This window comes from Lolium perenne, chromosome 7 (genome assembly GCF_019359855.2).
Source record: "Lolium perenne isolate Kyuss_39 chromosome 7, Kyuss_2.0, whole genome shotgun sequence".
Classification (NCBI taxonomy): Eukaryota; Viridiplantae; Streptophyta; class Magnoliopsida; order Poales; family Poaceae; genus Lolium; species Lolium perenne.
The window spans coordinates 64077945-64149820 of NC_067250.2; the positions used below are offsets into that span (position 1 = coordinate 64077945).

Below are 71876 nucleotides of genomic sequence, written 5' to 3' on the forward strand. Positions count from 1 at the left end.
CGGTTTTTATCAATGCGGAAGTAAATGTGGTAACTTGATAGGAAAGGGGACCCTACAATGATGCAATGCAATAAGTAAGTAAAACAAGTAGTAAGGCAAGTAAATGAGAAGGTACGAGAGAACGAGACAACCGGGCGGAAGCAGAGACGAGGCGATATGTTTTACCGCAGTTCCTCCCACAAGAGGGAGTACGTCTGTATTGAGGAGGTGTCGACCACTAAGGTCCAACAACCACACATGCTTCACCTTTTCCTCAAGGAAACCCCACAAAGGAGTTCCCTTTTATCCACTAACAAGGCCGATCGAGGCGGCTATTCCTTCACACAAGGTTGGGGCGAGCTCCACAACACCGGAGGCTCCCAACACCCTACATTTTGCTGAGGAGGCGAAGTTTCGTCCGTAGAAGGGCGAGTCTCGAAAAGAACCAAAGTACGTGATGTGCTCGTAAGAGCAGTCACATTAACAGGGGGCTCTTCCTCCTCGTCGTCACTATGCATCAAGAAATAGTATAAGCAACACTTAACAAGCAATATGTCGAGTGAAAAAAGACGACAGAAACTTACGAGCTAACAGGGCATCATTGTAAGGGTTGAAGGTTTCCTCCTCTTCGGGGGAAGTTTCTTCGGCAGGTGACGGGCCGGCTTTGGAGGTGCCGGAGTCTGCAATCTCACCCCTTTTCCTTTTGTTCTTCGGGGAAACAGCGGAGGGGAGAGAGTGCACAGACTCGGAAGCCTCAGATTCAGCATCTCTTTCAGAGGAAGCCGCAGATTTGTGAGAACCCGCAACTTCACTCTCAGGGCGAGAAGTACCCTGTACATCGTTAGCAACGATGTCTCGATCGTCAACCTCCCCACCTTCAGGTAAGGGAGGCAACGAGGAAGTAACTTGATGGTCCTGAAAAAAGGAAAAACAATAGCAGGAGAAATTTGAGGAAAGAAGTCAACAACAAAATAACAAAATAGTAGTCGCAGTTTCAACTCAAGTCGAGAAAGCAGCAAAATAGCAAGTGATGCAGGAAATACAAAATTTCGAGAGGCATATTTACTTACTTGGGGAAGAGCGTGGGTACCACTATATGGTTCCACGCGGCAGGAGGTTGGTACTGGATCCTTCTTGCTCAACGATGAAACACGCCGAACAAGCTTCTCCAAATCCTTCACAGTGAGATCTTTGGAGAGGCGGTCAACATCCTTCTCGCCAGCATACATCCACATAGGGTTTTTGCGAGCCTGTAGAGGCTGCACCCTAATCCTAAGGAAATAGGCGGTGATTTGGATACCCGACAATTCCTTGCCTCGGGTATTTTGCAGCTCATGGATACGCTTCATCAGCGCTTCTGTCGCCATTTTTTCTTCTTCGGTAGCTTCTGCGTCCCAGGAGCGGCGGCGAAGAATTTTTGCGCTACCATCAAAGGGAGCAATGTTGTATTCCTGCGAGTCGGAGCACTCCTCGCGGACGTAGAGCCACCTTTTTCGCCACCCTTGAACGGAGTCGGGGAATTTGACGTCGAAATATTCGACGTCAGAGCGGACACAAATAACAACACCACCTATGTTATAGGTGATGTTGTGGGAGCCGTTGCGGCGAAGGCAGAAAATGCGTTTCCACAGAGCCCAATTTGGTTGGGTCCCGAGAAAGCACTCGCAAAGGGTGATAAAAATCGAGACGTGGAGAATGGAATTGGGAGTCAACTGGTGCAGCTGTAACCCGTATACAAAGAGCAATCCACGAAGGAATTCGTGGATTGGAGCGGAGAGACCACGGATGAGGTGGTCGACGAAACTAACCCGATATTGGATGGGGGCATTGGGAAGCTTTCCTCGCTGGGGAAGATCAGCGCTTCCTTCTTCTTCATCAGGCCGAGCTTTTTCATCAGGTTGCCGTCCTGGTTGGAGATCTTGGATCTCTCCCACTCAGCAGCTCCTAGATCTTGCGCCGCCATGCTTGCCTCGGGAGTGTTATGCCTTGTGAGCCTTGACCTCTGTTGCATCAACAATGGCGCTGGCGAGAGTAGGGGTGTGGTTGAGCGTATGAGTTTTTGGTTGCAGTGGAGGTTTTGCAGAGGGGATTTGAGCGCGGCGCGGCGAAGGTATTGCTGGAGGAAGAAGAAGACCCTTTATAGCAAAACTGCGAATCGACGCACCGTTGGATACAGAAGAATGGATCTGATGACTTACATGTGTCTCCATGGGTAATAAAGTCTTTTTACTGCGATGGAACTGGACAGGCGTTACAGTGCGCGTGCCAGAAAAAGCAGAGGACGTGTGTCCCCCACTTGCGAAACGTGTCACAGACCGCATGTTTTTGGACCCACAAGTCAGGGACAGGACAGAGTTCGCGTTCTCCCGATACAGCGGTCGTGGCTATCGTCAGCACTGATGTCTCTTTAAAAGAGAGAAATTTCGACTGCGGTGTTCTGAAGATTGGCGACATAGATGGAATGATGATAACTTCGGGAGCTTTTGATCAAATGCAAGTTTTTGATCAAATGCTCGGGGGCTACTTTTGAAAGAAGGAAACCTCGAGTATGGCAAGAAAGAAAAGGCGAGAGCCTATGATCAAATACAAGCATTTGTTCATATGCTCGGGGGCTACTCCCATCGGGAGCGCTGGTCGCGCACCCGATAAAGATGGAAGAATTCGAAAATATAATAATATAGCGACAATTTTTTTTCAAATGGTGAGCCTACAACCAAGTAGAAGCACTTGGCTGTAGCCTCGGGGGCTACTCCCATCGGGAACGCTGTTCGCGTGCCCGATGAAATTATAAAAGGCATGGTGAGCATATTTCGAGTTATACAAATAACTCTTCATATACTCCCATCGGGAGGACAAGATAAAAAATATATACAAGTCATCCGGCGACTCGAATAAATGTGCTATTCCAACAACCGAAAAAGCACTCGACAATATATTCTCAGAGTGCTTCAGTCGCATATTAATCTCTGAATGCCGCAATACTTTGTGAAGGTAAGTCCCCAGGATCCGTCCTGTGCGGCGTGGCACTGCCTCTGACGGCGCTTCGCTACTTTTTCCATACCAGTAGATGCGAAGAAAAATCCTAATGGACGCGTTAGGTACCCGATAAAACATAATTGGAATTCGACATCTGGTAAGACCTTAAGCGGCGCATGTCGAATTACACCAGTATCCCGAAATCATGTCCAGGGACGTGATCTTGAAGTAGGTTTTGGTGGATTGCCACAAGAGCAATTAACTAGTACCTGATCCGTCAGATAAACTAGCCCCAATTACCTTTATCCCTGTACAATATACGATTGTTTTATTAAAGATATGTGTTAACTCGAAGAAGTTGTATGGTAATTGTAAAGTTGGAGATTTTCCCTGATTCTTTGATTCAAGCAAAATCTCGGGGGCTACTGACATAGGCATCCCAAATGGGCCTGCCGAAGATGGTGCCCGGGGTTTTATTGAAGGCCCATGACCCAAAGATTATAAAGCCCGGAAGCCCAGTCGGGAGATAGTTTGGAAAGATAGAATTGTATTAGGAATATTGACTTGTAACTATTACGGGACGGACTCAAATAGTCTCCCAAACTCTGTAACTTGTGTATCACGAAACCCTCGGCTCCACCTCCTATATAAGGGGAGTCGAGGGACAAAGAGAGGATCGATTCTATTGTCAGCGCAACCCTAGTTTTCTAGTAGTTGAGTAGTTTTCCGGCTGAACCTTCGAGATCTACTTGCCCTCTACTTCTAACTAAACCCTAGTCTACAATACGTAGGCATTGACAAGTTAATCCTTTGTCAACGGGGCTAGCACAACCCAAACTAGTCTCCATAGGAGCTCATATCCAAGGGATTCCACAAGAGGAACCCTAACTACAAGATACACAAAGGATTAGGTGGGATTGGGGAGATCTTTCTTGGTGGGATGATAGATCGGGGTCTCCTCCACCACTCCTCAAAATACGATCTTGATTGGTTGGATGGGGAGGGAGATCCTCAAGGTTTGAGCTTTGCAACAATGGAGGAGACAATGTGAAGAGATGCCTAATCAAGCCGGGGAAGAAGACACCTAAAATATAGGGTCGTACAAAATCGAGCCGTTCCTCAGATCCCGCGTGACCGTATACCGCTCTTGCGAGCGGTACTACCGCGTCCGGATGACCGTTACCCCAACAAACTGGGTAAGTCCCGCACGACCGGTATTACCAGGTCTAGTACCGCTCGAGGTACTGGCATATAGAAAATGCATACTGGATCCCTTGCGGTACCTAAGTGGCACTAGGTGCGGAACTACCGTAATTTGGAATATAGATACGGTACTTGACTTGTACCTCAACCGGTACTACCGCGAGTCACTCAAAGGAGTGACTCAAGCGGTACTTTCGGTATAGATACCGCATAGGTACCGCACAGGTTCAGGGGCTTCTGGTCATATGCCTGGTATCGCCAGCGGTACCGCAAGAGGTAGTATCGGTTCTGCGGAAGAACCAGTAGTACCGTCGCAACGGTTCCAGCTGACGTGTACCTGGTGCTGAAGGCGGTAGCGGTACTACCGCTCTCAGCACCGGTACTATTGGTCATGCGGAGACCACATGATCTCCTCAGATTCTCGAATCCTCTACAACTGTGACAACAAGACACACACACAAGTAATAGAAAAACCTATCAGACTAATCTAGCTAGGATTTTGGTCTTCCAAAGTGGGACATGAGTGCACCGTGTACCTACAAACATATCAACGACTATACACACGGTGATGTTATATTCTAGTGTTGTCATCAAACACACAAAACACTACGGAAGACTTTGCTATTTCACCTACTCCGTTTAATTTTGAAGTAGCGCACCCTGTCATGCTTGCCATGCTAACAAACATTTAACTTTGTCGGTAGAAAATGCAACTCCAACCTAATTTGTTTGTCCGGGATTCTGACCCCGCTTAAATGGATAAGTTGCATCTATCGCATCATAATTTCCATGCCATGCATAACATCTTCATCATGCCGGTTCTTGATCCGTAGTAGTAAGATTTGCATTCGTTGCTTGTTCTAGCATTTGCTTCTTCTCGGATAGGATCATGAAGTGGTGTTGTGAGATACGACGAGTTCTCCGGCAGTTCTTCTGCAGCCTTTCACATGCGAGCCCACCTCTTCCCCTATTTTACAGTTTCAGTCTCGTTGTTCTCTTGCTATCCATATGTCGTGATTTTGTTGTGTCACGTGCCCTATTCCACTGTTATCCATATGAGCCGTGTTACCTATCCGCTACCTATAGTCGTTTGTTGTTTGAGCCTGGTGAGTTGTATCACATATTTAGGGACATGATGTTATCTTTATATATGTTGGGTTGTTGGAAAGTTATCACATGCTACATCAGATGTTGGAGATACACATTCTTTACTTTCTTGTTAACAACTAAAATTGTAAGCAGTGGCATATGTGAGCCCCTTTGCGAAAGTATCAGATCTTTGTCTCGCTAATGTCTACTAGGACCCGAGTTCTTGTTATCTGTTCTGAGATTGAGCGCTCCACCCGTGCGTGGGGATGATTATTGGGACCCCTCACCCATTATCTTTTCTCAAGTCTGTTGAAAAGGGGGCCACAACCTTGGTTTTATTTGCCTATGCCATGTATGCCATGCTTTAATTACTGTTGTCTCCGGACGTTTACTTTCTGTTTCCTTCGGGTGGTTTATATTCTATATTGTACCTTGCGGGACGTTTATCAAAGCGTGTGGTTTGCACGCCTAGCCACCAACGCAAACCCTGAGTTCGCCTTGGCATATGGTCGAACTTCGTTCCAGGTAGCTTAGTGGGGGTGCCCACCTAGACTTTCTCGTTAAACTGGGAACGGTCTTGTTGTGAGACTCCGCCTGTCGTAAGCGGTTCGAGCATGCACATGGTTACATTTGGGCAAGCCTTTCAGGGTGTAAATCTTGTCGATAAGCCGTGTCCACGGTTATGGAATACTTGGAGCTCGATCGTAGAATAACTTACACCTTTATGTTGCTGCTAATAATTTGTTAATAACTTGCGTAGTAATTTAGCACCACTATAACTGATACCTAATAAAACTTGTCAACAGTGTGAGTGCCCTTATTAGTACTTCTTCCTTGTGAAGGGGAGTGCATCGAATGGGTTATGTTTGTAAAGTATAGAACTGTTAGCTTATGCACTCTCCCACCTTCTCTGTTTAGACGAATATTGTAGCGTGTCTCTATTGGCTAGTACAAGATTTGTTGTCGCTAAACTCCCCTATATAACCGAGCAATTTCTATTGCCCATCGGTGAGCATAGGCGGTCTTGTCTCGCAAGTACGTGCCATGGTACTTACCTCGGCTTTCTTCTCTTTTGTATCTCCTCTCCCTTTTGTCGGCAACCCGTGGCCCAACTTTCGCAGGTTTGATATGACGATGTTAGCAAGGTTAACCTTCCGTCTTGGCCTGGGCAGGGTTATGGACGCCACTGGTTATCTTGAGGACTCTTAGTCCAATTGTATCTTGTTCGTACTTGGACGTATTTGTTCTTCTGTATGATTCAGATCCTCGTATTGTATCTATTTGTATTATTGACTCGTTAGAGTCGTTGTTGTAATATATGTTTCTTGTGGGCTCTATTGTAAACATGCTGTAATGTAATCACTTGTGGTAATTCCTCTGGCATCACGTGTGTGATTCGTCGCGCACGTCGTGTCAGAGGGAGTCTCAGAATCGATATCGTGTGAATTTCGGCGGGATCGCTTAAATCCTCATGGTACCGGTTCCGGGGCGTCACAAGTTGGTATCAGAGCTCAGGTTGACGATACCCCACCTGTCCGCTTTGCCTGTAGGATAACCTTGCCAACGGACGTTGTTGTGTCTAGTGTTGTTAGGGTATATTGCCCCTATGTGTGGTTTTGGTAATTAATGACAACCCCTATGGACTAATGTTTTCATTGAGTTTATATGAAGGAATATTCCATAGGTACTACTTGTAGTCCATGTGTTGGATTCAAGTATGGATGCCATGAAGATAAAGATATACCTTGTGTATTGGCATCAAGATCATCGATTTGAAGATATATATGTGATATGATCAAGAAGAGGAAATGAAGATGGAGTTCTTATGTGGAACTCAATATCAGCCATGCTCTAGCTTATGTGATAAGCAATGAATGATCAAGATCTTGAGTGCTTGATTCGAAGTGAAGAATTCAAGTTATGGCTCTAAGTCGGTGTCATGATAGTCTCATAAATTGAGCTATGGTTGACTAAGATTTAGAGCATGCATGCAAATGAAGAATTCTATATACACCTCAAGATAGTATGATAGAGCATGAGAAGATACAAGGTTGACCAATACAAAGAGTGAATAATAGATTCAAGTTTGGTCAACACATGAAGCATGAAGAATGTGCCACGAGAAGTCATGTGGTATGTGAGATCTCATATAGCCCATGAGAGGATGATGTCAAGTGGTGATCGTCATCAAGGTTGAGTTGGGCAAGTTCAAGATTGAGCATCTCAAGAGGATCATATGCTTGAAGCTTACCGTCCATTTTGGTGACAATGGACATGTGAAGATGTGCATCAATGGAGCTTTCCCATCATGGTGTATGGGGGAGCATTTGTGAGTCTTCACGAAGCAACAATGATCAAGTGAGACATTCCGGCTTGAATGGAGCTTGAAGAGCTATCATCGAGATCAAGCGGGATGCGGAAGGGAAAGGTATGGCCTTGCTAGGTTTTCCTTTTACCGGTCTCAAGGTGGTTGTTGGGAGACCGGGTTATAGGATACATAGCCGCACTATCAAGAGGGGCTTTCGGTTGGGTAACTTGATTACATCGTCTTAGGGAGCTCAGCCCTTTGCATGCTTTGCATTCCATAAATCTTATTGCTTCTTGGTGTTTCTCTGTGTGAGGTTCTTCAGCTTGTTTCTAGCTTTACAACAAGCCCAAGTTCATCGAAAACGGAATCCATATGCATCTTCTATTGCGTTTTCAAGCTTGGAGGTTTTACCGGTGTCTCTATTATAGATAGGTCAAACATTCATCTTATGGTTTTTACTCCGTGGGTGGACAATGCTGTTTCTATGCATAAAGTTGCAGGGCTTGTTGTTCTCATTCCAACAAGCCCAAGATCATCGAAATCGGAGTCCGTACGCAAAAGTTATCATGATTTTTGTAAACCATGTTTTCATGTTTGGCCCGGTGGCGCCGGCTGTCTCACCGGCTCGTCCGGCACAGACCGGCTCCCACACACGGTTTCCAGGGGGCTTTCAGGGGCGCCCGGTCCCTGGCCCGGTCTGACCGGCTCTCCCGCCAGGCGGCCCGGTCCCTGGCCCGGTTTGGCCCGGTTTGCCAGGCTGCACGAAAAAAAACTCCCAGATCTGCCCCAATGGTTATATTTTCCCTTGGGATATAAAAGGGGCTTCTTCCCCAACAGTTTTATAGGGTTCTTGAGCACGTTTTTGACCACCATTGTTGAACCTCTTGAGCTTGCTTCCTCTCCCTTCCCTCCCATGATTCTTGCTCATTCTTGAGGGATCTAAGAGAGGAGATCAGATCTACAACCTCCACCAATCCATTTCTCCTCTAAGTGAGAGGAACTCTTGGGATCTAGATCTTGGAGTCATTTGTTGATTTCATCCTTTGTTCTTCCTCTCTAATCTCATCCTAGCATCTGTTGCTTTGGTGGGATTTGAGTGTGAAGGATTTGAACACCTCTAGTGTTCTTGCTTTGCATCATTGCATAGTGTTGAGCTCTCCACCACGATTAGTTCGAGTGAGAGACCGTGAGTTTGTTACTCTTGGAGGGAGACCTCCTAGTTGGCTTGGCGGTTGGTGCTCCGGTGATCTCTTCAAGGAAGATTGTGAAGAGGCCCGGGCTTCTCCTTCGTGGAGCTTGTGAAGTGGTTGTGGAGCTTGCCATCTCCGGAGTGGAGGAAAAGCTAACCATAAGGAAAGGGCCATTATCCTTTGTGGGTTTGGCTTGGAGAATAGGGTCAGCCTTCGTGGTGTTGGGGAATTCTTCGTGGGACCTCCACTCCTCCAAACATGACGTATCTTCTTGCAAAGGAAGGGAACACGGGAATACATCCTCGTCTCCGCGTGCCTCGATTATTTCTATACCCGAGCTTACTTTCCTTGTGATAGCCATCGTGTTTGAAGTACATATATCTTGCTATCACTTGTTCTACATATATCTTGTGCCTATCTTGCTTAGCTCTAGTTGTTATTGTTACACTTAGGTGAGCCTAGCATATCTAGGGTTTGTGCTTGTAGAATAAACATTAGTTTAATTCCGCATTCTTACAAGACAAATCCGTAAGAGTTTTTAAACGCCTATTCACCCCCCTCTAGGCGACATCTCGTCCTTTCAAGTGTCAAAACCTATTTTCTGAAAATTCGTTGGATAGATCTGATTAGCCCTATTTTTCTCCTTATCTATACTCTTACTCCTCTTACCTCTACGAGTTTTCAGTCTTCTCTCTTATCTAAGTTTTTCAAGTCTTAGTTCGACATTGGTTGGACGGTCCATGCCTTTAACCTAATAGGTCCGATCTGTGAAGATTTCCGATAGAAGAACATCACCGACGGCTAACCTTTGTCTTATCCGTTTGACATCCTCTTTGTTTTTGTGATCTTTCTTCAATCCTTTGTGCTCTGACCCCATCAAATCTTCACCCACAATGCTTGTTAAGGTCATCAATCTGAATTTCTGGAGTTGGTTGCACGATTCTCCTATTCATGTTCATGGTTAATAGTTTGGGTGCGGGATGGACTGGCCCCCATATTGAATACTCTTACTATTCGCCCTTGGTACGTTGAATGGGTGGATCAATGTGATTGTTAATCCTCCCATCTTTGTTATACGGAGCCTGATCTTCCGCAACCTGAGATTCTCGACATAAGCACATCATCATCGCCGGAACAACGACTTCTTGTTTGTGGTGTCGCCCGATCAACCTGAAGCAACAACTCTTGTTAGTGGTGTCGAGGAGAAACGACACGTCGCGAGAAGATCCACTAGTTCACCTCTCTCCCCCGTACCTTGAGGTGGAACCTCGGGAAGAGGAGGTTCCTTGTTAGTGGTGTCGACTGTAACGGCCCAGGGTAGTATCCCTAATAGAATTGCTTATCTTTTTCTTTTATGCATCATGACATCATGCATCATATCATTCATGTTTATACTAATAAAATTATTTTGTAAACCCTAGTTATTTTATTTTCTTCTCATATGGTTTAATAAAATCTCCTCTTCTTTTCTCTTAGCAAAACCCTAAATCCAAACCCTTTCCACCTTTGACCTAATTTTCAATTAGTCAAGCCAAAATCCTCCAAACCCTAACCCCCTCTCATATTCCCTATTTTATAATTAAGTCGTGCAAAAATTAATTTTGGAATAAAATGATGTTTTGTTTTGGTTACAAATAAAGTAATATTTGAAAAACTAATTTCGAATCTCCTCTCACCTCTGTTGCAAATTCAAAACAGAAAAAGGTTTTAGAAAACTTTCCCTCCTACCCTAGATCCTATCTACCTAGCAGCCTAGCCCACCCCCACTCTTGTCGGAGGCCTTTTTTCCTCTTCTCTTCTTCCGGTGGCCAGCCCGCTCCCTTCAGCCCGCGTACCCCTTCACACGAGAGGCTTCTCTTCTTTCCGGGTTCATCGTTTTCCCTCACGCAGGAGGCGTGCCTGCCTCCTTTCCCCATGGCGTCAACGCCCTCAACCACCGCGCCCACGCCGCGCTCACCTGCCCCTCTCCCATAAAGTCGCCTCGAGGCATCGACAAAGTCCATGTGACGTTTATATTCATCGGAGATTTTTTTTAGTTGTTTTGTGCCCAGACTTCGATAAATTTCTGGGTCCGCCACTGCTTGATGATAAAGACGATGGCCTAGGTAGGGCATCTATCTCTTGTCATAGGTGGCGATGCAGTGGACTAGATTTCTTTTTTTACAAATCTTTCTAAGGTCTTCCATGTGGTTTTCCTAGGGCTAGGTTGTAATTTTCACTTTTTCTAGGGCCCTTCTTCTAACTTGTAGCGCTACCCTAACTTAATGCATCACATCTAGATCCTTCGACCCATTCCCGTTCAAAAGAGTAATGATCTACAATCAATCACTCAAGGTAAATCTTAAATTTACACTAGTTTAATGTACTTCAAAAAAGGTAATGTACAAGGAAAATAAAATGATCTAAATCAAACCTTAAAACTTATATGCACACCTAAAAATAATTACTGCGCAACAAGAGCTTACCTCTGATGGTTAGGTCCCTTGTGGTGGAACCAGCCCACCCAGGTTCAAGTCCTAGACTTGGTATGTGTGTTTGCATTACAAACCGGCGCTATACTTTCAGTGGTAGGTGACGTGCCCGTCAATAGCGAGGCGTCAGTGGTGACTTCGTCAACCTCAAGATATGCCCGCTCAGCGCTCAGTCCCTCGGAGGTGCTCATAGGGGTAGGGTGTGCGTATGTACATTCATAGGGGTGCTTTTACGTGCGTGTTTGTGAGCGTCTACGTTGTACTCTGTTAAAAAAAAAATTACTGCTTGGCTACACGAGCTTTTTACCACCCTCCTACAGTAACTAGGGGCCACCCGCATTTCTTTCCCATCCCGGTTTCCCATACCGGGCAGGGGGCTCTCAGGTCAGGTAGCGGTCACCTCTGTCCCCTCCCTCCCATGGACCTCCTCCTCTCCTTTTGTGCTTTCCGCTCGCTGCCACAAAGCAGGCATCTTCTCTCTTTTCTGTCATCTCGCCCTCCCACTGACACCACAGGGGCCGGGACCCAGACCCAGGGTGTGGTGCCTCCTGCCATTTTTTGGTTCTCACGTTTGTTCCATGTTTGAACACACGTCGCACTACACCCAGCAGCAGCCAGGAGGCAGTCACACTCGAACCGCCCACACCTCGCCACGCCCTCGGCAATGGAGGCGCCTCCTCTCTCCCTGCAGCTGCTGGCGGCGGCGGTGCTGCTCGCCGTCGTTTCCTCCCCTTTCACCGCCGCTCTCCTCTCCCCCAAGGGCGTCAACAACGAAGGTCCCTATCTCTCCCTTCTGCTATTTCCGAATCGATGCCTCTGCGGATGTTTCTTCAGTCAAACCAAGAACCATGTCCGTGTCTCTGTTTTCTTGGATTGGTTTCGTGCTGATTTCGCGTCTGTCTGCCCGTTGCCTGCAGTGCAAGCGCTGATTGGGATCAAGAACCTCCTCAAGGACCCGCACGGCGTGCTCAGGAACTGGGACCAGGACTCCGTCGACCCCTGCAGCTTCGCCATGGTCACCTGCTCCCCAGACAACTTCGTCACCGGACTGTAAGCAACCCAAAATCACCTCCTCCCACTACTAGTACTCCTACTGTTACACCTGCACCCATCTCTGTATATGCACTTGAACTTCCCCTCTTACAACCATTGGTCTATATGCAGGGAGGCGCCCAGCCAGAACCTCTCCGGCATCCTCGCCCCGGCCATAGGGAACCTGACCAGCCTAGAGACCGTGTGAGTGTCTTCCTCTCTATCTTCTGATGATGGATATATCCCGTTTTTACAAGGAAAATGTCCATGCCACTTATTTGCTCATTCAGAGTTCAACTGCTCATTTGTGATTGGGAGCTCTTCCCATCCTTTTCTTTGGGTGCAGCCTCCTGCAGAACAACGTCATAACCGGCCCAATCCCGGCCGAGATCGGCAACCTTGCAAGTCTCAAGACACTGGACCTCTCCAGCAACAGATTCTACGGGGAAATCCCGGCATCCGTGGGCCACCTCCAAAGCCTCCAGTACCTGTGAGCTCTGCTGCGTTTACTTGGGACTTCCCATCTCTCTGAATTTAATGTGCCAATCCCATACCATACTAGTAGTAAGTTAAGGTTGGTTGTAATTTTACCAGGAGGCTCAATAACAACACCCTGTCCGGGCCATTCCCTTCAGCATCAGCTAATCTGTCGCAACTTATTTTCCTGTGAGTGATATCTTGCTCTTCTTGCTTGCCCAAGTAGTACTAGTAATTCCCTTTATCGAAAAAAGAAGAACTGCTACTCCTTCCTGTCTAGCTCACGGTGCACTTGTCCATTGCAGAGATTTGTCATACAATAACCTAAGTGGTCCAGTACCAGGATCTTTGGCAAGAACATACAAGTAAGGCCGCGGTTTAATTTGTGCTCCTTCCTGTTTGAATAAAAAAAGTATGGAGCCTGTATCAAGTCTTAGATGTAAGGTGTGTGTTCTGCTGTCGATTCTCTCTCTCTCTTGCAGCATAGTTGGAAACCCTCTCATATGTGATGCAAACATGGAGAAAGACTGCTACGGGACCGCGCCGATGCCAATTTCCTACAACCTCAATGGTTCGCAAGGCGCTCCGCCGACGAAGACTAAAAGCCACAAGTTTGCGGTCGCGTTTGGTGTTGTCACTGGTTGCATGACCTTCCTCTTCCTTGCTGCTGGGTTCTTGTTTTGGTGGAGACAGCGTCGGAACCGGCAGATCCTTTTCGACATGGATGGTAAGCGATGAAACTTCCGCGCAGTTTGTGCATCTATTGGACTTCGGAGCCTGATGATTAATGAAGCACTGTTTCTGGTGCAGATCAGCACTTGGAGAACGTTAGCCTTGGGAACGCCAAGAGGTTTCAGTTCAAGGAGCTGCAGGTTGCAACCGACAAATTCAGCAGCAAGAACATACTTGGAAAAGGCGGCTTCGGACATGTGTACATGGGGCAGCTCCCGGATGGAACACTTGTGGCTGTCAAACGGCTCAAGGACGGTAATGCTGCGGGCGGCGAGTTGCAGTTCAAGACCGAAGTTGAAATGATCAGCTTGGCGGTGCACCGGAACCTCCTCCGGGTCCTCGGGTTCTGCATGACTGCCACTGAGAGGCTACTAGTCTACCCATACATGTCAAATGGAAGCGTCGCTTCGCGCTTGAAAGGTCAGCATCTCAGTTTCCCGATCTGCCTACTTATTATGTTCCTTGATATCCCTTGCTTTACTAGGCTAGACAGAACTAGTTCATTTTGGACATAGCCAAGAAAAGCAAGCCTCATTGCTTGGCAGTGGCTGTACTTGCCTTGCTTGTGCAGGAGTGCTCAGTTTCGGCTAAGCTTCCTCCCTGTTTTTTTGTGGTTACTAGTGACCTAGTCAAGCAAAGTAAATCTTTTTCATGTTACCAAGAAACCATCCTTGTCTAGTAAGGCTAGGAGAATCTTATCCCGAGAATCAAATGTCAGTGGGAGAACTGTTTGCCCTATACTAGACCCACCTGTCGTGCAGAATATGTTCGCTCTAGAATTTTCCCATCATGTCACGCCCAAAAAGAACGATGTAGAATTAAAAGTTGCAACCCGATAAGCCAAACATGAAAAAGACTTAGAATTGGATTCTTCCCTTCATTTTCGTTTTCTTTGGACACAGGTTTATCACAGAGCATATGATTCCTATCAAAAGAAACCGCCACTTTATTCCGGTCTAATTATTGCAGGAAAGCCACCTTTGGACTGGATCACCAGGAAGAGGATAGCCCTTGGAGCAGCAAGAGGTCTACTTTACCTTCATGAACAGTGTGACCCCAAGATCATCCACAGGGACGTCAAGGCGGCCAACGTCTTGCTGGACGACTGCTGTGAGGCCATCGTCGGGGATTTCGGGCTTGCAAAGCTCCTTGATCATCAGGACTCACACGTCACCACTGCGGTGCGGGGCACCGTTGGACACATCGCGCCTGAGTACCTCTCCACTGGGCAGTCGTCTGAGAAAACGGACGTCTTTGGCTTTGGTATCCTGCTGCTGGAGCTGATCACCGGCCAGACGGCAGTGGAGTTCGGCAAGGCATCAAATCAGAAGGGAGCCATGCTGGACTGGGTAATTAACTTCTGCAATCTACTTGAACAAAACTACTGCAAAATTTTACCTTTGTTGCACAATAACTTGAGCAAAGCTAATGGAATGACAACATTGTTTAATGATCAGGTGAAGAAGATGCACCAGGAGAAGAAACTTGATGTTCTGGTTGACAAGGGCTTGAGGAGCAGCTACGACCGGATTGAGCTTCAGGAGATGGTGCAGGTGGCGCTCCTGTGCACCCAGTACCTCCCAGGCCACCGACCAAAGATGTCAGAGGTAGTCCGCATGCTGGAAGGCGACGGGCTCGCAGAGCGGTGGCAGGCGTCACAGCGGGCTGACTCCCACAAGTTCACAGTACCTGAATTCACCTTCAGCCGCTGCTACTCTGACCTAACCGATGACTCGTCGATGCTGGTGCAGGCTGTCGAGCTCTCTGGACCAAGATGACATGATAACCAGGTGACATCACAATTTGAGAACACCAGCAGCAGTCCTTGTACAGCATAAGAAATCCTATATAGATTTGGAAAGCAATCCATACTGAAGTAAAGTATAAATAGTGATGTATGTACCTTAGATTAATTGTATACAGGAGAGAGCACACTCCTTGTGACGGTATTAACCTATTAATGGTACAGATAGTAGCTAAAACAATAAGATTAGTAGTTATAGCTTGTAACAATAAGCTTCTCTTGAAGATGTAAAGTTTTGATTAGCTTGGCTTGTATATTCTTTTCTTTTTTGCTACTTTTGTTGCAGCATTTTCAGAATGAAACAGGTGCTGAAATGTCATCAGAATCCATTGTTGATGTGTATACATAACAGGTTGTGCAAAACCCTCAAAATACATGATGTATATCACTATATGTCTATATCTCCATTACTTCATATAGCATGAACATATTTTATAGTGTGACTTACAATATACATATACCAGTATAGTATCCCAGGCAAAACATTCTTATTTCCAGACAATCATCAACCATGAAAGGGAAAGGCGCAAACAAAAGTTTCTCCAGCTTAGGTGTTCACAAATCTGCAGCTCTTCCTGACCTCACCACCTGCAGGGTTGGTGATGTTGCCCATCTTGACCATGGAGTCCGAGAACTGCTTGAAGAACAGGGCGGGGTCAGCCCAATACTTGTTGACCGTATCGGCCGTTGAGTACCCGGCGATACTTGACCACATCTCCTGGTCAGAGTTGAGGAGGCCCTCGCCCTTGATTAGCGTCTCGAAATAAGCGTTATCGAAGGTCGAGGAAGTGTAGCTGTCCATGGCGCTGATGTTGTCGTCGCCACCATCCAAGGGGCATATCTCCTTTAGCTTGCTGAGGTAGGTCGCAGACGCAGGGTTGCTCTTGGATGTCATCTCGAAGTCACCATATATCCTTTCCCGGAAGTTGGCGCACCGGGCAAATCCAATCGTGTGGGATCCTTAATGCACATACATTTCTAGTAAGCAGAGAAATATATTTAATATAAACCTGCAACTGTCAAAGGAAAATGAACATACCCACAAGGGCCACCATGTCAGTGGCGTCAAGGCCCTTCTCCCAGAACTTGGAAATAAGCGTGATGAGGCCCTGCTGAGGGGTGGGTATGTCTTTGTTTGCTAGGTCAAGACTTGCCTCCTTGGAGTCCAATCTTCCTACTGGGACATCCCAGTAAGGCCCACCCACCTGAAAGAATATGTTTCCTTTGTTGTGACATATGTTATTTGTAAAGCTGTATTTGCCTGAAATGAACCTGGCCTATTCCTTATGTGCATGCAAGTCTAGATACACAGGTTGGTAGCCAAACAGTATCCAAATGGCATAGCAGGTTTCATCAGGAATCAATAGATGTAATGCTATACTGAGTTATTCCAAAAATGATTCTCTTTTCTTTAGTTTCTTAATTTCCTCAAATAGGAAGCCTAATATGAGACCGATGCAAGTAAAAGTATGGGAATGAAAAAAGATTTTGTTTTATTTACCAAGACAGTTGCGTCCCTCGCTGCAATGGCAAGCAAATCTGCACAGGAAACTGTTCCAGGGCACTCGGCCTCCAGCTTTTCCTTGATCTTGTCAACCAATTCAAATCCTTTCAACGAGTTCACATTCTGCTCTGCCTGCTTCTCTCCAATCAAGGTTGCCGTGTCGTCAAGCAGCACCGACCCGTCACAGCCCTGCAACAAGCATCCAGATGTTCAGAGCAAACTCAATACTGTTTAGGTAGAACACCAGGTTAGCATGTGCAGTCAAAATATAGTGTTTGGGTAGTCAACCTGCACAAAACAGTCGTGGAAATGGAGGCGGAGCATCAGAGCGGCATTGCGTGGTTCATCGCGCACCGCGCACTCCATCTCCGTCCGGACCACATGTTCCACAATCGGGCATGTCTTGGCGTAGTGCTCCAGGCTCAGGTTCGAAGGGTCTTGTGCCATCAGCAGTGGCACGGCCAGGAGGAAACAAGACACGGAGAGAGCAAACCCCCTGAAGCACTAGTTTTAGCTCTTGCTGTGTTTGGAACTTTAGATGGTTCAGGTGTTTTTGTGGCAAGTTTCTCGTTCTGCATGAGCTTTATAGCGGATTAAGACAATCCTATGTTGTCTACGTGGGCGTATGGAGAGAAACTGGTCAAGGGGGAGATGAGCTAACTCTGATGCGGTTGGTGGAGTAAGCAAGCAGAAAGTATCTGTAGCTCTGTGCTGTGGCATACTGAGTGGGTCAAAGGCTCTCTCTCTGTAGCAGTGTTTGGTGGCTTCAGGTCCACCAATACTGGGAAATCATAGGACTTACAAAGGGGCAAAAAACTATAATATTACATGCCTGCTGTCCTCTCCCTTTTTAATCATTTGGACGTCTACAGTGCCATCTTTAGCAAAAGGAATTCAGATCTACAGGTGTTGAATGCCAGCTAGAAAAATTGCTATGTAATTGCTCATATTTGACTTACGTTGCTGAAAAGCCTCATATGTTCCTTTGTTAGATCATCTTCCCATGAACATGTGAAATTGACTCCAAAGTGTTAACACAGATGCATCCATCATACTGTTTGCAGAAATAGGGATGTCAATTCCTTCCAAACAGATCGAAACCAATAATTATGCGGAAGACATCTATACCAGTGAGGAAAACAAAAATGGAGGCAGCAGCGCTCAAAAAGTTATGCATAGGGACCAGAGAAGAGACTTAAATAGTACGGTCATATGCACAGCAATTTAGAATATCTGGAAAGGAAAGAGACATGAGGATCTTACAGAAAGCCAGACAGCTACAGTACAAGAAGTGTATGCCAAAGCCAAGGAGGATATGGTGCAGAGGAACATACCTTTTTAGCTTTTCCTCTGAATGTTAATCAACTACTTGTCTGTTTACCGTCTAAACCAGCCTGTAATAGTCAGTCCTCCAGGTGAACCTTCACTCGTTCCTGCTTTTTGTTCGAAAAAAACTTGAACAGAAGCCTTTTGGCATCTCAGGTGGAGTCCTCAACTGGTGACATTTTCTTTATAACTTTAGTTGTCACCATCTTCTAAATATCGTGTCCTGGAGCCCATTCTTTCAGTTGTTTTGGCAACTCACCAATCACCACCTCTATATATACGCACCCATGAAATGGAATAAAGAAAGATTTGAGGAGGAAATATCTTTATGCTTTTAGATGTACATACAAGATAGAACTACTGACGGGGATAAGATATTTTCCCAAAATATCATGCTATTGTATTTTGATCAAAATACCCGAGGAAAAATTTGGGTAGTATAATGAAGTAAGTTCTCTAAAACCAGTCACCATGATGTAGACTTGCATGAAAGTTTAACTTCTGTTAAAAGAATTGTGTGGAGAATGATACACTTGGTCAACCATTGAGATTTGAGAATATCTATTGCCCAGAAGAATGATCTGAAGCAACTTCATGCGCAATTCGAGTTTCTGTGCTACCATAGTACTCTGCACACCCATAAAGGATGAAGGAAAATGCACAAATAGAAGTACTGGTACAAAATAATATATATTTTTGTCTAATGTTCGGCATAGAACAAAACCACCAAACAAGGAAATTCAATCATCAATCCACAAGGTATGTTTGGCTGTACTGCACTTGCACTGTGCATTAGCAACTTATATAAACAGAGTATACACCAACTCGAAAAGATAAGAACACTAATGGGAGTATTTCTAAAACAACATAGTACTAAAAGATGAATTCACCATTGAAGCATCATTGATGGTGTGAAAGGGCTAGTAACAAATGCATAAATCAGAAGATCAGAGGCTGCACTGCTGGAGATGGATCTGCCTGAAAAACAGAAAATAAAAGATTTCAGATAGAATGCGCGAGCACGAGATGCAATGAACGTTCATTTATTGGTTAGAAAGGGCTAGTAACAAATGCATAACTCAGAAGGTCAGATGCTACACTGCTGGAGATGGATCTGCCTTCAAAACAAAAAAAATAAGAGATTTCAGATAGAATGCGCGAGCGCGAGATGCAATGAACTTATTGGTTAGAAAATCCTCATAGCTGACATAAGCAAGACGCATCGGTAAATTGACTTCTCCACTACGCAGCATCTTAGATATTTTCAGATGATTGGGACGGCAAAGAAACTATCTAGTGACATGGCATGGAGCTTTTGAGCTTTTCTGAATATCTCAACCAGCTATCTCACACTTGAGGTTCCAAAATGCGGAACGGCTAAGGAGGAGCGCCAATGAATGGCAAAAAAACCTCATGCTTTGGAATCCATCAGAAGACACACGGCTTTCTCTTTTGCAAAAGGGTGCGCAACTGCACATAAAGATAGATGCAGCATCTTCCAGTCCCTTTGCCTTGCCACCTTTATACCATTATGGCTTCTAGTTCTCTCTAGTTTCTGCCTTTAGTATTAATCCAGTCCAGGGAAAGAAAATTGCATCATCTAGGGCGAATCGTAGGATATATGCGAGAGTTCTCTCAAGATTTGCATCAGAAGCTGGTCAGCTCAACTGGAAAATGAATCCAGACTTAAAAAAGTGAACACAAGGATCTTCCCTAGATAAATCGGGACAATACTAATCAGAAAAGATTTAAGTCTTCTGAATGCAAACATGCAAAATTCTTTACCCAGAAAGATTTTATATCAGCTCAAGCAGATTTAGCTGAAAAGGTGCATAAAATGTTTATCTGAATACGACTCTGCATCAGAACAGCGGCACTGGTGCAGGATAGTGAGGCAGCAACATCCAACACTAATAACAAGCTAATCACACAAACATCCTCGCCCACAAGAATGGTGCCAAGTGTCACTCCACTGACACTCTACTATTAGTACCCTGCACTGAACTGCCAACATAGCTGACCTTCCTCCACACTCACATATGCAGTGCATGAAAACCTAAGAAAGGGCCATGAAAGGTAGAGGAACAGAAGAAGAAACATACACAGATATCTAGGGAAATAGTAGCTACTACAATCATTAACACCCCTTACATGGTCTGTGTGGTGCAAGCCACAAGGCCTCCTTGTTCATGAAGTCCAATTCCAGCAGCACCATTTACGAGGAGGCGGTTGGGCAAGAGGGGAGCTGGAGCAGGCTGTGTGATGGATGTTGCATGGTGCCAAGCGTGGTGTACTGCCACGCCGACTCCGCATACCTCTGCGCGTCTTGTGATGTGCGGATCCACAGTGCAAACCGTGTGGCCTCGCGCCATGAGCGCGTGTGCCTCTCCGAGGCCCACGAGCATGCACCAGCGCTGCTGCAATGCCGCACAGACGCTGTAGCGTCTTGCGCCGCCTATGAAGCACAGGCGCACTACGCAAACCTGCTCGCCGGGATGCACCAGTGCGTGCCTGTGGTTTCACACCCGGCCACAGCCATTCCGACTGCTTCTTTACTTGCTGAGGCAGCAGTCACCACTACCATCCTCAGCTGCAAGGAAGAGGAGGCGTCTTGGTTGCTACTCAGCAAAAATTCTGCTAACCACAATTGCAGTGGCGACAACAGGAGCAGCAGCACATACTTTGGTGAAGTGGATGAGTATTTTGATCTTGTCGGGTACAATTCCTACTATGATAGCCGCATGAACAACAACCGAGCGCAGTACGTGATGCAAGAACAGCAACATCTGCAGCCCATGCAAAAGGAATATGCAGAGAAGGAAGGGAGCGAGTGTGTGGTACCTTCGCAGTTTGCTACCGCGAGTAAGCCCCAGCAGAGTGGTTATGCACTTGTGGGGGCAGAGCAGGCTGCATCGATGACTGCTGGGGTCAGTGTTTACACAGATTCTGTCAACAACAGCGTGAGTTCATCTATTATTATGGCATTACAATTTACATTCATGCTATAATTTTGTTAATTTAGAGTTAATGCTACTTCATTTGAAAGACCATCTGAAACAAAATGCTAAGATCAACCAGTGTATAAAGTTTTTGGTGCAAGTGAAACGTGGGTATTTAGTGTTTCCTCACCCTTTCTGTTTTTTCTTCAACTTTTTCCACTTCTAGGCAGACAACCTTAGCTGATTATTTCCAAAAGAGAACTGCGTCATAGCCACTCCAAAGAAAAGTACACAGCTCGTCTCTAGGCAGATTAATTGATTTGTTCGTGTACTAAGCATAGAACATCAAAGTAAGACTACTAACTAAAAAGTCAGTCTCTCTTAAAACAATTAAACAGTCAATCCATAATTAAAATTCTCTGCCAACTAGAGAAGTACACAATTCATGTCAAGGAAAGCATCAGTCATTAAAAGAAAACTGCTGTCATAGACACTCAAAAGAAAATACACAACTTATCCCCACACAGATGAAATGATTATTTGTGTACTTCTACACACAGAACACCCAGGTAAGCTCAGTAAGTAAATAGTGGATCCATGTTAACCCACAAATTGTCTGCCAGCTAGGAAAGTACACAATTCATCTCTAGGAAAGTACACCAACTAATTAGAACTGCCGTCACAGACACTCCAAATAAAAGTATACAACTAATATCTAGGTTATTATTTATACTTTCTTCACATGAACACCCAAGTTTCTTTCAGTAACTAAAAAATCACTCCATAAGCAAACTCGCAAGTTTTCTTCCAACTAGAAACTAAGGTCTGTGTTTACCAACCTTTTTATAGATACCAAACAATAAATGAAAGTATATGAGATATTATCAGATACTCCCTCCGTTCCATAATTCTTTCATAGGCTAATAAGTCAAATGTAGATTTTATTCCTGAGTGCAACTTTACAAAAAGAGTTATTAAAACTTATGCACATTGAAATAAATAAAACCCATCTACATATCACTGAAGGGTTTCTGACCATTTTTCAATTCCATCTCAGATATCGTTCTCATCAATGGAAGGGGGAATAGTACCAGACAATACGGTGGTAGATCTGCCCTACTCCATCATCCCTACGCCTGCTGGAGCCAGCAGCCTCCACTCAGGTCCTCCACTTCAGATGCCACTACACTTCAGCTCCATGGACAGAGAGGCCAAAGTCCTGAGGTACAAGGAGAAGAAGAAGACCAGAACGTTCGAGAAGACCACACGTTACGCAACAAGGAAAGCCTATGCTGAAGCACGGCCGAGGATCAAGGGCCGCTTCGCGAAAATATCAGAAGCGGAAATGGAAGTGGACCAGATGTTCTCGGCTGCAGCTCTTTCTGACAGTAGCTACAGTACTGTTCCCTGGTTTCAATGAGACTCTATTAGACATTACATTAGCATACATATGTACTTACCAGAACAATAAGGTCCAGTGCAAGCAGTTCAGGTAGATCGGTGCTCTGAATAATTGTGTGGTATGCGAACCTTAATTGATAAGGTATCTTAGTATCTATGTTTTGCTTTCTAAATTTGAGATAGCAAAATATGCATTGTGCGATACTTGCTCGGTCGCTTTGATATTTCAAGTGAACAAAGAGCAGTATTAACTATTGAAGGATGGATTGTGAATGCCTGCAAGGATAACTATGGGATCGTTGGATATTTCGATTGTCACTAAGAATGAAAGCTTGTTTTTGGTAACTAGCTCATATTGACTGGAATCATAACAGAAGTTAAAACTTTTTTATTTGATGACCCCCAAAGACCGAGCAACAATCGGCTCTCACCTTGTTTCTGTTCTTTCAGTGAAGTGCAAGTCGATGCAGAGTTTTCAATGTATTGGAATGGCTCCAAGGAACAATGTGATTTTGGGTAGGTTTATCCATGAACAATCTTAAAGGCACTATAGGGTGCATCTTGACCAATGCATCCAAAGCGCAGTTAAAATCCGTTTGCTAGATGGCTTTGGCACTATAGGGTGCATCTTGACCAATGTATCTTATTGCTTCTAAGACATTTTTTTCGATAAAGTACTTCTAAGACATGGACATTGCAAAATTCAGACAAGGAAACAACAAGGATTGCGCGGAAGATTCATGAGAGGATTTGTCGATCCCTCCTTCACGCATTTAATGAGATCAACATTTCCATGCTCCGCACAGGTACAAGAGATCCTTGTGAGGCAAAAACAACCTCGTGGAAACCTAGAGACAGAGGAGGCAAGAAGCATACTAGCACTGTTCTTCTTCGTTGTCTGAAACGAACGCGCGCAGCCAATGCGAAGACGCAACGGCAATGTAAGGGGGAGGAAAGAGCGGATGGTGCGCATACCTCTGCGCTTCCCTCGACACGGACGAAGCAGTCGAGGAGGAACGAATACGGCGTGGGTGGCGAAACCCCCCGGTGGCCGGTGCAGGTGCCGCGCCGCCGCCGCGTGCGCCGTTTCGAGCATCGGCGGGGACGACTAGTCGTGGGGCTCGTTGGGCCTGGATATACGGACCGGCCCAATTGGCGCTGTCGGTCTACGGTTTATTCGTTCGCGTTTTCACGTGATCCCTTCCGCTGGTTTTCCATTCTTTTTTTTGGCTGCATTGGGTGCAACTACCTAAAGACCAACCTTCGGAAAATTCAGATCCGCGCAACGTACCAGGAGCCAACACGTGTCAACCACAGCGTTGAGAAGTACCGTGCGCGAGGAAGTACGCTCGCTCCCGCACCCGCGTACAAGAAGTACGCACCCGGTACACGCGGACGTACATCGCGAGGCGCACGCCCGCACCGCACGCTGGACTGTGCGTATGTGCCCGTGCATGTGAGAATCGATAGCAGCCACCACGACGCATGCATGTACTTTGTATCGGTTTGTATTTTTCCTGTGGTGAGTACAAATTATAAAGCTACAAGTGCGGCTCAGTGAACCCTCGAGCACGGTTATGTATAATGCACACATACAACTACGCATAGAGTACCAGTACAAGTATAGTCGCGCAGCTATGCGAAAAGACTGATTACGCGACGAATGAAAGATCGTGCACACGAGTGAAATATGATCACAAGACACGAACGAGTACAATCTGATCAAGACACGAGCGAAGATGGTGATCGCTCACACGAGATGATGTGCGCACAAGACAGTAAAGATCGCCTACACGAGCGAGTACATGTACAGTCGTCCACATAAGACAGTGATAATACAAGACACGAACGAGTATCGGTCACACGAGACAGATGAGACACGAGTAAGTACACTTATCGAGTAAAGGAAAAATCGTATCAAATACACTAAAAACAAGTATTTATCACTGAAGACGAGCATGTGATTAGGTACACCACGAATACAACTATAGTAGTATAGGAAGTACGAAAAAAAATATCTCGAAACCTATCAACATGGGATCTAGTTTTAAAGATCTCGACGAGAGGGTCTCAAAAGTGGAAACGGTTCATAATTTGGACTTACGGTTCTCAAGATATTTTATTTAAAAAAAACGAATCTAGGAAAAAAAGGAAAAAGCTGGCCTCCCCTGTCTTCTCTCTCCTCCCCCATCTCCACCTTGCTTCCCCTTGCGACACGTGGCGAGCAGGAAGACCACTTTCCAGGGATTTTCTAGCACCACAGCGTGCCACTTGTCGCGTGCGGAGCGAGTTGTCTTCCCTTCGCGAAGGTCGGCCTTTTTCTAGAGTTTTCCGGCTGCATGTGGTTTTTAGTTTGTGCACCTGTTTTGGTTTGTGTCGCCCGGTTGATTCCGGTCTCATGGGAGGGTTTGCTTGTTTTCCTATTTCAATTTTTTCTTGTTTTTCTTTTCTGTTTTGAGATTATTTTCTTTGCTCTTTTTTCTGTGTATATCCTCTTATCTTATCTTTTTTGTTTTATTTTTTATTTTATTTTTACTTTATGTATGCGTTCTTTTTTTGCATGGGCCGCTTTGACGGTTCAACTTCACATTTGGGGTTGTTGGATTGGGTGATGCACATAAAACCCTGAAACATAAATTCCATATTAGAAGGAAAAAATTCCATTTATGTGTCTTTTCCTTTTTGCAAAAAGAATTCCATTTATGTTTTCATATTTTTTTTAAGTTTCCTTATTTTTCCAGAGAATTCAGAAACTTCCCGCTCTATTTTCATCTCTATTATTAGGGCACGCACCAGAGCGCCTCCCACATGTTCTCTGTGGGCCGGCCTAGGAACGGGTCCTTGAGTAGGTTTTTTCTTTTCCCTATTATTTTTTATTTTCTTTGAAAAAATTCAAGATTTGAAACCTTTTAGATTAAAATAAAACTTATATTTGAAAAATGGTCGGACTTTAAAAACATGTTTAGATCTTAAAAATGATTGAAACTAAAAATTGTTCAAAGTGAAAAATTATTTAAATTTTAAAATTGTTCAAATTTAAAGAAAACACATATTTGAATTTTTTTGAAGTTACAAAATGTTCTAACTTAAAATTTGTTCAAACATGAAAATTATTCATACTTGAAAATTCTTAAACATGAAAATTATTCACAATTGAAAATTTGTGCGAAAGAGAAACGATTCTAATAAAAAAAAACTTCAAATTTTAATAATTGTTCAGTTTTTGAAAAAGGTTCAGAATTTTCAATCAAAAATAAAGAAAAAATGACAGAAAAACAAAAACTCGCAAAAAACCAGAAAAAAAGAAGACAAAACCAGAGTTGTATGGTTCTGGAACCTTCAGAAACCAAAAAAGACCATGGAACGCGTTAATGGGCCGCTGCCTAGTGGCCACTCCATGTGTGCGGGGCGTATTCCTGCATGCACGCGAACAATAAATAGGGTTTTCCCTTTCGAGTGGACCTCCTTCCTAGCGCCCGCGCGCTCGCTATGACCTGTTTTGCTGAATGACCGATAGGACGTTCCTCTTGTTTGTCGCAGCCTATTTTCTTATGTGCACATGGGATTTTCGACCAAGGGGACGCTACCTTTGTTCCTTTGTTATGAACATGACAAGCAAACGAATAATGAAAAAGGCAAATCATGCATGAGACATAAGATTTTAACGTGGAGAAACCTTGTCTTGTCCCGTTGTTGTCGACGATCATCGAGATGCGAGATTGATACACTGGTTGCTTGTGTTAGCCACCGAACCTTGGATGCTTGTGGAGAGTTGCCGGTCCTGAAGAAAGGGGGCGAGAGGAGACGAGCCGAGGAAGAAGAAGACCAAACTGGTTATGGCAGTGCACCGCCCGTGCATTGCCTTTTTGTACCACATTACACTGCCTTGGTTCCTTTTTTGCACCGCGATGGTCCTGATAGTGCACCGCCGTGCACTATTATTTTTTGTACCATGTTGCACTGTCTTATGTTCCTTTTTGCACCGCGCGGTGTACTTACCGTGCACCATCTAGGCTATTACCTTTATTGTAACACGTTGCACTGCTTTGGATTGCTTTTGCACCACACGGTATCCTGGTAGTGCATTACATGTGCACTGATTTTTTTTTACCAAGTTGCCCTAGATCGCTTTTTTAGTATAATTTTTTTTCGCAGTGCACTATTTTTTCTTTTTAATGATGCGGGATAGTTAGACGTGGAGGCAGTTTAAATATGGGGCAGCTAGACACAGTCACACAGGACAGACTAGTGCAGCGTGACCACGTGTGGAAGAGCAGCCCGGCGAGGCCTCGCGCGCGGCATCCCACGCACCGGCAAGGATCGTAGAGCGCGCCTCCTAGTCGCTCTCTCTTCTCTGTCATGTTCAATATTCTGGACTTAACAATGAAATTGCGATTGACTAATTTTCCAACCAATACCAACTCCGAATAGTATGATCCCAAATTTACTTGTTACTATCAGGCTAAGGTTTGCAGGGTTTGTCGGTTGGTCAAAGTATTCCATCACGAAACACAATGGTTGGTGGCCAACTGCCGACGGCACGGGCTCATGGGATAAGTTTGCTTCCAACGCATCCCACGTTAGCCAAGAATATCTTAACTGGCCACTAGCTAGAACTAACGCGGTTTAGGAAAAGCAAAAGACCAACTCGACGTCAAAAAAAAAACAAGGGAGGCGATTAAGGATTCCCAACGGCCCGAAGTGCAACTTGCATACAATATTAACGCCAGAAATCAAAAGAAACGACCCGCCCGTCGCGTCTTGCACCCTTCCTTAGTCCTTATATACTCCCACCGATGGACCTCGCTATCGTTCACGACAAACTGGCTAGCAACTGCTCAAAGTCTCATCAAGGCTGCTGCTCTCTCTCGCGGATGCTTGGATTTTAGTCTATATATCATGTCTCTGTTTTTTTATTTTTAAAAAGGAGGTTGGGACTCCTAGCCTCTGCATCGATAAAATGTCTCTAGTTCCTTCGCTAATTACTGTTTTTTTTGAAAATTTCACTAATTACTGTTTGCAAAGCTGAAAGATTAAACCCTTCTAAAGTTTTGCCCAAAAGGTAATTACCTAACTATGAGAGTACTGATCCAACATGTTTTGTTTTTAGTCTTATTCCATCCTAACAAATGGTCATTATCCCCTCTGCTTCAAATTCGAGAGTAAAATATGGTAAAGTATATGGTACAAACAAAATTCAATCTTTTCCAATCCCTTACATCTACTTGTAATTTTTTTTTGTCAAAGGAACATTGATGGTGTGGGATGAGAAAATGAGTACATGTCGGGTAATGAGGATAACCTCGAGTTTTAGGTAAGGCTATGTAAATTATCGAGAAGCAATGTGAGGTGTATCAAGTAGGAATATGGAAGGTTCATACGACTAAGATCTTCGTGTCATATGTGGATGTCGTTGCGATTATCAAGCGCTTGACATCGATCATTGTCGTGGAAGGTCTTTCCAGAAATGTACACATATATCCAAACTCATAGGATCGCACACTTAAGATTTAGCGTCATTTAGAATATGAATACAAATAAAGATAACGAAGGAAAGTGGGTTACACCTTGTGGATAACACACACAAGATTTAGCGACACACTTACTTTAGTGTAAAGAAAATTCATGTCACTCTTGGTGTACACATTGTACCCAAGCTCTTTATGAAACAAAAGCCAAACAATATGAGTTTCACGTGTAGTAATTCCTCAAAAGAAAGGAAAGTGATTCTGAAGGATGTTCAAAAACTTTTGGAATCTTCTGGAGGTGTCTGGAATAGTTACGAGAGTATCCAGAATGTTTTTGGGTATTTTACCATAAGGTAATAGAACAACGTAGAATGTCTTTGAAGGCCCGGAATATTCTGGGGAAGAGTTAAGAAGCTTTCGGTGGGTAAGGCCCGGATGCATTCCCCCCATGGCCACTGGCATAGAGAGAGAGGGAGAAACCTAGCGGTACTAGGTTTCTCCCACCTTATTTCGAAGGGGAGTCCTAGTGCCTTTGGACTCTCCCACAAGTTACCACTAGGTTTCTCCCACCTTATTTGGAAGGGGAGTCCTAGTTCCTTAGGCCCCCCTCAAGCCCGTTTGGGGGAGGGGCATGTCCAGCCGGCCTCCCCCTTTATAAGGTCAGGGATGGGACGGGGCAAGGACAAGCCAAACCTCACGCCCCTCCCAACTCTAGCCGGCCACTGCCCTAGCCCCATCGGTAGCCGCTACCACCGCACCATCTCTTCCCTTGTCTCCACACTATCCGACTGATAGCTGCATAATCCAGCATCTATACTCCATGATGAAGTCTTATATTTATAAAGAAACTGATAAAATATTTCTCTATCTTTGCCAGTAATGACTAATTACCATCGAGATGTGGAAATCTTCTCTTTAATTGTTTCCTTTGGAATATGCACTTTAAGGGCGAAATCTGGGCTAATTAATGGAGAATCACGAGTTTCCAATACTCCCATGTCAAAGGCCTCGCGGAGGAGAGCAACAAAGAACTTAATGAGCTGGCATATGGGGAGGGAGCGCTCATATCACCGCTAGTATCGGGTGCCACCGCTTCGACCAAATCAACCCTAGAAACTTCCATGAAGGGACCCCTATATAAATCGACCCCCTGAAGCCGCAAACAAGGAGAGAGCCACAGTCGCCAACACATCACATTTGAGGAGGAGATCCATCGCCAAGCCGTCGCCATCACCATCTCCACATCCATTTCTCCACCTCCATATCCATAGCCATCTACTTGTAATCTTGATCTACTTCACAATATTGTAAGACTATTTGATATTTATACTGAATCCATTTTTACAATGTTTATGATCTTTGATCTCATTATGAGTGAGTAATCCTCACGGGCTGCAGGCTCGGGTGAAACTCACAACGATTATGTGCATCTTCTAACATGGGAATAATGTGTTGAGTTTGAATAAGAGAGTATCCTTGTTTATGATCTCTTGCCTCGATCTAAGGTCTTGTCAGGTACCCAAGATTTGAGGGTCGATCAAGTTAATGAGGGGGTATGAGTGGTGCTTCAACCTGTAGATCGAAGCCAGTGAGAGAAGGGATTAGTAGAATAGAGGACCTGAGATCCACTTGGGATCACAGTAACATCATCAAATGTAATGCTTTGGTCTGTTTAAATATTTAATGACTACTTAACGCCCTGGGTTGCAAAGGTGTGCTAGTGGATCAAAAGTCTACAGTATAAGTGGCTGACCAAAGTTGTAGAATATTAGGATGTACCACCCACAATATTTGTCTTTATCTGAACATGACTCATGTTGCACTTATTATTATCTTTATCCCATATGTATGCACAGCTGCAGGTGAATCATAGGCCCTAGCCTATCTCCATCCATTGATACACAACAAAAAAACACAAAAAGTTAAGATGGAATTCCGGTAACAGACAGACAAACAAGCTTCCAAGATCTTGACAAATAACATATCCTTACACCAAAAAAAATCTTCGAAGGATTTGATTAAACCTAGGTCTTCTAGTAAAAAAGCTACTATATTGCACCCGTAATCCAGATCGAAGGTGTCACCGACGTCACCGGGAGATCGACGCGGAATACTTATTCTCCTTCTTATTTTTGGAGTGCTACCAGAGTTCTACAACCATCTAGATCAAATCTAGAGGGTGTTCCCAGCTGCAGGATCTTCATAGACACATTCCCGCTTAGATGTACCCTTGATTTCACTTGGGCATAGTGTTCCTGATCACTTACGTGTGGAAATCGTGGAGGTGTTGCACATGCAACACTCATTTGTGGGAGAGGTTTGCGGTTCTAAGGATAATATATCTCATTGCGGGGATCTACTTGCGACTTCACCAACATCTTCATCGATAGCTTTCGCTTGTTTGATCTGTGAGGGTATGATCCGTTACCTTCCCTCTCGCATATGATCTTGGTTTATGCATAGGAATTTGTTTCTATACGTGTTCCCCAACATGCATTTTTATTGGTTTCGTGGATGGCGACGTGGTGATGGTAGGTGAGAGGTGATAGTGGTAATCCATGGTGGTAGCCACCCATTCCCGTGACGACATGTGGGTATTTTTGCACATCTTCAAGGTGGTGTTCGACTTTGTTGATGGAGCAGTGGTGATGGTTGTGGTAGGTGAGAGGTAATTTCACCATGTTTACAAGAGGTGAGGCTAAATAAAGACATTCGAGCAACGAATCAAAGTGGCACCTTGGTATCGAGTGATGCAACCCAGGCCAACAAACGAAGTGCATAATATGGCTCGAGGCTCGTTGCATATGGGCTATGATCCTAGAGCATGTCCCTGAAGAGACACAAAATGGGTGTGGGATACCAAGCGCAGCCTAAGATTAGCACATCGTCTATGAGCCAACACTACTCCATAAGGCCGGTTTGACCCTCAAGTTGGCGCCCAAAGTCCAATATTGGAGCATGGGCCGTAGCATACCGTATATGTCGATACAACATCATGATACGTCCAAAACGTATCTACTTTCCCGAACATTGTTGCTGTTGTTTGCCCTCTAATTTGTGTGTTTTGAATACAACTAACCCAGACTAACACCGTTTTTAGCATAATTCCTCATGTGTCTCGTTTTTGTGCAGAAATTCAATTTTCGGGAAAATTCGCGGAAAATATCCTAAAATCCATATTTCACCCGAAGACTCACGAAACCAGAATACGAGACGGAGGGGGCACGAGGGGCCCACACTAGCCCTAGGCGCGGGCCAGGCTTGGCCGCGCCTAGGGGTGTTCTGGCTGCCTCGGCCACCCCCTCGACCTCTCCTTCGGACTATATTAAGCCCTCTGACCTGAAAACCACGGGGGTTCGATGTTTTCCAGAAAGAGTTCCGCCGCTCCACTGCCACCAGAAACCCTAATTTGGAGACCAGAAACTCCGTTCTAGCACCCTGCCGGGACGGGAAATTGGAGGAGATCATCGCCATCGCCATCACCGACGCATCTCCATCAACCATCCATGATTCCCCATCCATGTGTGAGTAATTCCCCGCTGTAGGCTATAGGGCATGGTAGGGATTGGATGAGATTGTTCATGTAATAGCTATAAGATTATTATGGGCATAGTGCCTAGTATCCGTTGTTAGTATTTATGACATTGTTGCAACTTGTTATGCATAATGCTTGTCACTTTGGGCCCGAGTGCCATGATCTCAGATCTGAACATGTTATTGATTCATGAGGATAATTGTTGTTTTAGATCATTGATACGTCTCCGATGTATCTATAATTTCTGATGTTCCATGCTTGTTTTATGACAATACCTACATGTTTTGTTCACACTTTATATCGTTTTTATGCGTTTTCCGGAACTAACCTATTGACGAGATGCCGAAGTGCCATTTCCTGTTTTTCTGCTGTTTTTGGTTTCAGAAATCCTAGTAAGGAAATATTCTTGGAATTGGACGAAATCAACGCCCAGCATCTTAGAATTGCATGAAGCTTCCAGAACACCCGAGAGCCACCAGAGGAGGGCCCTGTGGGCCCCGGATGATAGGCCGGCGCGGCCAGGGGGTGGGCCGCGCCCCCCTACTGTGTTGTCGCCTCGTCGACCCTTCGACTCCGCCTCTTCGCCTATTTAAAGGTCCCTGACCTAAATCTTCGAGACGGAAAAGCCACGGTACGAGAAACCTTCCAGAGCCGCCGCCATCGCGAAGCCAAGATCTGGGGGACAGGAGTCTCTGTTCCGGCACGCCGCCGGGACGGGGAAGTGCCCCCGGAAGGCTTCTCCATCGACACCACTGCCATCTCCACCGCCATCTTCATCACCGCTGCTGTCTCCCATGAGGAGGGAGTAGTTCTCCCTCGAGGCTAAGGGCTATACCGGTAGCTATGTGGTTAATCTCTCTTCCTATATACTTCAATACAATGATCTCATGAGCTGCCTTACATGATTGAGATTCATATGAGTTTTGTATCACTATTAATCTATGTGCTACTCTAGTGATGTTATTAAAGTAGTCTATTCCTCCTGCACGGTGTAATGGTGACAGTGTGTGCATCGTGTAGTACTTGGCGTAGGTTATGATTGTAATCTCTTGTAGATTATGAAGTTAATTATTGCTATGATAGTATTGATGTGATCTATTCCTCCTTTCATAGTGTGAAGGTGACAGTGTGCATGCTATGTTAGTACTTGGTTTAGTTGTGTTGATCTATCGTGCACTCTAAGGTTATTTAAACATGAATATCGAATATTGTGGAGCTTGTTAACTCCGGCATTGAGGGTTCGTGTAATCCTACACAATTAGTGGTGTTCATCATCCAACAAGAGAGTGTAGAGTATAGCATTTATTTATTCTGTTATGTGATCAATGTTGAGAGTGTCCACTAGTGAAAGTATAATCCCTAGGCCTTGTTCCCAAATACTACAATCATCGCTTGTTTACTGTTCTACTGCATCCGTACTGCCTGCAATATTACCACCATCAACCACACGCCAGTCGTAGCATCAAGCTATTTTCTGGTGCCGTTACTACTTCTCATATATATTCATACCACCTGTATTTCACTATCTCTTCGCCGAACTAGTGCACCTATACATCTGACAAGTGTATTAGGTGTGTTGGGGACACAAGAGACTTCTTGCTTTGTGGTTGCAGGGTTGCATGAGAGGGATATCTTTGACCTCTTCCTCCCTGAGTTCGATAAACCTTGGGTGATCCACTTAAGGGAAACTTGCTGCTGTTCTACAAACCTCTGCTCTTGGAGGCCCAACACTGTCTACAAGAATAGAAGCACCCGTAGACATCAAGCACTTTTCTGGCGCCGTTGCCGGGGAGGAAAGGTAAAAGGTACTCACACTCCGGATCTCGGCTACTAAGCTATTTTCCGGCGCCGTTGTAAGTACTCGAAGCTATTTCCTTTAGATCCTGCAATTGCATCTTTTTGTTTCTTGTTTTACACTAGTTTGGCATAATGGAAAGCAACATGGAGCTTTTTATTCTTTTTCCTGAGTTAAGACATGGATGGTTTGATTCGAAAATTAAAAAACCCATGGAACATATTAGTATGAACACTTTGAACACCATTGTTGCTAATGATATGGAAAATTCTAAGCTTGGGGAAGCTGATTTTGATGAGCATGATCTTTTTAGTCCCCCGAGCATGGAGGAGAAAATTTACTTTGATGATACTTTGTCTCCTATTTATGATGATTACAATGATAGTGGTCTTTTGGTGCCGCCTGTTATGGAGGATAAATTTGATTATGATTATAATATGCCTCCTATATTTGATGATGAGAATAATAATGATAGCTACTTTGTTGAATTTGCTCCCACTACAACTAATAAAATTGATTATGCTATTGTGGAGAGTAATAATTTTATGCATGAGACTCATGATAAGAATGCTTTATGTGATAGTTATATTGTTAAGTTTGCTCATGATGCTACTGAAAGTTATCATGAGAGAGGAAAATATGGTTGTAGAAATTTTCATGTTACTAAAACACCTCTCTATATGCTGAAATTTTTGAAGCTACACTTGTTCTATCTTCCTATGCTTGTTACTTTGCTCTTCATGAACTTGTTTATTTACAAGATTCCTATGCATAGGAAGCATGTTAGGCTTAAATGTGTTTTGAATTTGCTTCTTGATGCTCTCTTTTGCTTCAAATACTATTTCTTGCGAGTGCATCATTAAAACTGCTGAGCCCATCTTAATGGCTATAAAGAAAGAACTTCTTGGGAGATAACCCATGTGTTTATTTTACTACAGCACTTTTGTTTTATATTTGTGTCTTGGAAGTTGTTACTACTGTAGCAACCTCTCCTTATCTTAATTTTGTTGCATTGTTGTGCCAAGTAAAGTCTTTGATAGCAAGGTTGATACTAGATTTGGATTACTGCGCAGAAACAGATTTCTTTCTTTCACGAATCTTGTAGGATAACGTTGCATAGAAAACAAAAATTTTCCTACCGCGAACACGCAATCCAAGCCAAGATGCAATCTAGAAGACGGTAGCAACGAGGGGATTATCGAGTCTCACCCTTGAAGAGATTCCAAAGCCTACAAGATGAGGCTCTTGTTGCTGCGGTAGACGTTCACTTGCCGCTTGCAAAAGCGCGTAGAAGATCTTGATTACGGCGCCACGAACGGGCAGCACCTCCGTACTCGGTCACACGTTCGGTTGTTGATGAAGACGACGTCCACCTCCCGTTCCAGCGGGCAGCAGAAGTGGTAGCTCCTCTTGAATCCGACAGCACGACGGCGTGGTGTCGGTGGTGGTGGAGAAATCCGGCGGAGCTTCGCTAAGCGTGCGGGATGTGGTGGAGGAGAGAGGCCGCTAGGGTTTGGGAGAGGGGGGCGCCGGCCATCTAGGTGGTGCGGCCACCTTGGTGTTGTTGGGGTGGCCGGCCCCTGTGGTGACCCTGCATACCACTGCATGTTGTAGTATGCCAGTCGTTGATATAACATTCACGAAGTACCATTCCGCAAATATTACATCCCTCAGAGTAGTACAACAGAACATAGCAGGTCCATAACTCATTCATTTATTATTACAAATATCATACACATGTCGTCTCGGAGCTCCTCTTGGGACCTAAGAGGAATACTCCTGGGTTCGAGACGAACCCAACTTAACTTACAATATAAGAGTCTCATTAGGTTATACATTTATTTCCTCGAGCAGCTAAATACTAAGAGTTCGGGCTGCTCGGTTACTACTACTACTGGCTGTCTCTAGGCTTGATCTCCTCCGGAAGCCTCCCCGGATCCGTAGACGATGAGGTAGTCTACGCCTTCTATACCTCCAGAGAGGTCTGGTTCTTCATAGCCGATGATCTCGGCCCCTTCATTGTTGTCTTAGTCCTCCTCCGCATTTATCTCGGACAATCTAAGCATGGGATTTAAGAGTGGTATGAGTACGGGCGTACTCAACAAGTTCATTATAGATAAGAGGTGTTTAATGCACTAGCTACGATATTAGACCAGAAAGTCTAATACCAATGCAAGTTTTGATAAACATTTCTTCAAGAGATTGCTTTTATTCCAAAGAGCTATGTCCGTCAGCCTTCACCGGTTTACTAGAACTTCATGGAGCTCCTTTCCGGCCGCGTTCGCAGTTCCTCATCCCGGAACAGGGAGTGACAGGTCACAGTTCTTTACACTCTGCAGAGGTGTGTTGCTTTACCCATAAGAGATCTTATCCTTGGTGCCAACCGGGCAGCTTTCCCGTCCACACTTCCTTCGGTGTGAGGCCCGGTATAAGGTCATATCCAATCATATTCCTCCGCTACCTCGCACACCCACCCTTTGTTGCAAACCCCGACCCTGGGTCCTCGTCGGTCCACTTACACCATTTAAGGACGGACCCCGACCACGACAACAGTCTGGGATCGAACCAAACTCCTTCGCCGGTAGCTGCAACCCATCATAGACCACATTACCGTGGGGAATTAGAGTGGGATCCCCACCCTCAAGTTGTTCCGCAAGCCGCAACCGCTACGGTATGCACAGCATAACCGTGGGGACTTAGAATGGGTTCCCCACCCACAAGTTGCTCCGCAAGATACAACTACTACGGTAAGCTCATCCGTTGATGTACAAGAGGTGGAAATACGATTGACTAGTCCGTCCCATTTCAGATCTTATGGTTAACACGGTTATTACGGCACAAGAATCACTGGCGACATTTGTTGTTAAATCCTAGATGGATATAAACCCTTGCAATGGAACCTCCACCATATCAACACAATCCATGGTTCCATTGCCCACCACTTAGTCATATTCATAGTTATGAAAATAGTGGTTTTGGTTTTTATGCAATAGTGATAATCATAGTACTTTGCAAGTAATTTGATAAAAGTACTCAAATGACATGAGCAAGTGATGAACTTGCCTGAACGCTGCAAAGTTTTGCAGTTGGATGGTGTGGACTGACCCTTGTCCTCTGTCTCTGAAAATAGCATCATTGTCCGATAAGGGCAATGGTTAAAGAAGCAATTATGCATGATTCCAGTTTTAGGGTTTGTTCACCCCTTCCGATGTCATTGTGATTTTATGTGAGAGGTTAAATACTAAGAACATCTTGGAGATACTTGATTTAGGATAAATACAACCTTGAAATATTGTCAAGGTGTTTTGAAAGTCCAATTGCATTGATGGACTTATTTTCATTATTGAAAATAATATGTGTGATTTAAATCATTATTTAAATCCTTAAAATAGGACTTATTCTTAATTGTCTTCAAAAATTATCTTTGATATTTTATTTAAATAGAGAATTTTATGCTGATCCTTTTTCATATTTTTAATTTATTTTTAAGAGCTTTTATCAATTTTCTATTGAATTTCAAAGTTTCATGTTTTTATTGAATTGTGAAAAGTCATTTTTGCCCCTGGGCCCACCTGTCAGGGTGGCCCAGTGGGTTGGGCTAAACCAGCTCGGGTCCAACCGACCCGAGCGGTCGCTCACTCGCCCACCACCTCGTGCCCGTGTCCTAACCCTAACCCTAGAGCTCTGGCGACCTGCGTCGCCTTCGCCATCGCCGCTCGATTCCGGCGAGCTCCACCGGACTTGGCCTCCGCCATGGTGCGCAATCGACGCGGCTCTTGACAGCGCGTCGATCTATCCGCGTCGATTTGATGCGGGCGACCTGGTGCTCTCATCCTCGACCCTCTCTGGTGCTAGGGTCACGGGATCGTGGCGATCCTGCTGCTCCCAGGGTTCCAGGCGCGATGGTGTGGGGCGCTGCGGCGCTTGTCGGGACATGGCCTGGCCTGGCCAGGTGCTACCGAGCACTCGGCGCGCGCCGCCGTGGCCGCCATGGCCGCATCTGCTTGACTGCTCGCCCCGGGTACGTGTGCCACCCTTCTCTCTCACTCTCCTGTGCCTGTTCTTCTTCCTCCTCCTCTAGTTCTGGCCACGGTTGCTCCACCTCGTGGAGAGGCTTGCCGTGCCCATGCTCTGCTGCCGTGCCATGCTCGATGTGCAAGCGTATGCTGCTGTGCTGTTGCTGTGCTAGTTGTTGTGCTGCTGCTCGTATTTGGGTTGCTATGCTTTCTGCTGCCGGGTTGTTTGGTCGCCATCGCTATCTTGTTCCTGCTGCTGGGCTCCACTGGCCTTGGCCATTGTTGCCATGGCCATGCCAGTGCTTGTGCTCCTGCTGTGTGCAGCCTTGCCAGGTCTCTGTGCAAGATTTCTTATTCTCAGTGCCTGCCTATGCTTGCCATTCTTGCTTGATTCTAGCTCTGTGCCTCTGTTCATGTTATTATGCTTGCCAGACACTCAAGTGTGTTCATTTATATTGCCCTGGCCTGATGACAGTGTATCATTCTTGCAATTTTGCAAGTGCCAGAGCCATTGTGTGCTATTTCTTGTGCTCAAATTCATGATTATGCTCAATTGAGCATTACTGTTGGCTTATCAGTGTTATTCAGTGATGAATTGATATGTGCTTTGCTTGTGTATTATGATCCAGTGGTTCATCAAGCATTTGATGTGCTACTGGATACAATCATAAATCATTTATGTGATTATCTGTGAATTCAGTTATGACATGGTTGGATTTCTTCAGTATCTGGTTATTTCCTGTTGCTGTACTTGGATGAGGCAATCTGTAGCAAGAGCTAGTGGTGCTCTGTTGATCAATTGATCAGTAATTGCTTGTGAGAAATTGTGTGCTCCTCTCTGTGACTAACTGGTGCTCATCTAGTGCTATGTGTGCATCATACAGGCTTGGCCTGTGTGTGCTGGTGCTTGCCCAAGCATCAGTGGATGCTTGCAATGATCCATTGGATCATCTGCAAGGCTCTGTGCATTAGTTGCTTGTCTGTTTCATTTATCTGTTTATTTTGCCTTGCTAAATGGATGAATGATGTGAACTGTGACACAGTGATGATCATTTTAATTGAATTAGCTAGGGCTAGTTGGATGACAACCACTGGTTGGTACCCTAGCCCTCTACTGAATCCAAATGGATGATGATGTGGTGGTTTTATGTGTTGGCTTGGGTTGAGGTGACCCTGGCAGCACTATGATGCTGTCAAGGGTAGCTCCCCACTCTGTGGCTGTTGTTATGACTCTCTCATGCTATCTGGTTGATCCATGTCTGGATTACCAATAGCTTTTGATGTTGAAAACAAATTAGACAATTAGATGTCTATAATCTGATGGTGTAACTAGCTGTGTGGTGCTAGGTGAGTTTGGATGGCTAGTTAGGGATTAAATCCATGTTGGATTTCTCTGGTAGTGTCACCATTCTGACACACCAATGTTCCCTTGGTGAATTCCTTCTGGCTAATCTTCAGTTTGCTTGCACCAAATGGCTTAGTAGCCAGATGATGATGAAAACAGGGTTTCATACCCACTTTGCTTCTGTGATGCAAGTGTATGCTTATTTATGAGCAAAACAGGGTTTTGCTCAGGTTGATCTTGTTTATACCTCACTCCAGCTCCTAGATGGTTTGTTGGTGTAGAGGATTGCTTCAGTGCTTTGTGAATTGCTTCACCTGCTCCTCCTAGCAAGCCTGTGGTGCTTAATTTGATGCTGTGATGGTTTTGGACAGGTTGAACAGCAGTGCTGTTCTTCCTGTTCTTTGTGTTCTTGATTTCTGGTGACTTACCAGTGAAGCCTGTCGATGAACAGCAAGCTCTGGCGGTGGAAAAGGTTTTATATGATCCTTTGATGGCCCTCTTGGTCGACAGCTTGGCCTGGCACCATTTTGGTGACTCCCCTGGCTGTTGTGTGCTGTTGTGCATGCACATAGCCAGGTGAGCTGCCTGGTTGTGTGTGTGTGCAAGTGCTGTGCACTTGGACTTGATCCTATCTATGGCATGGCTCTGCTCGGCAGAGACTTGAGCATATCCACTTAATTTCATTATTTGCTAACCTGCCAAGTGGCTTTGCCACTTGGCTTAATGTTTGATTGTTTGTGTATGTGTGCAGGTACCAAGTGCTGATCAGGATGAATTCAAGATCATCAAGATCATAGAGTTCATGAAAATCACAATGTAGTTTAGGTTATTTAGATAACTTGTAATTTTCCTTTTTCTTTTTCTATTGAATCAATTCTTGTAATGTGTTGTAATTCCATTATTCAAATCTGAATATTGTAAAGACAATGTATTATATGTGTGATGATCAATAAAGCTCAAGTTTTCCTTATTGAGCTTAATGTAATTGTTGTATTACTTATATTATTGCTTAATGGTAATTGTTTGTGAAATTATCTCAAATTTGAATTATGTGATGATTATTTAATGTTTGAATTTGAAATTCAAATTCAAATTTGGTTTGAATTCATTCAAACAACTTAACTTATAATTCAATCATGCAACTTAAGATTTTGATGTAATATCACTTCTCTCTTCTCAAAACCCTAATCTAAATAAGTAGAAACAAGTTCATCGCACTCTCGAAACCCTAACCCTGTAAGGTGTCGAGAGAGAAACCTGTCCCCCTTCGATGCAGTTTTGTTTTAAAAGCGCGAAATTTCCCCGTAAATTACAATGCAATGCACATCCCTTTCTAAAATCTTCCCCTCGATCGTCTCTAAACCTGGGACATTACAACCTTTCCCCCTTAAAGAAAACTTCGTCCCGAAGTTGTGGTTGTAATACCTGAAGAGTTCGGGGTATGTTTTCCTCAGGTCTTCCTCCTTTTCCCAGGTAGCTTCCCTCTCGGGATGATGCTTCCATTGTATCTTGCAGTATTTTATGGCTCGATTCCTGAGTTATTTCCAGTTCTCCTCAAGAATCTTTGCTGGCTTCTCGATGTAAGTCAAGTCTGGTTGCAACTCGAGCTCCTCATGTGATACTGGTTCATCAGGGGTCTTCAGACACTTTCGGAGTTGCGACACATGGAATACATTGTGAACCTGAGATAACCTTCCCGGTAATTCCAATTCAAAGGCTAACCCTCGGTTTTGACTCAAAATCTTGAAAGGTCCTATGTATCTAGGACTGAGCTTTCCTTTTACTTCAAACCTCTGGAGTCCTTTCATCGGGCTTACCTTAAGATATACCATGTCTCCAACTCGTGGCTCCCATGTTCTCCTCTTCTGATCGGCATAACTCTTTTGCCGACTTTGGGCTATCTTGAGCCTATCTCTGATAATGTCAATGATTTGTTGTTTTTCCTTGACATAATCAGGGTTGAACTCTTTGCTTGCTCCAGCTTCATACCAACATATCGGTGATCTACACTTCCTTCCATACAGAGCTTCAAACGGTGCCATCTTGATGCTGCTTTGATAGCTATTATTGTATGAAAACTCTACTAGTGGTAAGTGCTCCTCCCATGATCCTCCGAAGTCTAGGGCACAAGCCCTAAGCATATCCTCTAAGATCTGGTTGGTTCTCTCGGTTTGTCCACCTGTCTGGGGGTGGTAAGCGGTACTATAGTCCAACTTGGATCCTAAAGCTTCGTGTAGTTGCTTCCAGAATGCTGATGTGAACACGGATCCTCGATCCGACACTATCTTCTTAGGCACTCCATGCTTACTCACGATCTCTTTGATGTAAAGATCGATGAGTTTCTCTCCTTTATCCTGCTGATTTACCGCTAGGAAGTGTGCACTCTTCGTCAACCGGTCCACGATTACCCATATCATGTCCTTCTTTTTATTAGTCATGGGTAGTCCGGTGATGAAATCCATCCCTATTTCCTCCCATTTCCACTCTGGAATAGGTAAAGGTTGTAACTTTCCTGCCGGACTCTGGTGTTCAGCCTTCACTCTCTGGCAGGTATGGCATTCCGCCACATATTGTGCTATCTCTCTCTTCATGTTATTCCACCAGAATAGTTCCTTTAGATCCATGTACATCTTTGTACTTCCCGGATGTATGGAATATGGTGTTTGATGGGCTTCCCGGAGTATTACTTCCTTAATTTCAGCAATATCCGGAACACAAATTCTCTTCTGGAACCATAATGATCCAGATTCTCCGCGGTGAAATTCTGATGGTCTTCCCTCATCTATTCTTCTCATCTCCTCCACGATGAATGGATCGTCCAGCTGACCCATCATTATCTCATTCTTCAGGTTGACATTTAGCTCATCGGCTACTTGTAAAGCTGATAGTCCTTCATGAGCTTCCTTCTCCCAAAGTTGTATTTGGGCTTGACTTATTTCCTTTCTCAATTCCGGTGATATTTCTTGTTCCACTCCTCCGGTGCTCTTCCTACTCAAGGCATCTGCTACAACATTTGCCTTCCCTGGAGTGTAGTTGATGGTCAAATCATAATCCTTGATCAATTCTAGCCATCTTTTCTGCCTCATGTTGAGTTCCTTCTGAGTGAAGAAATATTTGAGACTCTTATGATCTGTATAGAGCTCACACTTGGCTCCATAAAGAAAATGTCTCCATGTTTTGAGTGCAAATACAACTGCTGCTAATTCCAAGTCATGTGTTGGATAGTTTACTTCATGAGGTCTGAGTTGCCTCGATCCATAAGATATCACTTTCCGATCTTGCATGAGTACGCAACCCAATCCATGCTTGGATGCGTCACAGTACACGGTGTAATCCTTGCCAACTTCCGGAACTGCTAACACCGGTGCCGTGGTAAGTTTCTCTTTTAGAGTTTGAAAACTCTTCTCACACTCCTCTGACCACACGAAAGGTGTGTTCTTTCTTAACAGTTTCGTCATGGGTCCTGCTATCTTGGAGAATCCTTCAATGAATCTCCGATAATATCCTGCCATTCCTAGGAATCCTCGGATCTCCTTGACAGTCTTGGGTGCTTCCCATTCTAGAACTGCTGCTACCTTACTCGGGTTAACAGCTATTCCATCTTTACTAATAACATGACCAAGGAATTCCACTTGATCTAGCCAAAATTCACACTTGCTAAATTTGGCATAGAGTTGATGTTCCCTTAGTGTTTGCAACACTAACCTCAAATGTTCAGCATGTTCGGCCTTGTTCTTGGAATATATCAAGATATCATCGATGAATACGATGACAAACTTGTCTAGATATGGCCTGAAAATCTTATTCATGAGATTCATGAATATTGCTGGGGCATTGGTTAATCCAAAAGGCACTACAAGGTATTCATGATGTCCATACCTTGAGACAAAGGCAGTTTTCAGAACGTCTTCCTTCTTGATCTTTATCTGGTGATAACCGGATCTTAGGTCAATCTTGGAAAAGACTCCCGCACCTCTAACTTGATCAAATAGATCTTGTATTCTTGGAAGTGGATACTTGTTCTTGATTGTGACGTTGTTCAGATTCCTGTAGTCTCCGCACATCCTTCTTCCTCCATCTCTTTTATCTACGAAGATCACAGGTGATCCCCATGGTGAAACACTCTCTTGTATGAATCCCTTTTGTTCTAAGTCATCCAGTTGCTCTTTAAGTTCTTTCAACTCCTTGGGCCCCATCTTATATGGTGCCTTAGCAATCGGAGTTGTTCCAGGAATTAGGTCGATAGTGAATTCTATCTCCCTATCTGGTGGCATACCAGGTAATTCCGCAGGAAACACATCCTGGAATTCATTCACTACAGGTATATCTTCCAATTTCACTTCCTTCATACTGTTCAGCTGTAGCTCCACTTCAATCTGTGTATGTTTGTCACCTTGGTAAATCATTCTACTTCCATCGGGGCTTTTCAAAGATACCGTCTTGTTCACACAGTCGATCAATGCTCCATTAGCTTCCAACCAGTTCATACCAAGAATGACATCAATGTCCTTCATCGGTAAAATGAACAGGTCCGCGTCAAACGCGCACTTATTGATCATGATGACTTGTTTTTGTTTGGCATGGGTTACTACTATCGTTCCCCCCGCAGAAAGTATGGTTATGGGTGTATCTAACTTAGTGCAACTAATCCCATGTTTGGTGATGAATTGTTGAGAAATGAATGATGTAGTTGCACCAGTATCAAAAAGTACTTTGCCAGGATGAGTGAGTATCTGGAGCGTACCTATCACCGCCTGATCGGAGTTGACCACCTCCTCCAGACTAGTGCAGTTCAGCTTGCCGAAGGGCTTCTTATTCTTCCAGTTCCCTCCATTATTTCCTCCTCGGTTTCCTCCTCCTCCAGATTGACCTCCTCCATTCTTCTTATTGGGGCAATCCTTCATCATGTGCCCCTCCTGACGACACCCGAAGCAAATGATTCTGGGTTTACGACAATACTTTGAAGCATGTCCTTTAAACCCGCAGATGCGACAAACTATTTGGTTAGCAGTTTGAAACGCTTGGTTCTTCCTGCTACCGTAGTAGTTGCTGTTGTTGTTGTTGTGTTGTTGTATCTTGGCTTGAAATTCAAGCTGGTGTTGGGCTTGTTATTGGAAAATCTTTTAGGCTCAAACTTGGCCTTCTTCCTCTTTTCCTCCTGCAGTTGCTTAAAATCATCTTCCAGAGTGATGGCTGCATCCACCAACTCTTGGAACTCTGTTGCCCTCATCATACGGAGCTGTACTTTGAACTTGGGACTTAACCCCCTCAGAAACCTCTTCTTCTTCTTGTCCTCGGTGTTGACTTCTTCAACCGCATACCGGGACAGCTTTGAAAATTCCCTGACATAAGTCAGGATGGCCTTGTCTTTCTGCTCGAGACTTTCAAACTCTCGACGCTTCAGTTCCACAATACTTTTAGGAACATTGGATTCCCTGAACTTCCTTGCGAACTCCTCCCAGGTAAATACCTTTCCAGCCGGATAAACGGCTGCGATATTGTCCCACCATGATGCGGCAGGTCCACACAGCAGATGGGTAGCATAGCGAACCTTCTCTTGGTCGTTACATCCAACGGTATTGAGCTTTCGCTCAGTATCCATAAGCCAATCTTCCGCGTCCATTGGCTCGGGCGCGTATGCGAAAGATATAGGCTTGGTGTTTTGGAAGTCTGCTAAGGTGACTCCCGGATTCTCGGGTCTCTCCACCCTGTTCTGTTGCAGCAATTCTTGGAAGAATTTGTTCTGCTGCTCCAACGTTACACGTTGTCTTTCCTCCACCAGCTGCATGTACTGTACAAAATTCTGCTGCGTCATGGGTGGTGGTGGTGGTGGAAACTGATCTCTGGCTGCTCCCTCAGCCTCTTCCTTTTGTTTTGCTTCGCGCTCCATGCGCTGCGCTTCGGTCTCCTCTCCTAACGCTCCCGACATAACCCCCTAGTTCTGCAACACAAGATGATACTCATAATTACTCCATGCGCAAGTTTTCTGAGCTCAACTTTGTGCACAGAACTAGTCACGCAATGGAAATCAAGAAGCAAATCCAAATCATACAAAACATATACCATGTATATACATACTTAAGTGGTCTTATTACAATACTCAAGTCGATGTGAGTATGCAAACTCACTTATTAAAGTATATGTACAAATTTATACAAATATTACATACTATAATACACGTGGTACTTGTGTATTATAGCCTCGCCTCCCTTGGTGGACTCTAGTCGATCTTCACTCCCGGTACATCCCAGGCTTCCATCCGGTCGAACGTGTCGTCCTCCTGATAGACCCTGGAACATAAGGTCTCCCCGTCGGCTGGTAGTCCGAATCAGATGATGATCCTAGGGAGAAATCAGTGTTCACAAACTGATCGTTAAGTGCATCATAGTCCACCCATCGGGTGTACTCCCCTGTAGCTCCGCCATATGTGTTTCCAACACTCATACCCGACTCAACCTGTGTCGGATACCCTCCATCAACTCCTTCATTACTAGGATAACTCTGGTTCTGTGTTGTGGCGTCATCATTCATCTCCCCATCATAATACACAGAAGTACTATGAGTTCCAAAGATCGATCCCCAACGCCAACCCGTGGAATTTTCTATAGGAGTCTCGGAACGCTGATTGTTTCCGGATTCCTCTCCGCCCTCATATCCCCCATAGGAACTTCCCAGATAGTTCCCAGGTGTAACAGGTGTCGCTTCACGCTCAAGAGGATCAATACTAATGTAGTCACCAGCTGAGTAAACTGGTGTGTGCACCACATTCTCCATAGGTTCTTTCCCCCTAATCTCCTCCTTGGGTTCAGTAAACTCCTCTAGCATCGTATCAATCGCTCCAGTCAGGTGATGGTTCAACTGAAAGAGTAATGATATGAAGTTGCGACTATTGTCCATGTATTTTGCAGCTGCTATAGGTTTGCGTTTTGCATATTTGTAGTGGTTAAGCATGGGATCCTCTTCCTCCTGATTATGAGGAATGTGGCCGAATTCAGAACCCATAAGCACTTTCGTCTTATGCTCCCGAATATCGGTTATGGCTCTCATAACAGCTATATGGTAGGCTGTGTTGATAGTCCTGGCTTCCCCTGCTGGCATGACTACGCTCATTCCCAGAGATTCGGGAAGTCGCAGTCCTACCCTACACTTGGCCAATACAGTACCATCATAGTACATGTATTTCTTTACTTGGATCTGGGGATCACACCCAAATTCAAGTAACATGGCTCGTAGAATATCTGCAAGTCCTCCTTCATATTCACTCAGTGTAGAATCCATCACTTTCACGTTTCGTCCGGGACGTGAACTTGCCATGCTGGCTGTAGAAATAGAAAGATTATAAGATTAGTAATAATGCATCATAATAGAGATAATAAAGAATTATCGCACTAAAAGATATGATTGTTGTATTCTCAATTGAATATACACCATATTTTTAGAGAATTCTTTACTAGTCCTATTTGACTCCTAACGTTTGGTCCCATTTACTAGGTTCCAACCTAAGGTCAAAGCTTTTGCTCTGATACCAACTGTGGTGACCCTGCATACCACTGTATGTTGTAGTATGCCAGTCGTTGATATAACATTCACGAAGTACCATTCCGCAAATATTACATCCCTCAGAGTAGTACAACAGAACATAGCAGGTCCATAACTCATTCATTTATTATTACAAATATCATACACATGTCGTCTCAGAGCTCCTCTTGGGTCCTAAGAGGAATACTTCTGGGTTCGAGACGAACCCAACTTAACTTACAATATAAGAGTCTCATTAGGTTATACATTTATTTCCTCGAGCAGCTAAATACTAAGAGTTTGGGCTGCTCGGTTACTACTACTACTGGCTGTCTCTAGGCTTGATCTCCTCCGGAAGCCTCCCCGGATCCGTAGACGATGAGGTAGTCTACGCCTTCTATACCTCCAGAGAGGTCTGGTTCTTCATAGCCGATGATCTCGGCCCCTTCATTGTTGTCGTAGTCCTCCTCCAGACGATTCAGACAATCTAAGCATGGGATTTAAGAGTGGTATGAGTACGGGCGTACTCAACAAGTTCATTATAGATAAGAGGTGTTTAATGCACTAGCTACGATATTAGACCAGAAAGTCTAATACCAATGCAAGTTTTGATAAACATTTCTTCAAGAGATTGCTTTTATTCCAAAGAGCTATGTCCGTCAGCCTTCACCGGTTTACTAGAACTTCATGGAGCTCCTTTCCGGCCGCGTTGTCAGTTCCTCATCCCGGAACAGGGAGTGACAGGTCACAGTTCTTTACACTCTGCAGAGGTGTGTTGCTTTACCCATAAGAGATCTTATCCTTGGTGCCAACCGGGCAGCTTTCCCGTCCACACTTCCTTCGGTGTGAGGCCCGGTATAAGGTCATAGCCAATCATATTCCTCCGCTACCTCGCACACCCACCCTTTGTTGCAAACCCCGACCCTGGGTCCTCGTCGGTCCACTTACACCATTTAAGGACGGACCCCGACCACGACAACAGTCTGGGATCGAACCAAACTCCTTCGCCGGTAGCTGCAACCCATCATAGACCACATTACCGTGGGGAATTAGAGTGGGATCCCCACCCTCAAGTTGTTCCGCAAGCCGCAACCGCTACGGTATGCACAGCATAACCGTGGGGACTTAGAATGGGTTCCCCACCCACAAGTTGCTCCGCAAGATACAACTGCTACGGTAAGCGCATCCGTTGATGTACAAGAGGTGGAAATACGATTGACTAGTCCGTCCCATTTCAGATCTTATGGTTAACACGGTTATTACGGCACAAGAATCACTGGCGACATTTGTTGTTAAATCCTAGATGGATATAAACCCTTGCAATGGAACCTCCACCATATCAACACAATCCATGGTTCCATTGCCCACCACTTAGTTATATTCATAGTTATGAAAATAGTGGTTTTGGTTTTTATGCAATAGTGATAATCATAGTACTTTGCAAGTAATTTGATAAAAGTACTCAAATGACATGAGCAAGTGATGAACTTGCCTGAACACTGCAAAGTTTTGCAGTTGGATGGTGTGGACTGACCCTTGTCCTCTGTCTCTGAAAATAGCATCATTGTCCGATAAGGGCAATGGTTAAAGAAGCAATTATGCATGATTCCAGTTTTAGGGTTTGTTCACCCCTTCCGATGTCGTTGTGATTTTATGTGAGAGGTTAAATACTAAGAACATCTTGGAGATACTTGATTTAGGATAAATACAACCTTGAAATATTGTCAAGGTGTTTTGAAAGTCCAATTGCATTGATGGACTTATTTTCATTATTGAAAATAATATGTGTGATTTAAATCATTATTTCAATCCTTAAAATAGGACTTATTCTTAATTTTCTTTAAAAATTCTCTTTGATATTTTATTTAAATAGAGAATTTTATGCTGATCCTTTTTCATATTTTTAATTTATTTTTAAGAGCTTTTATCAATTTTCTATTGAATTTCAAAGTTTCATGTTTTTATTGAATTGTGAAAAGTCATTTTTGCCCCTGGGCCCACCTGTCAGGGTGGCCCAGTGGGTTGGGCTAAACCAGCTCGGGTCCAACCGACCCGAGCGGTCGCTCACTCGCCCACCACCTCGTGCCCGTGTCCTAACCCTAACCCTAGAGCTCTGGCGACCTGCGTCGCCTTCGCCGTCGCCGCTCGATTCCGGCGAGCTCCGCCGGACTTGGCCTCCGCCATGGTGCGCAATCGACGTGGCTCTTGACGGCGCGTCGATCTATCCGCGTCGATTTGATGCGGGCGACCTGGTGCTCTCATCCTCGACCCTCTCTGGTGCTAGGGTCACGGGATCGTGGCGATCCTGCTGCTCCCAGGGTTCCAGGCGCGATGGTGTGGGGCGCTGCGGCGCTTGTCGGGACATGGCCTGGCCTGGCCAGGTGCTACCGAGCACTCGGCGCGCGCCGCCGTGGCCGCCATGGCCGCATCTGCTTGACTGCTCGCCCCGGGTACGTGTGCCACCCTTCTCTCTCACTCTCCTGTGCCTGTTCTACTTCCTCCTCCTCTAGTTCTGGCCACGGTTGCTCCACATCGTGGAGAGGCTTGCCGTGCCCATGCTCTGCTGCTGTGCCATGCTCGATGTGCAAGCGTATGCTGCTGTGCTGTTGTTGTGCTAGTTGTTGTGCTGCTGCTTCGCTGGGTTGCTATGCTGCTGCTGCGCTGGGTTGTCTTGCCATCGCTATCGTTCTATTTCTGCTGGGCTCCACTGGCCTTGGCCATGCCAGTGCTTGTGCTCCTGCTGTGTGCAGCCTTGCCAGGTCTCTGTGCAAGATTTCTTATTCTCAGTGCCTGCCTATGCTTGCCATTCTTGCTTGATTCTAGCTCTGTGCCTCTGTTCATGTTATTATGCTTGCCAGACACTCAAGTGTGTTCATTTATATTGCCCTGGCCTGATGACAGTGTATCATTCTTGCAATTTTGCAAGTGCCAGAGCCATTGTGTGCTATTTCTTGTGCTCAAATTCATGATTATGCTCAATTGAGCATTACTGTTGGCTTATCAGTGTTATTCAGTGATGAATTGATATGTGCTTTGCTTGTGTATTATGATCCAGTGGTTCATCAAGCATTTGATGTGCTACTGGATACAATCATAAATCATTTATGTGATTATCTGTGAATTCAGTTATGACATGGTTGGATTTCTTCAGTATCTGGTTATTTCCTGTTGCTGTACTTGGATGAGGCAATCTGTAGCAAGAGCTAGTGGTGCTCTGTTGATCAATTGATCAGTAATTGCTTGTGAGAAATTGTGTGCTCCTCTCTGTGACTAACTGGTGCTCATCTAGTGCTATGTGTGCATCATACAGGCTTGGCCTGTGTGTGCTGGTGCTTGCCCAAGCATCAGTGGATGCTTGCAATGATCCATTGGATCATCTGCAAGGCTCTGTGCATTAGTTGCTTGTCTGTTTCATTTATCTGTTTATTTTGCCTTGCTAAATGGATGAATGATGTGAACTGTGACACAGTGATGATCATTTTAATTGAATTAGCTAGGGCTAGTTGGATGACAACCACTGGTTGGTACCCTAGCCCTCTACTGAATCCAAATGGATGATGATGTGGTGGTTTTATGTGTTGGCTTGGGTTGAGGTGACCCTGGCAGCACTATGATGCTGTCAAGGGTAGCTCCCCACTCTGTGGCTGTTGTTATGACTCTCTCATGCTATCTGGTTGATCCATGTCTGGATTACCAATAGCTTTTGATGTTGAAAACAAATTGGACAATTAGATGTCTATAATCTGATGGTGTAACTAGCTGTGTGGTGCTAGGTGAGTTTGGATGGCTAGTTAGGGATTAAATCCATGTTGGATTTCTCTGGTAGTGTCACCATTCTGACACACCAATGTTCCCTTGGTGAATTCCTTCTGGCTAATCTTCAGTTTGCTTGCACCAAATGGCTTAGTAGCCAGATGATGATGAAAACAGGGTTTCATACCCACTTTGCTTCTGTGATGCAAGTGTATGCTTATTTATGAGCAAAACAGGGTTTTGCTCAGGTTGATCTTGTTTATACCTCACTCCAGCTCCTAGATGGTTTGTTGGTGTAGAGGATTGCTTCAGTGCTTTGTGAATTGCTTCACCTGCTCCTCCTAGCAAGCCTGTGGTGCTTAATTTGATGCTGTGATGGTTTTGGACAGGTTGAACAGCAGTGCTGTTCTTCCTGTTCTTTGTGTTCTTGATTTCTGGTGACTTACCAGTGAAGCCTGTCGATGAACAGCAAGCTCTGGCGGTGGAAAAGGTTTTATATGATCCTTTGATGGCCCTCTTGGTCGACAGCTTAGCCTGGCACCATTTTGGTGACTCCCCTGGCTGTTGTGTGCTGTTGTGCATGCACATAGCCAGGTGAGCTGCCTGGTTGTGTGTGTGTGCAAGTGCTGTGCACTTGGACTTGATCCTATCTATGGCATGGCTCTGCTCGGCAGAGACTTGAGCATATCCACTTAATTTCATTATTTGCTAACCTGCCAAGTGGCTTTGCCACTTGGCTTAATGTTTGATTGTTTGTGTATGTGTGCAGGTACCAAGTGCTGATCAGGATGAATTCAAGATCATCAAGATCATAGAGTTCATGAAAATCACAATGTAGTTTAGGTTATTTAGATAACTTGTAATTTTCCTTTTTCTTTTTCTATTGAATCAATTCTTGTAATGTGTTGTAATTCCATTATTCAAATCTGAATATTGTAAAGACAATGTATTATATGTGTGATGATCAATAAAGCTCAAGTTTTCCTTATTGAGCTTAATGTAATTGTTGTATTACTTATATTATTGCTTAATGGTAATTGTTTGTGAAATTATCTCAAATTTGAATTATGTGATGATTATTTAATGTTTGAATTTGAAATTCAAATTCAAATTTGGTTTGAATTCATTCAAACAACTTAACTTATAATTCAATCATGCAACTTAAGATTTTGATGTAATATCACTTCTCTCTTCTCAAAACCCTAATCTAAATAAGTAGAAACAAGTTCATCGCACTCTCGAAACCCTAACCCTGTAAGGTGTCGAGAGAGAAACCTGTCCCCCTTCGATGCAGTTTTGTTTTAAAAGCGCGAAATTTCCGCGTAAATTACAATGCAATGCACATCCCTTTCTAAAATCTTCCCCTCGATTGTCTCTAAACCTGGGACATTACAGCCCCCTCCCCTTGGCCCTCATTATATAGGTGGAACACCCAAGAGTTGGTCTACAAGTCTTCGAATAAGACCCCAAACCAAAACCTTCCATAACACATGAAACCTACCCAAGCTAGGACTCCCACTAGAGGTGGGATTCCCACCTTCCTTGGGAGGGGGTGGCCGGCCCCCCTTGGGGAGTCCACTTGGGACTCCTCCCCCTTAGGGTTGGCCGGCCATGGGAGGTGGAGTCCCACCGGGACTCCGCCTTCCTTAGTGGTTTCTTCCGGACTTTTCTAGAACCTTCTAGAACCTTCCATAGAACCTTCCGGATCATTTTAAATCTTATAAAATGACTTCCTATATATGAATCTTATTCTCCGGACCATTCCGGGACTCCTCGTGATGTCCGGGATCTCATCCGGGACTCCGAACAAATATTCGAACTCCATTCCATATTCAAGTTCTTGAAGGAGATATGCCCTAGAGGCAATAATAAAGTGGTTATTATTTATATCTTTATGTTTATGATAAATGTTTATATATCATGCTAGAATTGTATTAACCGAAACATTAGTACATGTGTGATATGTAGACAAACAAGAAGTCCCTAGTATGCCTCTTAAACTAGCTTGTTGATTAATGGATGATTAGTTTCATAATCATGAACATTGGATGTTATTAATAACAAGGTTATGTCATTGTGTGAATGATATAATGGACACACCCAATTAAGCGTAGCATAAGATCTCGTCATTAAGTTATTTGCTATAAGCTTTCGATACATAGTTACCTAGTCCTTATGACCATGAGATCATGTAAATCACTTATACCGGAAAGGTACTTTGATTACACCAAACACCACTGCGTAAATGGGTGGCTATAAAGGTGGGATTAAGTATCCGGAAAGTATGAGTTGAGGCATATGGATCAACAGTGGGATTTGTCCATCCCGATGACGGATAGATATACTCTGGGCCCTCTCGGTGGAATGTCGTCTAATGTCTTGCAAGCATATGAATGAGTTCATAAGAGACCACATACCACGGTACGAGTAAAGAGTACTTGTCAGGAGACGAGGTTGAACAAGGTATAGAGTGATACCGAAGATCAAACCTCGGACAAGTAAAATATCGCGAGACAAAGGGAATTGGTAATATATGTGTATGGTTCATTCGATCACTAAAGTCATCGTTGAATATGTGGGAGCCATTATGGATCTCCAGATCCCGCTATTGGTTATTGGTCGGAGTGAGTACTCAACCATGTCCGCATAGTTCTCGAACCGTAGGGTGACACACTTAAAGTTGGATGTTGAGATGGTAGCACTTGAATTATGGAATGGAGTTCGAATATTTGTTCGGAGTCCCGGATGAGATCCCGGACATCACGAGGAGTTCCGGAATGGTCCGGAGAATAAGATTCATATATAGGATGTCATTTTATGTGAAATAAAATGTCGCGGAAGGTTCTATAGAAGGTTCTAGAAGGTTCTAGAAAAGTCCGGAAGAAACCACCAAGGAAGGTGGAGTCCACAAGGGACTCCACCTCCATGGCCGGCCAGCCCTAGATGGGGTGGAGTCCCAAGTGGACTCCACCATAGGGGGCCGGCCACCCCCCACATGGAAGGTGGGAATCCCACCTTTGGGTGGGAGTCCTAGTTGGGCTAGGTTTCCCCTCCTATGGAAGGTTTTGGTTTCGGGTCTTATTCGAAGACTTGGACACCAACACTTGGGATCCACCTATATAATGAGGGGCCAAGGGAGGGGGCCGGCCACCCCAAGACCATAAGCTGGCCGCCCCATAGAGTGGCCGGCCACCCTCCCAAACCCTAGCCAAGCTCCTCCACTCCATATTGCCCGCATTGCTTAGCGAAGCTCCGCCGGACTTCTACACCGCCACCGACACCACGCCGTCGTGCTGTCGGATTCAAGAGGAGCTACTACTTCCGCTGCCCGCTGGAACGGGGAGGTGGACGTCGTCTTCATCAACAACCGAACATGTGACCGAGTACGGAGGTGCTGCCCGTTCGTGGCGCCGGAACCGATCGTGATCAAGATCTTCTACGCGCTTTGCAAGCGGCAAGTGATCGTCTACCGCAGCAACAAGAGCCTCATCTTGTAGGCTTTGGAATCTCTTCAAGGGTGAGACTCGATACCCCCTCGTTGCTACCGTCTTCTAGATTGCATCTTGGCTTGGATTGCGTGTTCGCCGTAGGAAAATTTTTGTTTTCTATGCAACGTTATCCTACGATGGTATCGAGCCGTGTCTATGCATAGATGGTTGCACGAATAGAACACAATGGTTTGTGGGCGTTGATGCTCTTGTTATCTTTAGTTTGAGTACTTTGCATCTTTATGGCATAGTGGGATGAAGCGGCTCGGACTAACTTTACATGACCGCGTTCATGAGACTTGTTCCTCGTTCGACATGCAACTCGTATTGCATAAGAGGCTTTGCGGGTGTCTGTCTCTCCTACTATAGTAAAGATTCAATTTACTCTTCTATTGAAAACATTAGTATCAACGTTGTGGTTCATGTTCGTAGGTAGATTAGATCTCTCTCGAAAACCCTAAACCACGTAAAATATGCAAACCAAATTAGAGACGTCTAACTTGTTTTTGCAGGGTTTGGTGATGTGATATGGCCATAATGTGATGATGAATATGTATGAGATGATCATTATTGTATTGTGGCAACCGGCAGGAGCCTTATGGTTGTCTTTAAATTTCATGTTGAGTAGTATTTCAAAGTAGTTGTAATAGTTGCTACATGGAGGACAATCATGAAGACGGCGCCATTGACCTTGACGCTACGCCGACGATGATGGAGATCATGCCCGAAGATGATGGAGATCATATCCGTGCTTTGGAGATGAAGATCAAAGGCGCAAGAACAAAAGGGCCATATCATATCACATATGAACTGCATGTGATGTTAATCCTTTTTATGCATCTTATTTTGCTTAGATCGCGACGGTAGCATTATAAGATGATCCCTCACTAAAATCTCAAGATAATAAAGTGTTCATCCTTAGTAGCACCGTTGCCAAGTCTTGTCGTTTCGAAGCACCTCGTGATGATCGGGTGTGATAGATTCAATAAGTACATATAACGGGTGCAAGACAGTTTTGCACATGCGGATACTAAGGTGGCCTTGACGAGCCTAGCATGTACGGACATGGTCTCGGAACACGTGATACCGAAAGGTAGAGCATGAATCATATGGTTGATATGATGAACACTTTGAGTGTTCGCCATTGAAATCACACCTTTTCTCGTGATGATCGGGTTTAGGTGCGGTGGATTTGGTTCGTGTGATCACTAAGACAATGCGAGGGATATTGTTTTGAGTGGGAGTTCACTTAGGTTTTTAATTATGTTGAATTAAAATTTGAACTCAATTTGTCATAAACTTAGTCTAAACTATTGCAAATATATGTTGTAGAGATGGCGTCCCCAATCAATTTTAATCAGTTCCTAGAGAAAGAGAAACTTAAGGGCAACGGTAGCAACTTCACCGGCGGTTCCGTCATGTGAGGATCTTCCTCTACGGCGGAAATCTGCAATTTGTGCTTGATGCACCGCTAGGTGACCCTCCTGCAGAAGATGAATCCGATGAAGTAAAAGCCGTTTACGCGACTCGGAAAACTCGGTACTCTCAAGTTCGGTGTGCCATCTGTGCGATGCGGAATCCGATCTTCAAAAACGTTTTGAGCACCATGATCCTCATGAGTTGATGAATGAGCTGAAAGCTATATTCGAGACTCATGCGGCGATGGAATGCTATGAAGCATCGAAACATTTCTTCAAATTTGTATGATGGAAGAAGGCAGCTCCGTTAGTGAGCACATGCTCGCCATGACCGGGCATGCGAAGAAACTCAGTGACTTGGGAATAGTGATTCCTAACAGATCGGGATTAATCGTGTCCTTCAATCACCGCCACCAAGTTACAAGAACTTTGTGATGAACTACAATATGCGAGAACATGAACAAGGAGTTACCTGAACTTTTTGGCATGCTAAAAGCTGCTGAGATTGAGATCAAGAAAGAGCACCAAGTGTTGATGGTCAACAAGACCACCGGTTTCAAGAAACAGGGCAAGTCTAAGGGAAAATTCAAGAAGGGTGGCAAGAAAGCTGCCACGCCTCCTATGAAACCTAAGAACGGCCCTAAGCACGATGCTGAGTGCTATTCTTTGCAAGGAGAAGGGACACTGGAAGCGTAATTGCTCCAAGTATCTGGCTGATCTGAAGAGCGGCCTTGTCAAGAAGAAGAAAGAAGGTATATTTGATATACATGTTATAGATGTTCATTTCTTTGGTTCTCGTTCTAGTACACAGGTATTTGATACTGGTTCGGTTGCTCATATTTGTAACTCGAAACAGGAACTAAAGAATAAACGACAATCGCTGAAAGATGAAGTGACGATGCGCGTTGGAAACGGATCCAAGGTCAATGTGATCGCAGTCGGCACACTTCCTCTACATCTACCTTCGGGATTAGTTTTAAGCCTAAATAATTGCTATTATGTACTGCGTTGAGCATGAACATTATATCTGGATCTTGTTTAATGCAAGACGGTTATTCATTCAAGTCTGAGAATAATGGTTGTTCTATTTTTATGAATAATATCTTTTATGGTCGAGCACCACAAAAGAATGGCTTATTTCTATTAGATCTCGATAGTAGTGATACGCATATACATAACATTGATGCTAAGCGAATTAAACTTAATGATAATTCTACTTATATGTGGCATGTCGTCTTGGTCATATTGGAGTGAAACGCATGAAGAAACTCCATACTGATGGATTACTTGAATCACTTGACTTTGAGTCACTTGATAGATGCGAAGCATGTCTAATGGGTAAAATGACAAAGACTCCATTTTCTGGTATGATGGAGCGAGCTGCGACTTATTGGAAATCATACATACAGATGTATGTGGACCAATGAGCGTAGCATCGCGCGGTGGTTATCGTTATGTTCTAACCTTCACGAGATGATCTGAGTAGATATGGGTATATCTATTTCATGAAACATAAATCCGAAACTTTCGAGAAGTTTAAGGAATTTCAAAGTGAAGTAGAAAATCAACGTAACAAGAAGATCAAATTTCTACGATCTGATCGTGGAGGTGAATATCTGAGTTATGAGTTTGGCATGCATTTAAAGAAATGCGGAATACTTTCACAATTGACACCGCCGGGAACACCTCAACGAAACGGTGTGTCCGAACGTCGTAATCGAACTCTCTTAGATATGGTTCGTAGTATGATGTCTCTTACTGATTTGCCGTTATCATTTTGGAGTTATGCATTAGAGACAGCCGCATTCACTTTAAATAGAGCACCATCAAAATCCGTAGAAACGACACCGTATGAATTATGGTTTAATAAGAAACCTAATCTGTCGTTCCTGAAAGTTTGGGGTTGCGAAGCCTATGTAAAGAAGTTACAACCGGACAAGCTAGAACCCAAAGCGGAGAAATGCGTCTTCATAGGATACCCTAAGGAAACTATAGGGTACACTTTCTATCACAAATCCGAAGGCAAAATCTTTGTTGCTAAGAACGGAACCTTTCTTGAGAAAGAATTTCTCACTAAAGAAGTTGGAAGAAAAGTAGAACTCGATGAGATTGATGAATCTATACTCGTTGATCAGAGTAGCGCAGTACCGGAAGTTGTACCTGTACCGCCTACACCGGCAACAGAGGAAGCTAATGATAATGATCATGAAACTTCGAACGAGGAAAACTACTGAACCTCGCAGATCGACAAGGGAACGTGCCACTCCTGATTGGTATGATCCTTGTTTAAATGTCATGATTGTAGATAACAATGATGAGGACCCTGCGACGTATGAAGAAGCGATGATGAGCCCAGATTCCAACAAATGGCAAGAAGCCATGAAATCCGAAATGGGATCCATGTATGATAACAAAGTATGGACTTTGGTAGACTTACCTGATAGCCGAAAGGCTCTCGAGAATAAATGGATCTTCAAGAGAAAAACAGATGCTGATGGTAATATTACTGTCTATAAAGCTCGACTTGTCGCAAAGGGTTTCCGACAAATTCAAGGAGTTGACTACGATGAGACTTTCTCACCTGTAGCGAAGCTAAAATCTGTGAGGATTTTGTTAGCAATAGCTGCATTTTTCGATTATGAGATTTGGCAGATGGATGTCAAAACGGCGTTCCTTAATGGAGATATTGAGGAAGAGTTGTATATGGTACAACCCAAAGGTTTTGTCGATCCTAAAAATGCTGACAAAGTATGCAAACTTCAGCGTTCAATCTATGGACTGAAGCAAGCATCAAGAAGTTGGAACCGACGCTTTGATAAGGTGATCAAAGACTTCGGGTTTATACAGTGTCATGGAGAGGCCTGTATTTACAAGAAAGTGAGTGGGAGCTCTGTAGCATTCCTGATATTATATGTAGATGACATATTATTGATCGGGAATGATATAGAACTATTAAGCAGTGTTAAGGGTTATTTGAATAATAGTTTTTCAATGAAAGACCTTGGTGAAGCATCGTATATATTAGGCATCAAGATATATAGAGATAGATCAAGACGCCTAATATGGCTATCACAGAGTACATATAGGGACAAGATTCTAAAGAAGTTTAGAATGGACGAAAGTAAGAAAGGGTTCTTACCTATGTTACCAGGCAAGGTATTGAGTAAAACTCAAGGACCGGCTACGGCAGAAGAAAGAGAAAGGATGTGTAACATCCCCTATGCCTCGGCAGTAGGATCTATCATGTATGCCATGCTATGTACTAGACCGGATATAGCACATGCGTTAGTTTGACTAGCGAGATATCAAAGTGATCCAGGAATGGAACAACTGGACAGCGGTCAAGAATATCCTGAAGTACTTGAAAAGAACTAAGGATATGTTTCTTTGTTATGGAGGTGACCAAGAGCTCGTTGTAAACGGTTACACCGATGCAAGTTGGAACACTGATCCCGATGACTCTAAGTCACAATGCAGGTACGTGTTTATATTGAATGGTGCTGCGGTAAAGGTGGGCAAGCTCGAAGCGATTGCACGGTGGCGAAGTCTTCAACAGAATCAGAGTACATAGCGGCTTCGGAGGCTTCATCGGAAGCGGTATGGATGAAGAGGTTCATTGTAGAGCTCGGTGTGCTTCCTAGTGCATTGGACCAATTAATCATTTAATGTGATAACATGGGTGCCATCGCCAATGCACAAGAGCCAAGGTCACACAAGAGGCTGAAGCATATCAAGCTGCGTTACCACTCGATTCGCGAGTACATCGAAGATGGAGAAGTAAAGATTTGCAAAGTACACACTGATCTGAATGTAGCAGATCCGTTGACTAAAGCTCTCCCTAGGGCAAAGCATGACCAACACCGTAATGCCATGGGTGTTAGGTATATTACAATGTAATCTAGATTATTGACTCTAGTGCAAGTGGGAGATGAAGGAGATATGCCCTAGAGGCAATAATAAAGTGGTTATTATTTATATCTTTATGTTTATGATAAATGTTTATATATCATGCTAGAATTGTATTAACCGAAACATTAGTACATGTGTGATATGTAGACAAACAAGAAGTCCCTAGTATGCCTCTTAAACTAGCTTGTTGATTAATGGATGATTAGTTTCATAATCATGAACATTGGATGTTATTAATAACAAGGTTATGTCATTGTGTGAATGATATAATGGACACACCCAATTAAGCGTAGCATAAGATCTCGTCATTAAGTTATTTGCTATAAGCTTTCGATACATAGTTACCTAGTCCTTATGACCATGAGATCATGTAAATCACTTATACCGGAAAGGTACTTTGATTACACCAAACACCACTGCGTAAATGGGTGGCTATAAAGGTGGGATTAAGTATCCGGAAAGTATGAGTTGAGGCATATGGATCAACAGTGGGATTTGTCCATCCCGATGACGGATAGATATACTCTGGGCCCTCTCGGTGGACTGTCGTCTAATGTCTTGCAAGCATTTGAAGGAGTTCATGGGAGACCACATACCGCGGTCCGAGTAAAGAGTAGTTGTCGGGCGACGAGGTTGAACAAGGTATAGAGTGATACCGAAGATCAAACCTCGGACAAGTAAAATATCGCGAGACAAAGGGAATTGGTAATATATGTGTATGGTTCATTCGATCACTAAAGTCATCGTTGAATATGTGGGAGCCATTATGGATCTCCAGATCCCGCTATTGGTTATTGGTCGGAGTGAGTACTCAACCATGTCCGCATAGTTCTCGAACCGTAGGGTGACACACTTAAAGTTGGATGTTGAGATGGTAGCACTTGAATTATGGAATGGAGTTCGAATATTTGTTCGGAGTCCCGGATGAGATCCCGGACATCACGAGGAGTTCCGGAATGGTCCGGAGAATAAGATTCATATATAGGATGTCATTTTATGTGAAATAAAATGTCGCGGAAGGTTCTATGGAAGGTTCTAGAAGGTTCTAGAAAAGTCCGGAAGAAACCACCAAGGAAGGTGGAGTCCACAAGGGACTCCACCTCCATGGCCGGCCAGCCCTAGATGGGGTGGAGTCCCAAGTGGACTCCACCATAGGGGGCCGGCCACCCCCCACATGGAAGGTGGGAATCCCACCTTTGGGTGGGAGTCCTAGTTGGGCTAGGTTTCCCCCTCCTATGGAAGGTTTTGGTTTCGGGTCTTATTCGAAGACTTGGACACCAACACTTGGGATCCACCTATATAATGAGGGGCCAAGGGAGGGGGCCGGCCACCCCAAGACCATAAGCTGGCCGCCCCCCATAGAGTGGCCGGCCACCCCCTCCCAAACCCTAGCCAAGCTCCTCCACTCCATATTGCCCGCATTGCTTAGCGAAGCTCCGCCGGACTTCTACACCGCCACCGACACCACGCCGTCGTGCTGTCGGATTCAAGAGGAGCTACTACTTCCGCTGCCCGCTGGAACGGGGAGGTGGACGTCGTCTTCATCAACAACCGAACGTGTGACCGAGTACGGAGGTGCTGCCCGTTCGTGGCGCCGGAACCGATCGTGATCAAGATCTTCTACGCGCTTTTGCAAGCGGCAAGTGATCGTCTACCGCAGCAACAAGAGCCTCATCTTGTAGGCTTTGGAATCTCTTCAAGGGTGAGACTCGATACCCCCTCGTTGCTACCGTCTTCTAGATTGCATCTTGGCTTGGATTGCGTGTTCGCCGTAGGAAAATTTTTGTTTTCTATGCAACGTTATCCTACAGTTCTACCATTTCAACATCCAACTTTAAGTGTGTCACCCTACGGTTCGCGAACTATGCAGACATGGTTGAGTACTCACTCCGACCAATAACCAATAGCGGGATCTGGAGATCCATAATGGCTCCCACATATTCAACGATGACTTTAGTGATCGAATGAACCATTCACATACGATACCAATTCCCTTTGTCACGCGATATTTTACTTGTCCGAGGTTTGATCATCGATATCTCTCTATACCTTGTTCAACCTAGTATCCTGACAAGTACTCTTTACTCGTACCGTGGTATGTGGTCTCTTATGAACTTATTCATATGCTTGCAAGACATTAGACGACATTCCACCGAGAGGGCCCAGAGTATATCTATCCGTCATCAGGATGGACAAATCCCACTGTTGATCCATATGCCTCAACTCATACTTTCCGGATACTTAATCCCACCTTTATAACCACCCATTTACGCAGTGGCGTTTGGTGTAATCAAAGTACCTTTACGGTATAAGTGATTTACATGATCTCATGGTTATAAGGACTAGGTAACTATGTATTGAAAGCTTATAGCAAATAACTTAATGACGTGATCTTATGCTACGCTTAATTGGGTGTGTCCATTACATCATTCATACAATGATGTAACCTTGTTATTAATAACATCCAATGTTCATGATTATGAAACTAATCATCCATTAATCAACAAGCTAGTTAAGAGGCATACTAGGGACTCTTTGTTGTTTACATATCACACATGTATTAATGTTTCGGTTAATACAATTATAGCATGGTATATAAACATTTATCATAAACATAAAGATATAATAACCACTTTATTATTGCCTCTAGAGCATATCTCCCTCAGTCTCCCACTTGCACTAGAGTCAATAATCTAGATTACATTGTAATATACCTAACACCCATGGCAATCTGGTGTTGGTCATGATTTGCCCTAGGGAGAGCTTTAGTCAACGGATCAGCTACATTCAGATCAGTGTGTACTTTGCAAATCTTTACTTCTCCATCTTCTATGTATTCGCGAATCGAGTGGTAACGCAGCTTGATATGCTTCAGCCTCTTGTGTGACCTTGGTTCTTGTGCATTGGCGATGTCACCCATGTTGTCACAGTAAATGACCAGTGGGTCCAATGCACTAGGAACCACACCGAGCTCTACAATGAACCTCTTCATCCATACCGCTTCTGATGAAGCCTCTGAAGCCGCTATGTACTCTGATTCTGTTGAAGACTTCGCCACCGTGCACTGCTTCGAGCTTGCCCAGCTTACTGCAGCACCATTCAATATAAACACGTACCCAGACTGTGACTTAGAGTCATCAGGATCAGTGTTCCAACTTGCATCGGTGTAACCACTTACAACGAGCTCTTGGTCACCTCCATAACAAAGAAACATATCCTTAGTTCTTTTCAAGTACTTTAGGATATTCTTGACCGCTGTCCAGTGTTCCATTCCTGGATCACTTTGATATCTGCTAGTCAAACTAACAGCATGCGCTATATCCGGTCTAGTACATAGCATGGCATACATGATAGATCCTACTGCCGAGGCATAGGGGATATTACTCATCCTTTCTCTTTCTTCTGCCGTAGCCGGTCCTTGAGTCTTACTCAAGACCTTGCCTGGTAACATAGGTAAAAATCCTTTCTTACTTTCGTCCATTCTAAACTTCTTTAGAATCTTGTCCAGGTATGTACTCTGTGATAGCCCTATTAGGCGTCTTGATCTATCTCTATAAATCTTGATGCCTAATATATACGATGCTTCACCAAGGTCTTTCATTGAAAAACTATTATTCAAATAACCTTTTACACTGCTTAATAGTTCTATATTATTCCCAATCAATAATATGTAATCTACATATAATATCAGGAATGCTACAGAGCTCCCACTCACTTTCTTGTAAATACAGGCCTCTCCATGACACTGTATAAACCCGAAGTCTTTGATCACCTTATCAAAGCGTCGGTTCCAACTTCTTGATGCTTGCTTCAGTCCATAGATTGAACGCTGAAGTTTGCATACTTTGTCAGCATTTTTAGGATCGACAAAACCTTTGGGTTGTACCATATACAACTTTTCCTCAATATCTCCATTAAGGAACGCCGTTTTGACATCCATCTGCCAAATCTCATAATCGAAAAATGCAGCTATTGCTAACAAAATCCTCATAGATTTTAGCTTTGCTACAGGTGAGAAAGTCTCATCGTAGTCAACTCCTTAAATTTGTCGGAAACCCTTTGCGACAAGTCGAGCTTTATAGACAGCAATATTACCATCAGCATCTGTTTTTCTCTTGAAGATCCATTTATTCTCGACAGCCTTTCGGCTATCAGGTAAGTCTACCAAAGTCCATACTTTGTTATCATACATGGATCCCATTTTGGATTTCATGGATTCTTGCCATTTGTTGGAATCTGGGCTCATCATCGCTTCTTCATACGTCGCAGGGTCCTCATCATTGTTATCCACAATCATGACATTTAGACAAGGATCATACCAATCAGGAGTGGCACGTTCCCTTGTCGATCTGCGAGGTTCAGTAGTTTCCTCGTTCGAAGTTTCATGATCATTATCATTAGCTTCCTCTGTTGCCGGCGTAGGCGGTATAGGTACAACTTCCGGTACTGCGCTACTCTGATCAACGAATATAGATTCATCAATCTCATCGAATTCTACTTTTCTTCCAGTCACTTCTTTAGTGAGAAATTCTTTCTCAAGAAAGGTTCCGTTCTTAGCAACAAATATTTTGCCTTCGGATTTGTGATAGAAAGTGTACCCTATAGTTTCCTTAGGGTATCCTATGAAGACGCATTTCTCCGCTTTGGGTTCTAGCTTGTCCGGTTGTAACTTCTTTACATAGGCTTCGCAACCCCAAACTTTCAGGAACGACAGCTTAGGTTTCTTATTAAACCATAATTCATACGGTGTCGTTTCTACGGATTTTGATGGTGCTCTATTTAAAGTGAATGCGGCTGTCTCTAATGCATAACTCCAAAATGATAACGGCAAATCAGTAATAGACATCATAGAACGAACCATATCTAAGAGAGTTCGATTACGACGTTCGGACACACCGTTTCGTTGTGGTGTTCCCGGTGGTGTCAATTGTGAAAGTATTCCACATTTCTTTAAATGCATGCCAAACTCATAACTCAGATATTCACCTCCATGATCAGATCGTAGAAATTTAATCTTCTTGTTACGTTGATTTTCTACTTCACTTTGAAATTCCTTAAACTTCTCGAAAGTTTCGGATTTATGTTTCATGAAATAGATATACCCATATCTACTCAGATCATCTGTGAAGGTTAGAACATAACGATAACCACCGCGCGATGCTACGCTCATTGGTCCGCACACATCGGTATGTATGATTTCCAATAAGTCAGTAGCTCGCTCCATTATACCAGAAAATGGAGTCTTAGTCATTTTTCCCATTAGACATGCTTCGCATCTATCAAGTGACTCAAAGTCAAGTGATTCAAGTAATCCATCAGTATGGAGTTTCTTCATGCGTTTCACTCCAATATGACCAAGGCAGCGATGCCACATATAAGTAGAATTATCATTCAATTTAATTCGTTTAGCATCAATGTTATGTATATGCGTATCACTACTATCGAGATCTAACAGAAATAAGCCATTCTTTTCAGGTGCTCGACCATAAAAGTTATTATTCATAAAAATAGAACAACCATTATTCTCAGACTTGAATGAATAACCGTCTTGCATTAAACAAGATCCAGATATAATGTTCATGCTCAACGCGGGTACAAAATAACAATTATTTAGGCTTAAAACTAATCCTGAAGGTAGATGTAGAGGAAGTGTGCCGACAGCGATCACATCGACTTTGGATCCGTTTCCAACGCGCATCGTCACTTCATCTTTCAGTAGTCTTCGTTTATTCTTTAGTTCCTGTTTCGAGTTACAAATATGAGCAACCGAACCAGTATCAAATACCAGGTACTAGAACGAGAACCATGAGATAAACATCTATAACATGTATATCAGATATACCTTCTTTCTTTTTCTTGACAAGGCCGCTCTTCAGATCAGCCGGATACTTGGAGCAATTACGCTTCCGGTGTCCCTTCTCCTTGCGATAATAGCACTCAGCATCAGGCTTAGGGCCGTTCTTAGGTTTCATAGGAGGCGTGGCAGCTTTCTTGCCACCCTTCTTGAATTTTCCCTTAGACTTGCCCTGTTTCTTGAAACTGGTGGTCTTGTTGACCATCAACACTTGGTGCTCTTTCTTGATCTCAATCTCAGCAGCTTTTAGCATGCCAAAGAGTTCAGGTAACTCCTTGTTCATGTTCTGCATATTGTAGTTCATCACAAAGTTCTTGTAAATTGGTGGCAGTGATTGAAGGACACGATTAATCCCCAGTCTATTAGGAATCACTATTCCCAAGTCACTGAGTTTCTTCGCATGCCCTGTCATGGCGAGCATGTGCTCACTAACGGAGCTGCCTTCTTCCATCATACAGCTGAAGAAATGTTTCGATGCTTCATAGCATTCCACGGCCGCATGAGTCTCAAAAATAGCTTTCAGCTCTTTCATCAACTCATGAGGATCGTGGTGCTCAAAACGTTTTTGAAGATCGGATTCCAGACTGCAAGGATGGCACACTGAACTTGAGAGTACCGAGTTTTCCGAGTCTCGTAAACAGCTTTTACTTCATCGGTTTCAGTTTCTGCAGGAGGGTCACCTAGCGGTGCATCAAGCACAAATTGCAGATTTCCGCCAGAGAGGAAGATCCTCACATGATGGAACCAGTCGGTGAAGTTGCTACTGTTGCTCTTAAGCTTTTCTTACTCTAGGAACTGGTTAAAATTGATTGGGGACGCCATCTCTACAACATATATTTGCAAAAGTTTAGACTAAGTTTATGACAAATTGAGTTCAAATTTTAATTCAACATAATTAAAAATCTAGGTGAACTCCCACTCAAAACAATATCCCTCGCATTGTCTTAGTGATCACACGAACCAAATCCACCGCACCTAAGTCCGATCATCACGAGACAAGGTGTGATTTCAATGGCGAACACTCAAAGTGTTCATCATATCAACCATATGATTCATGCTCTACCTTTCGGTATCACGTGTTCCGAGACCATGTCTGTACATGCTAGGCTCGTCAAGGCCACCTTAGTATCCGCATGTGCAAAACTATCTTGCACCCGTTGTATGCACTTGTTGATTCTATCACACCCGATCATCACGAGATGCTTCGAAACGACAAGTCTTGGCAACGGTGCTACTAAGGATGAACACTTTATTATCTTGAGATTTTAGTGAGGGATCATCTTATAATGCTACCGTCGCGATCTAAGCAAAATAAGATGCATAAAAGGATTAACATCACATGCAGTTCATATGTGATATGATATGGCCCTTTTGTCTTTGCGCCTTTGATCTTCATCTCCAAAGCACGGACATGATCTCCATCATCTTCGGGCATGATCTCCATCATCGTCGGCGTAGCGTCAAGGTCAATGGCGCCGTCTTCATGATTGTCCTCCATGTAGCAACTATTACAACTACTTTGAAATACTACTCAACATGAAATTTAAAGACAACCATAAGGCTCCTGCCGGTTGCCACAATACAATAATGATCATCTCATACATATTCATCATCACATTATGGCCATATCACATCACCAAACCCTGCAAAAACAAGTTAGACGTCTCTAATTTGGTTTGCATATTTTACGTGGTTTAGGGTTTTCGATAGAGATCTAATCTACCTACGAACATGAACCACAACGTTGATACTAATGTTGTCAATAGAAGAGTAAATTGAATCTTCACTATAGTAGGAGAGACAGACACCCGCAAAGCCTCTTATGCAATACAAGTTGCATGTCGAACGAGGAACAAGTCTCATGAACGCGGTCATGTAAAGTTAGTCCGAGCCGCTTCATCCCACTATGCCACAAAGATGCAAAGTACTCAAACTAAAGATAACAAGAGCATCAACGCCCACAAAACCATTGTGTTCTACTCGTGCAACCATCTATGCATAGACACGGCTCTGATACCACTGTAGGATAACGTTGCATAGAAAACAAAAAAATTCCTACCGCGAACACGCAATCCAAGCCAAGATGCAATCTAGAAGACGGTAGCAACGAGGGGATTATCGAGTCTCACCCTTGAAGAGATTCCAAAGCCTACAAGATGAGGCTCTTGTTGCTGCGGTAGACGTTCATTTGCCGCTTGCAAAAGCGCGTAGAAGATCTTGATTACGGCGCCACGAACGGGCAGCACCTCCGTACTCGGTCACACGTTCGGTTGTTGATGAAGACGACGTCCACCTCCCGTTCCAGCGGGCAGCGGAAGTGGTAGCTCCTCTTGAATCCGACAGCACGACGGCGTGGTGTCGGTGGTGGTGGAGAAATCCGGCGGAGCTTCGCTAAGCGTGCGGGATGTGGTGGAGGAGAGAGGCCGCTAGGGTTTGGGAGAGGGGGCGCCGGCCATCTAGGTGGTGCGGCCACCTTGGTGTTGTTGGGGTGGCCGGCCCCCTCTCCTTGGCCCTCATTATATAGGTGGAACACCCAAGAGTTGGTCTACAAGTCTTCGAATAAGACCCCAAACCAAAACCTTCCATAACACATGAAACCTACCCAAGCTAGGACTCCCACTAGAGGTGGGATTCCCACCTTCCTTGGGAGGGGGTGGCCGGCCCCCCTTGGGGAGTCCACTTGGGACTCCTCCCCCTTAGGGTTGGCCGGCCATGGGAGGTGGAGTCCCACCGGGACTCCGCCTTCCTTAGTGGTTTCTTCCGGACTTTTCTAGAACCTTCTAGAACCTTCCATAGAACCTTCCGGATCATTTTAAATCTTATAAAATGACTTCCTATATATGAATCTTATTCTCCGGACCATTCCGGGACTCCTCGTGATGTCCAGGATCTCATCCGGGACTCCGAACAAATATTCGAACTCCATTCCATATTCAAGTTCTACCATTTCAACATCCAACTTTAAGTGTGTCACCCTACGGTTCGCGAACTATGCGGACATGGTTGAGTACTCACTCCGACCAATAACCAATAGCGGGATCTGGAGATCCATAATGGCTCCCACATATTCAACGATGACTTTAGTTATCGAATGAACCATTCACATACGATACCAATTCCCTTTGTCACGCGATATTTTACTTGTCCGAGGTTTGATCATCGGTATCTCTCTATACCTAGTTCAACCTCGTCTCCTGACAAGTACTCTTTACTCGTACCGTGGTATGTGGTCTCTTATGAACTTATTCATATGCTTGCAAGACATTAGACGACATTCCACCGAGAGGGCCCAGAGTATATCTATCCATCATCGGGATGGACAAATCCCACTGTTGATCCATATGCCTCAACTCATACTTTCAGGATACTTAATCCCACCTTTATAACCACCCATTTACGCAGTGGCGTTTGGTGTAATCAAAGTACCTTTCCGGTATAAGTGATTTACATGATCTCATGGTTATAAGGACTAGGTAACTATGTATCGAAAGCTTATAGCAAATAACTTAATGACGTGATCTTATGCTACGCTTAATTGGGTGTGTCCATTACATCATTCATACAATGATGTAACCTTGTTATTAATAACATCCAATGTTCATGATTATGAAACTAATCATCCATCAATCAACAAGCTAGTTAAGAGGCATACTAGGGACTCTTTGTTGTTTACATATCACACATGTATTAATGTTTCGGTTAATACAATTATAGCATGGTATATAAACATTTATCATAAACATAAAGATATAATAACCACTTTATTATTGCCTCTAGAGCATATCTCCTTCAAATCTGGGCCTAATTCTCTGTAGGTAACTCAGAAAATTCTGCCAATTTACGTGAGTGATCCTCAGATATGTACGCAACTTTCATTCAATTTGAGCATTTTCATTTGAGCAAGTATGGTGCCTCAATAAAATTCGTCTTTACGGACTGTTCTGTTTTGATAGATTCTGCCTTTTATCTCGCATTGCCTCTTTTGCTGTGTTGGATGGATTTCTTTGTTCCATTAACTTCCAGCAGCTTTGTGCAATGTCCAAAAGTGTTAAGAATCATTGTGTCACCTCTGAACATGTGAATTTTGATTATGCACTAACCCTCTAATGAGTTGCTTTGAGTTTGGTGTGCAGGAAGTTTTCAAGGGTCAAGAGAGGAGGATGATACAATATGATCAAGAAGAGTGAAAGCTCTAGGCTTGGGGATGCCCCGGTGGTTCATCCCTGCATATTTCAAGAAGACTCAAGCATCTAAGCTTGGGGATGCCCAAGGCATCCCCTTCTTCATCGACAACATTATCAGGTTCCTCTAGTGAAACTATATTTTTATTCCATCACATCTTATGTACTTTACTTGGAGCGTCTGTTTGTTTTTGTTTTTGTTTTGTTTGAATAAAATGGATCCTAGCATTCATTGTGTGGGAGAGAGACACACTCCGCTATTGCATATGGACAAATATGTCCTTAGGCTTTACTCATAGTGTTCATGGCGAAGGTTGAATCTGCTTCGTTAAATTGTTATATGGTTGGAAACGGGAAATGCTACATGTAGTAATTGGTAGAATGTCTTGAATAATTTGATACTTGGCAATTGTTGTGCTCATGTTTAAGCTCTTGCATCATATACTTTGCACCTATTAATGAAGAAATACATAGAGCTTGCTAAAATTTGGTTTGCATAATTGGTCTCTCTAAGGTCTAGATAATTTCTAGTAAGGGTCGAACAACAAGGAAGATGGTATAGAGTCTTATAATGCTTACAATATGTCTTTTATGTGAGTTTTGCTGTACCGGTTCATACTTGTGTTTGTTTCAAATAGCCTTGCTAGCCTAAGCCTTGTATTGAGAGGGAATACTTCTCGTGCATCCAAATCCTTGAGCCAATAACTATGCCATTTGTGTCCACCATACCTACCTACTACATGGTATTTCTATGCCATTCCAAAGTAAATTGCTTGAGTGCTACCTTTAAACAATTCAAAATTTATCATCTCTGATTTGTGTCAATGTTTTATAGCTCATGAGGAAGTATGTGGTGTTTATCTTTCAATCTTGTTGGGCAACATTCACCAATGGACTAGTGGCTTCATCCGCTTATCCAATAATTTTGCAAAAAGAGCTGGCAATGGGATTCCCAGTCCCAAATTAATTAACCTTCATAATTTTACAAAAATAGACACTCCTCCATGGTATGTGATTGTTGGACGGAACCCGAGGATTCGGTTAGCCATGGCTTGAGAAAGCAAAGGTGGGGAGGAGTGTCATCTAAATAAAACTAAAATAAAAAGGTACTCCTTCATGGTATGAGATTGTTGGCAGGCACCCGAGGATTCGGTTAGCCATGGTTTGTGAAAGTAAAGGTTGGAAGGAGTGCCACCCAAAAATAAAAATGTTTCATGGGAGCCGCTCTTTGAAAGTCTGTCTGGCAAGGGGGTTAGAGTGCCCACTACCATTCGTTGACAACAACAAACACCTCTCAAAATTTACTTTTATGCTCTCTTTATGTTTTCAAAATAAAAGCTCTAGCACAAATATAGTAATCAATGCTTCCCTCGTCGAAGGGCCTTTCTTCTACTTTTATGTTGAGTCAGTTTACCTATTTCTCTCCATCTCAAGAAGCAAACACTTGTGTGAACTGTGCATTGATTCCTACATACTTGCATATTGCACTTATTATATTACTTTATGTTGACAATATCCATGAGATATACATGTTACAAGTTGAAAGCAACCGCTGAAACTTAATCTTCCTTTGTGTTGCTTCAATGCCTTTATATAGAATTTATTGATTTAAGAGTTAACTCTTATGCAAGACTTATTGATGCTTGTCTTGAAAGTACTATTCATGAAAAGTCTTTGCTATATGATTCAATTGTTTACTCATTGCATTACCATTGTCTTGAATCGCTGCATTCATCTCATATACTTTACAATAGTATGATCAAGATTATGTTGGTAGCATGTCACTTCAGAAATTATCTTTGTTATCGTTTACCTACTCGAGGACGAGTAGGAACTAAGCTTGGGGATGCTGATACGTCTCCGATGTATCTATAATTTCTGATGTTCCATGCTTGTTTTATGACAATACCTACATGTTTTGTTCACACTTTATATCGTTTTTATGCGTTTTCCGGAACTAACCTATTGACGAGATGCCGAAGTGCCAGTTCCTGTTTTCTGCTGTTTTTGGTTTTAGAAATCCTAGTAAGGAAATATTCTCGGAATTGGACGAAATCAATGCCCAGCATCTTAGAATTGCATGAAGCTTCCAGAACACCCGAGAGACACCAGAGGAGGGCCCTGTGGGCCCCAGATGATAGGCCGGCGCGGCCAGGGGGTGGGCCGCGCCCCCTACTATGTCGTCGCCTCGTCGACCCTCCGACTCCGCCTCTTCGCCTATTTAAAGGTCCCTGACCTAAATCTTCGAGACGGAAAAGCCACGGTACGAGAAACCTTCCAGAGCCTCCGCCATCGCGAAGCCAAGATCTGGGGGACAGGAGTCTCTGTTCTGGCACGCCGCCGGGACGGGGAAGTGCCCCCGGAAGGCTTCTCCATCGACACCGCTGCCATCTCCACCGCCATCTTCATCACCGCTGCTGTCTCCCATGAGGAGGGAGTAGTTCTCCCTCGAGGCTAAGGGCTGTACCGGTAGCTATGTGGTTAATCTCTCTTCCTATGTACTTCAATACAATGATCTCATGAGCTGCCTTACATGATTGAGATTCATATGAGTTTTGTATCACTATTAATCTATGTGCTACTCTAGTGATGTTATTAAAGTAGTCTATTCCTCCTGCACGGTGTAATGGTGACAGTGTGTGCATCGTGTAGTACTTGGCGTAGGTTATGATTGTAATCTCTTGTAGATTATGAAGTTAATTATTGCTATGATAGTATTGATGTGATCTATTCCTCCTTTCATAGTGTGAAGGTGACAGTGTGCATGCTATGTTAGTACTTGGTTTAGTTGTGTTGATCTATCGTGCACTCTAAGGTTATTTAAACATGAATATCGAATATTGTGGAGCTTGTTAACTCCGGCGCATTGAGGGTTCGTGTAATCCTACACAATTAGTGGTGTTCATCATCCAACAAGAGAGTGTAGAGTATAGCATTTATTTATTCTGTTATGTGATCAATGTTGAGAGTGTCCACTAGTGAAAGTATAATCCCTAGGCCTTGTTCCCAAATACTGCAATCATCGCTTGTTTACTGTTCTACTGCATCCGTACTGCCTGCAATATTACCACCATCAACCACACGCCAGTTGTAGCATCAAGCTATTTTCTGGTGCCGTTACTACTGCTCATATATATTCATACCACCTATATTTCTCTATCTCTT

At 44.0% G+C, this 71876-nt stretch overlaps 3 protein-coding genes and 1 long non-coding RNA gene across 6 annotated transcripts; 2 read left to right on the plus strand and 2 right to left on the minus strand.

Annotated features, from left to right (window-relative positions):
* Positions 1 to 11717: 11717 nt before the first annotated feature.
* Positions 11718 to 15503, plus strand: LOC127317263 (LRR receptor kinase SERL2). 2 transcript variants are annotated; one of them, XM_051347789.2, is made up of 11 exons: positions 11718 to 11992; positions 12134 to 12266; positions 12381 to 12452; positions 12595 to 12738; positions 12843 to 12914; positions 13031 to 13090; positions 13208 to 13452; positions 13536 to 13877; positions 14427 to 14806; positions 14915 to 15064; positions 15209 to 15503. In XM_051347789.2, the coding sequence occupies exons 1-11, from the start codon at positions 11881 to 11883 to the stop codon at positions 15233 to 15235; spliced, it is 1737 nt and encodes a 578-aa protein (XP_051203749.1). In that variant the 5' UTR covers positions 11718 to 11880; the 3' UTR covers positions 15236 to 15503. The 2 variants fall into 2 exon arrangements, with proteins under 2 accessions (XP_051203749.1, XP_051203748.1); XM_051347788.2 differs by having other exon boundaries at positions 11720 to 11992; positions 14915 to 15503.
* Positions 15504 to 15642: 139 nt separating this feature from the next.
* On the minus strand, positions 15643 to 17267 carry LOC127317265 (peroxidase 11). The gene is made up of 4 exons (XM_051347793.2): positions 17054 to 17267; positions 16763 to 16954; positions 16301 to 16466; positions 15643 to 16221 (listed from the first exon to the last, which is right to left on the minus strand). Exons 1-4 carry the CDS (start codon positions 17210 to 17212, stop codon positions 15809 to 15811), a joined length of 930 nt encoding a protein of 309 aa, XP_051203753.1. The 5' UTR covers positions 17213 to 17267; the 3' UTR covers positions 15643 to 15808.
* Positions 17268 to 17275: 8 nt separating this feature from the next.
* LOC127317266 (uncharacterized) lies at positions 17276 to 23560 on the minus strand. Its single transcript, XR_011748261.1, has 3 exons — positions 23407 to 23560; positions 18100 to 19069; positions 17276 to 17998 (listed from the first exon to the last, which is right to left on the minus strand). It is a non-coding gene; the product is annotated as an uncharacterized lncRNA (long non-coding RNA).
* LOC127317264 (zinc finger protein HD1) lies at positions 20128 to 22685 on the plus strand. 2 transcript variants are annotated; one of them, XM_051347791.1, is made up of 2 exons: positions 20128 to 21051; positions 22088 to 22685. In XM_051347791.1, the coding sequence occupies exons 1-2, from the start codon at positions 20281 to 20283 to the stop codon at positions 22448 to 22450; spliced, it is 1134 nt and encodes a 377-aa protein (XP_051203751.1). In that variant the 5' UTR covers positions 20128 to 20280; the 3' UTR covers positions 22451 to 22685. The 2 variants fall into 2 exon arrangements, with proteins under 2 accessions (XP_051203751.1, XP_051203752.1); XM_051347792.1 differs by having other exon boundaries at positions 20128 to 21018.
* Positions 23561 to 71876: the final 48316 nt, after the last annotated feature.

Coding starts and splice junctions, on each gene's coding strand:
- LOC127317263 (XM_051347788.2), top strand. CDS start 11,881: ATGGAGGCGCCTCCTCTCTCCCTGCAGCTGCTGGCGGCGGCGGTGCTG. Junction 13,091..13,207: donor TCTTTGGCAAGAACATACAA/GTAAGGCCGCGG, acceptor TCTCTCTTGCAG/CATAGTTGGAAACCCTCTCA. Junction 13,453..13,535: donor GATCCTTTTCGACATGGATG/GTAAGCGATGAA, acceptor TTTCTGGTGCAG/ATCAGCACTTGGAGAACGTT.
- LOC127317265 (XM_051347793.2), bottom strand. CDS start 17,212: ATGGCACAAGACCCTTCGAACCTGAGCCTGGAGCACTACGCCAAGACA. Junction 16,955..17,053: donor TCCACGACTGTTTTGTGCAG/GTTGACTACCCA, acceptor TGCTTGTTGCAG/GGCTGTGACGGGTCGGTGCT. Junction 16,467..16,762: donor CGAGGGACGCAACTGTCTTG/GTAAATAAAACA, acceptor ATATTCTTTCAG/GTGGGTGGGCCTTACTGGGA.
- LOC127317264 (XM_051347791.1), top strand. CDS start 20,281: ATGAAGTCCAATTCCAGCAGCACCATTTACGAGGAGGCGGTTGGGCAA. Junction 21,052..22,087: donor CAGATTCTGTCAACAACAGC/GTGAGTTCATCT, acceptor ATTCCATCTCAG/ATATCGTTCTCATCAATGGA.